This window comes from Hippichthys cyanospilos, chromosome 12, assembly GCF_059441005.1.
Source record: "Hippichthys cyanospilos isolate Australia breed blue-spotted pipefish chromosome 12, RoL_Hcya_1.0, whole genome shotgun sequence".
Classification (NCBI taxonomy): Eukaryota; Metazoa; Chordata; class Actinopteri; order Syngnathiformes; family Syngnathidae; genus Hippichthys; species Hippichthys cyanospilos.
The window spans coordinates 3,075,931-3,148,019 of NC_142380.1; the positions used below are offsets into that span (position 1 = coordinate 3,075,931).

A 72,089-nucleotide genomic window follows, 5' to 3' on the forward strand; every position below is an offset into this window, starting at 1 on the left:
CACTGTCATCCTCCTATGTATAGATTCCCCTACTTGATCTACTCCATAATATGCTTAGAATGTAAGTCTATTCATTTATTAGTTCATAATCACTGACGTTATTACTCTATTCCCGTTTTTGTTTTATTGCCTACTTTATGATATGCTCGATTGTGGAATGTAGTCTGCTAGGGGATGTGTACTGTTACATGGGAGTCAGCAAACACCTGCCAAAACCAGACTAGATCAAGTTTACATGATCAATTAAGCTCTTCCTAAAAGGGATTTATTTTTATAAACAAAGTGCACAGCAGATCAATAAATAGTAGTTTATTTTGACAACAAGTATGGCTTATGTACAAATGTAAGAATCCTAAAACAAAAGGGAAAGCAAACATTCAGAAATCATAAATTGTACAATTCATTTTTTTGTTTTTACATTCATTCGAATCCCCCTTCAAGAGAGGAAGGAAGCAGGACCTGAACACGCGTTCACCTTTCGCACGTTTATTACGAATCCTTCACGTTTACATTCACCCTCCCAATTATACTTCACAAAATCCATGCGTTTACTGTATTGACGCTTCCACTGGTGCGAAATTGTACTTGTAATATTGCGGATGCTTCAGTCAGCACCGTGGGAAAACTTGATGAGATTTGACACGAGTGTCTTGTTTTGTTTTTTGTTGTTTTTTAATATAGCAATCTTAAAAAAAGGTTGGCAACAGATACGAGCAAACGCGCAAGCACACCAAATGGAAGGAAGCCAAGTTCAAGCAAAATGGCCGCAGCAGATGTCACCCTTTTCCACGAGCAAAGTTCTGCATCATCTTTTGTTAAAATAAAGCTCCCGCTTCCCTTTTCTATTGTTACTTTACTCCAAAAGGATGTGCCAAGTATTAGGGCCACAAGCAAACGGAAAATCTCGAGAAAGAACGATGACAACGGAGGGGTAAAAAAAAAAAAAAAAAGTCAATTATTTTAATTATTATATTTTTGGGAGGGGTGGAGGTGTCATTTCATGAGAATGCCGTCAATATTACGATACTGTCAAACGGATTATTTTATGAGGAAAACTAGCTTATGGTGAAATTTTGAATCATAACTAAAAATATTACCAGAAAAATATATGATGAAAAAATTAATCAGCATTATATTACAAGCAAATCATTTATTGTAATTTTTGGGGGGTATCTTCTGAGACAAATGTGTGGTATTGTTATATTTTATATTTATTACATTTCATATTACATCCTTAATTTTAAGAAAAGGAAAGTCTTACTAGAACAAATGGAAAATTTTCACAAAAATTCCTTGTAATGGCAACTATTTTTTTTTGGGGTGCAATATAATACGGATTTAAAGCAGAGTGAATTTTATGAAGTCATTTCATAGTCGTTTATGCATATTCACGTATCTAACAAATATTAGACAATAAATCCCGAGTACTTTATTTTTTTTTTATAGACATCTATTTATTTATACTGAAAACTATTTTGTTTACTCTAATACTGTATGTGGAAGAAACATCTGCAAATGAGTACCTCAGATTGATTGTCTGGACTGCAAAAACGTTTAATTACGTCTTTGGGATTGAATGAGTTGATGGACTTTTAATTTTCATAATTTTTTACGAGTTTTTGAGATATTGCTGTAAACCAGCAAATTAGATTGAATCTTTTTTTTTAATCTGGACTGATTTTCCTTCTCTTGTTGGACAGTTAAAATGATTGTAGCGTTCAACTTAACTGTGTTGTTGATTTCTTCTGTGTGGCTCTAATACTCGGCCAATGCGAGGTCACATGATCACAGGGAATTTGTGCTTTGAGGTGTGTAGCAGCATCAGACACTGGCATGAATATTTCAGAACTTGATCATCCATCAAGCATTGCCACCTTAAAAAAAAACAAACGCCATCAAACTTTGATTCGAGCTGCTTTACGTCATTCACGCAATGAAAGGAAAAAAAAAAAGCACAATCTTGTCGTCAGTGCACATGGAGGAAGGATGTTGTTGGAAAGTACCTGTGATTGTTTTTTTTACGCGTTTTATTGAACGCACCACAAGATTGCGACAATCTCCTCGAGCGCCATTTTCTGTTCCTCCCCGGGCAAATTCCATAACCAGGGCGGAAACGCTGAGTCACGTTTTTTTTTTTGTTTTGTTTTTTTTAAAACAAAATAAAACTCTTTGTCTGGCTTTTGAGTTGAGTAACGACGCTTAGTTTTGCTTTCAGAGCACGGTTGTAAACATGGCTGCAAGAAAGAGTGTCAAGTAAAAATGGAAAAGTCAAGTCTTTCATCAAGCGGTTTAGTTGTGCATGGATGTAAGGGAAAAATACATTCGGTAAAAAAAAAAAAAAAAAAAAAAAAAAAAAAAGATTTTTTTTCTGCCGACTATTTTGGGTGCCACGTGAGGCGTCACCAATATTGCAAGGATGAAGTTTGTACATTGGTTTTCAATTTGGTTTACACACACACCAACGCGCACGCACACTATTTTGCACTTGCTGACAATATCAATACAATATTACGACATAGTCCATTTTTACCCATTAGAAAAAAAAAAAAAAAATCCTTCGGGGAAATGCCTTTCCGACAGCATTTGAGGCCTCCGTTGATCCGATTCACTCCATCCGCATTCAGTCTATGGCGGGGGAGCGCACAAAATCAGCCCCCAAAACATGCAATACTGTACTCATTTTTGGCACGATTTGAACATTTTCATTTTGGTTTGATGGGCGTAAGGGTTCGTTTGTGCTGTTTCTTGTGATTGTTTCTTTAAGTAAAAATGTTCCGCCATACTAAGAAATCTATCAGACCAGTTTGTGATGCCCCGAATGAATTGTTTGGCTTTCTACCGTCGATAATATCCTCCTGAATTTCTCGTATTTGGTTTGAAAATGATTACCATTCCACTTCTATCTATGCTAGTGACATATAGTGACCGGCGATACAAGCGAACGCTCTTCCTGGCGTCGTCGTTCTTTCGGCGCGGAATAATGTGAAACTCACCTATTTGCTGTTTTCTCCTGATGCCGTCAAGGAAGTGCGTTGACGCGAGTTGGGCAGTTTCACTCGGAAAAGTAGCGCTTTGGCGCCATTTTGTGGCATCAGTACGGAGGAAATTTTTTTATGAAGACCCTGGGAAAGCGGTCTTATAATTTGTGTTTTTGACTGCATGTCTGGCAAACATATTTTTCATTTGGACTTGTCAGCATCATTTGTCCTTACGATCCAGCGCTTATGTCTGATTTTTTATTTTTTTGTCCATGAATGCAGTTTAAAGGCTGGTGATTTTTTGTTTCCTGTTAACTGACATTCAAAAAAACCAACAACAACAACAAAAAACTAACGCTGTCACAAAGCAGTCTCTTGTGCGGTAAGAGGAACGGGATGGCGTGTGAAGACCACCCAACTCCAGGCTGGGACGGCCTTGGTTTTAAGTGCGAGACAATTTGTTTTGCCGCAAAGCCTCCGTCGCCGTCATCATCATCATGACGACGGCACGCCATTGAGGGCGTTGCTTTCTGTGCTGGCGCTGATCGACAGCACGCCGGAGTCTATGGGGGAGGAAACTGTACAGACCATTAGAGAGGGGGGAGACGCTTCTGAAGGGCCGGTATCCGAGTCTGAGTCTAAGGAATTCCGTAAAGGGTGATCGGTCAAAATGGCCGCCGCGGCGGCGGGTTCTGTGATGGGCGGAGGAGGCGGAGAAGGGGGTCGGGGAGGCGGCGTGTGGCTCGACGGGGGTAAAGCAGAGTCTGGAACGGGGGAGGGAGGGGGCGAAATTTCGTCGGCGCAGAGGGGGTGCGGCGGAGGCGACTGAGACTCGTCCTCCATTTCTAAATGGACGTCTGAGCAAAGGGCGGCGGCGTCGGGCGGAGAGGGCGCCGGCGACCGGGGTTCGGCCGCGGCGCCCTCTTCTGACGGCGGACCCGATTCCTCGGGAATATGATCCGCGTCCACTCGGTCGGGGGATTCCAGCGAGGGCTCCTCGGAGGTCGGTTCCCGAAGAGTTTCCTGCGTAGGGGACGGATGCAGAGTGTTGTCGTCCATTTGAAGGACGGCGGCGCGCGTGAGCGGCTCAATAGAAGCGAGGACCACTTCTGAGGATTTATCCTCGTCGGGCAGCAGGGGGTGCGTGTGCGCGGGCGTGGAAGACAGGAGGCGCTCTTTGCTCGCGTGCACCATGTCATCTTTAGTCAGCGCGGCGCAAGCGCCGTCGGCGGCGGCGGGCCGCTCGGGATCGGCGAGCTCGGTCAACTCGGCGGCGGAGTCCATGGTGGAGACGGCGGTGGCGGCCGCCTCGTGCAGCGGCGTGTCGTGCACGCGCGTGTAATCCCGGGCGCTTTCGGAGGGCGCCAGCAGGAGGCGCTGCTCGCCGGGCTTGCGCGGCGGCAGCAGCGGCTGGCGCGTGTAGCTCTCGCCGTCGGCCAGCGTCTCGGGCAGCGGGTGGTAGCGCGTCTCGGGCAGAAGCAGGATGCAGATGATGCAGATGAGCGTGCAGCAGGCGAAGATGATGTGGTGCAGGAAGTAGCCCTTCTGGTTGTGGAGCTCCATGATGGGGGCAGTCAGCATGCCGAAGCCGGCGCTGGCCAGGACCAGGCCCAGGCCGCCGCCCCTACAACAATATCCACAATATATTCACCCTAGCAGGAAAAGTTTTCCAAACAAAGCAACATGTCTTGTATTAAAATATACAATGTGTTTGTTTTTGTTTTGTGTTTAGTTTCTTAGTGAAATCCAGCGTGTCCTATTCGTTATTTGAAAGAATATCATTTTCAATGAACATGTCAGTGGTACTTTCCTAGCATGGGATACGATTTATAAACAAGGCACGTCTAAAATGAAATCAAATAATATGAGAATGGTCTGGAAGTGGAAAGATTTTCTTTGTCTTTCAGTAAAGGCTCACCACGTAAATAATGGGCAGTCGCTATGATTGTAAAATCCTAAATGAAAACCTCCCGTTCTCAGTAAGACCATTTAGGATGGCTCTTTCGGTATGACGATCTAGACTATATTTGCATATTGCCTAGGCAACAAAGGAGCGGCTCAAGAATCAGCATAAAGGTCGCTTGAGGTGGGAAGCGAACCTTAGATTTGTCAAGGAAGAGAAAAAGGGAAAAAAGGTTCTACTAATAATTAATAACCGACCGATATACATTCGAGACGGTTATTCTCTTAGCAGCCAACACCTCCACTTGGTGTCTGTCGTAACACGTTTTAATAAGTTGTGCCGGTTCTAGACAGCAGAGGGTGCTGCAGTACCACTATATTTCCAAGGAGGCTCTACATGCGAGCCACTAGATGGCGCCCTCGCACACGACAGCTTGCCTTACGTAAGGCTCCATGCAGAACAGCTCACGCAGTGCTCAGAGAGGATTTGCACAAGCTGCGGCCTTCATGTGACAGTGATGGTGACAAAAGAGGAGACTCTGGCATATGTTTCATTATTTCATCGCAGGGAGGGGGCGGAGCAGCAAATCCATTCAACAGAGATGAAGTCACTAGTGCCTCCCATCACTGACTATAACAGATGTGGGAATGTGGCTAATCTATGCTAATGCAGAGGAAAAGTCATTTGTATGAAGAAATTGCATGGCATGCATAGCATAGCTTTACCTGATAACAGTGGGCGTGATCTCAGCGCAGAAGAAGATGCTTAGGTTGCTGACGGCATGGGAGGAGAACATCCCAATGATGGAGAAGGCGATGGAGAAGTTCTTCTTTAGCGTGCCTGAGCTATCTACACACAAACATAAATGTGTATTATTTTGGTCTCCCATATTCCAACTCATTCACTGCCGGCCCAGTTTAAACTGACCTTTTTGACGACTATAGCCGTCAATGGTAGGGAAGGAGTTAAATGCATCATTGTAACAAAACTAAAAGGCAATGCAACTTTGTCAGTCACATAGCATAATTGCTTGTTTGTTCACAGATTAGGATGAGAGTTTTGTTACAATATCATGGGGTATGAGTACTCCTGAGGGTACATGAAGGCACATTTGAGGGGACCTGAAATTTTATCAGGGTTTCTGCAGGTGTCAGAAAATCTGAGTGCATTTAATGAACAGTACATTTTCAAGTTGAGAGCAAACAAATTGGAACATGAATCAAATTACTGCTAAATTGCGTCATAGATATATATGACATATTTGCAAAAAGTTGTATTTATTTTATAAAGTTTTACATCAACGCATATTGCACTTAGTAATAATTCCTTCTTGCAGACGAGACAGAAATGAGGCTTATGATGTTACGTGAACTATTTATGTTACGCAGCGAGAGATACCACTACAAATTAAATTCCAAAGGTCTGGAAGGCACTGTTTTGTTGTATTACTTCATAATTCAGAAATCGTGCTGATTAGGGGTAAACTAGGTGAAAAAATATTTCCAAAACCACCATTTATACAAGTATGCCATGTGGCTAGCGATACCTTGTGCAGTACAGTAAAATGTGCTATTTTTAGACAGTGACAGCCCATGTTCTCAACGACAGGTGCAATGAGTCTGTGGCTGAGTTATTTAGTTTGGGCGCATGAACAACCAAACCCACAGAAACATGAAAGTCATGCAAATTAGGCTTACCTATATTAAGATGGGTGCTGTACTTTCCCAACACTGCAGGAGAAATCAGCAGAAAAGGGTGTGTCAGTCGTGAAGAGAAAAAAAAGCTCTTACGATCAAACGTATTCAAATCTCAACATAACACAAAGGGCAATGACAAATCAACACCTTGGAGCGTCGAGACGAGTTGAACATTAAGTCGCGCGTAAGCGTATAAACGGGCCCGTGTACACATTGACCGCTACAACGCTTTGCAGACATGTCCACACTCTCCATTATGAGCAGCCGACACGAGCGCCTCGCACGCCTCGCTGCGCAAGCGCCGGAAATGTCATTTTCAGAAGCACGTTTGCGCGCTGTTCGCCTTCCTTAATCGAAATGAAAAGTGAAATTATGTGAGAACTCACAGTTGGGCAGGCCCAGTTGCAGCAAGGACGCCAACGCGGTGATAATCATGAACATGAGGAGGCCGCCGCGTCGCCCCATCAGGCCCACCGCCGGGCACAGCGCCAGGCAGGACGCCACCGCGATGCCGGCCATGGTGTAGTAGTCGGCGTAGAAGTCGTGGAACATGGTGGTCTCCTGGGCCTCCGGGTCCATCATGCTGCGGGCGAAGCAGTGGTGGATCCCGTAGCCTGTTAGCCTGCGCGCAACATGCGCGGAGCAAACAAAGAAAAATGCCAAAGGAAAACAAAGCATTGAAAACAAACTCATCTGTTCAAAACGACCGGGTTAGAAATATAGTCAACAAAATAACTAATCATTAATAAGAAAACAAATCTCCGTTGTGACAAAAGTATATGCATATACTTTTAAAAAACACAATACAACTCTTTTCAAAACATTATCAAAGATGATTAGCAATTATGAATAATTTCGACTGTTATTATTAGTATTATTATTTCATAATCACCATTTAAATGTATTATTACTAATGTGACTAACAACAAATTTAATAAAAAAAACATTGTGTCAAAAGTATATGCGTTAAAAAAGCACAACGCAAACATTTAAAAACATCAGATTAAATATTACACACCATTTTATATTATGTATTATGTTATAGTTAAATCTAATACAACAAATCTATTTAATATTAAAACAAATACAATTCGAATAAAATATAATTTATTGTAAATGTTTTTATGTATTGTAAAAATAAAAAAATAAATGTTTTTATTGTTATTTTCATCATCAACATCATCAGTATTATTGTATTTTTTTTCCAAACAATTTTCAACAAAATATTTTCATTGTGACGCTGTAACGTAAAACGTTGCCTATACCCATAAACAATGATTTATAACGATTACTGTTTGAACCAGAAATTGATTCAATTACGTTCCATTATTTCTTATGGGAGTCGACAATTGAGTTTCATCTCACAGAGGCAGCACTGGACACTTCATGAATATAGTTTATGATTATAGTTTGCAGTAGTCTAGACCCGCATTGCATCATGCTGCTGTATGTGCTCTTACGATTATTCAATGTCCTCGTATTTCTCATTAATGTAAGGTTAAAAATAAAAGGCAAAGTATCTGAAACTCCACTAATATGATAAAACTGCAAAACTATGAGCACAAGCATATATAATAATAAAAAAAAAAAAAAAAATTGCTGGTGTAGAAGCCCATAATGTAGTGAGTGGTGAGACAATTCAACCCCATTTACTAAAATGACATTTCAAAGTCCACTGTGCTCCCGAGTAATCCAAAGCAATCTACAATGTACTCTGTCAACACGCACATGTTGACACACAAGCCTACACACACCCTCTGCAACCAGGATACACAAAAAGCAGTGGCGGCGCTCCCTCCCAGTGAGTGTGTGTGTGTGTGTCTAACGTTCATACAAAATTTACGCCGACTTCAGGAGTCAGCGACGCGATATGCTGTGGTGAGTGTCTCTACGTGCTATAAAGAGCAGGGATGGGGGGAGGACAAAAATGGAAAGGCGCCACTCTTATTGAAAGACAAAATAGCTTGCTGTGGAAAGAGTTGCAATATTGAATCAGCAAAATGGAACAGTGGAATCCAAGGCTGGATTTAGAGTTATGCAATCAAGGCGAGAGGCCATTAAGATTGGTGGCAACCATTACATATGGTCTAAATTTGCAATATTAGAGGCATTCATAAGTAAGCGATCATTTGGGTACCTTTTTTTCATACTTCAGCCATTACCCTTCTAAATTAAGTCAAAACTAAGTCAAAAAATTTTGGGGAAAAAAAACAAAACAAAACATCGTCTTGTGGTGGTTATTAAAATCAGTGGAGAGGAAGAGTCAGCCCACAACATTTAAACGCAAATAACTTTAAATATCTGTATTGTTAATGCACTGGTATTATAGTTCACTTCCACGCTTGAGACTTGTATTTACCGAATGTAAACACAGCTATATGTGGTGTGTGACACCTGACATGTACATGAAATAGAAAGAACCCATAAAAAATACACTGAAGCTACTGGATTGGCAAATTAAACACATGGCCTAAAACTAGCTTAAAGCTAACACTTACGAGTTGACGCAGAGCACAACAATGTTCTTCCACAGGTTCCTTGTACGTGCCATTTTCACGATGCACGTCTTTTTGGGCTTGCGTTGAAGAGCTCTCTGCAATTCTAGGAAGACAAAAGATCAGTTTGCAGAGGAACAAAAATATTGGCTCGCTTTTCACGGCTTAGCAATAGCGCACTGTACAGGGATTGCAAGAAACTGCAAAAAAAAAAATAATAATAAATCATCATTATCATTTATATAATGACCATATTGAATGAATAATAAAGATATTATGTAAACTTGATGACGTTCCATCATTAAAAAAAAATGTGACTATATGTCTATTTTTTTAACAGATGTCCCAATTGAAGGCTGAAATTTTCAGAAGAAATGGCGGTGTTTTCTCTTGTCCATTGCCATAATAAATATTAAAATCATCTGTCGCAGACTTGCTCAAATGCGGGATGTTCGAGTTTAGTTTGGGCAAGAGCTGTACTTTGGCTCAATACATTAGAGTCTTTGTTGCTATTGTTAGCTGCGGGTGCTTTGCATTGATGCGGTAGGCTAATCTTGAGCTGCTTCTGTGGCACCTTCTTACAGGAATGCAACTCTCTACCTTTATCGAGCGTGCCTTCGAGGCATTTTATAAAGTAAAATTTACCATACCAGATGCTAGGTTAGCATTTTTTCCCCCAATGTTATCCCAGCACCTCTTGATTTGGAGTGTAAAGTATGCTATACAAACTTGACAAAATGAGCTCCTTCTCGCTCGCACTCTGCTGCTAGGCAGGTGTGAGTTTTCGCTGAACACTTTCCAAGAAGTTCCCACATAGGAGGGGCCATTAAAAGAGAACTGGCATCTACAGGATGTGTTTGGTGTGTGACGAGTCGGTTGCCGGTGAAACAAGCCCCGCACTTTGCACGTCGGTGTTTCCGCGTGAAGTTGGGCATGTGACAACATTCCACATCCCGTGCCTGGAAGGGTTATGGCTGACCGGCGAGCTGGGCTTTTACATTGATCCCGCGGCAAGAATATTGATCCCTGGTGTTGCTGTAACACTACTGTCAATTATTGCTGACTAACTAATAAACGTGAAAAAAAGATGGTCAACTAGCAAGTTTGTAAAGTCTAAACGCTCGCTGTTAAGTGGGTCCAAGGGTTCACGCGTCTGCGCTCCCATCTCAAGTCATGTCCGCCCACCCATGCTGTAATAAAAAATATCAAGTCCTAGTGTGCCAATAATGTGGTGTCAAGCGCTTCACTGCTACCTCAGGAATGGCCTATTACCGTGGCAACCAGACAGGAACCTGATCTAATGGTGTCAGTTGTGCATTGTTGCAGGAAAGCACAGCTGCCTACTCACTTGTGATTTCTGTGAATTATTTAATCCGATTTTTTTTTTCTTTGTTGTTTTTATTTACCTGGGAGGATGTTGTCCGGATCCTGCTGCATGTTGACGCAGTTTTTCTTAGCGATATGTCCCATGATCCATTTGGAGCGATAGTACTGCTGCGTGGCCAGCAGCCAACGCAGTGACTCAGGGAAGATCCTGACGAGAGAGCAGACGAGAGGGAAGTCCTCCATCATCGGTCGTGGGATGAAACCTCATTTTCAAGCCGGATGAGGACACTCACAGCGTACGGACTATTACACCTCGATTTTCATATCCGCAGTGCCGCTTTTGACTCGAAATGAAACGCAGAAAGAAATGATTCGTTGTATGCTAGCAAGATCATCGGTTGGGGGTAAGGAGAAGCAACTTCAGGGGATTAGCGAGATTTTAACAGGTACCAAAACCAATTCAACGCTTCTTTAGCCATGAAATGTTCATTTTTCTTTTCTAACTAAGAACAAGCCAATTGGAACATAAAGCAATGTATTGCTAAATTTTGGTACAGTGACTTATGGATGCACATCGTCATTCGAGACAGAGCAGGTTTTGAGCAGACGAGCCAGAAACGAAACTGATTACCACACCATCTATCTTCTGGAGTTGCTGAATAAAACATGCTTAGAGATACCGTAGCGATGTAGTTCTAAAGTAGAGCTGCAGCTTTCAAATATTAGTGCTGGATTGGAGAAGATTTTGCAAGCATCCTTTTGTCCGATCTCCATCCGTTTTTCGCTACCGTGTTCTGGTTTAGACCACATGACTCATCTGCAGAGCAATCAAGAGTAGATTGTTGTGTACCATATGAATAAATACAAATCTAAGTTTTTTAGTCATTTTCCAATGCACGCCAGTGTTTTTAGGAGGAGCTTCTGTTTTGGTTCGAAACAGTTCAAACAGGCCATGTTTTAGTTTGATGATTTGAACTAATTATAGCTGCCTTAATTGGATGGCACACCAATAGACTAACAATAGCTTGCCTGACATGTCATCCTCCTTGTGAAATGGAAAGCCCCATCAATCTGCTGAGCCCACCCATGTGCATTAGATCTCCGTTATTGATATTTGATCAGATTAGCCCTTTCGAGAGCCGCTGAGCGTAATCACCTTTAGTTGCGCAGGTAGGCCTTGGAAGAAGGCCAAACGCCAGCATACAGACGGCAATAAACTCTAATTCCCGATGAGTTTGTCGACCTCAGCAGTGTACGCTACAAGACGGAGTGCGTTTATGGATGGCGGCTCCGGTCTCAGGCAAGGTCACGAGAAAAAGTTAGCAAATATGTGGAATGTTGAATTACCCACTGGAAAATGTCTTCTTTTCAGTTCTATCACCAATAAATCATCCGCTGCAACACCGGGACACATTTTTATTTTGTGTGGCCCTTTCTGACAAATTTGAGCACATTGTCTATGATGCGCTATTTGGAATGATGCATTACGGCAAGTGAACATGACACCGCAGCTTTCTATCCTGCTGGAAAAACATCAAAGGGTCTGTTGGATATCATTCATGCAGCTTCAAAGCATGAATAGTTTTATTTATTTTGGTTTTACCATTCAATGGATAACATCGCCTTACACGTGTATGACATGTTTTTAAAACATTACCTTTAGGATATGAAAGGGTTTATGACGGCGCTAATGTGAGCCTAGAATGCATTAAAGTGAAAAAAAATGTACTTTTTATTTGCTTGCATGCAAACAGCTGAGTCTGTGGAGTGCCTTGGAGCAAATAGGTTTGAATTTGCCAGTGGTGACTTTGCACAACTGCCCTAAATTTGTAATCTGGACTGTGAGGGATGAAAGACTACATGCAAGGCAGACATATTATTGGCCGTCTTGGGGAAATGGAATTCAAGGTGTTTTGTACGCGCTCATGTCTCCTCGGTTAGCGGTGGATGTTTTGCTTTAGGGGTGCAGCTAAGCTTCTCTTTATTGCCAGTTGTCATGAGAACAGAATATACTCGCCGTTTGGCCCAACAAAATATGGGATGGAATAATACATAGACGTACATGAGAGAAGGTGAGACAAACTCTCACTGGGCTAATTTAAGGAAAACAAAAAATAGAGCGCTTCTAAAAAAATAACATATTATGAACTAAAGAATTTGTGTCAGGGTCACAACTAACCAGATGTAGGACAGCATAAGCAGCAGAGGGCAGATGATAACGGCCTGGAGCACCTGCCAATCACGACACAGGTAGGCCACACCCGGCATCAGCAGCTGGCCGCCCAGCATCACGAAACTAGCCACCATGGTCATGGAGAAGCGCCAACCTGGCAGGCACAGCTCGATCCCTGGTGGAGAAAGAAAAAAAAAAAAAGGAGATACCATGACGCTTATGTGAGGAGAACACAGAATGGTAACCATGGGCTGGCGTTTGAATCACGCTCCAAAACAAGCAATCATCATTGTTGATCATTGAAAGCTCACAAGTAGAGACATGAATTTTCAAGATGATGTCATTCTTAGGAAAACACCTTGACAGCCGAGTGAGGATACATTTATCGCCCCCGGCAATTGTACGTCTTCCGTTGTTACCATGACTCCAAATAAAACACCTGCATGCTTACAAAACTAGCCCTAGCTTTAAAAACAAAACATATGCACTTACCGTTTCAATGTATACATAACACACACATATTAATCTGAGGAGGACCAGTTATCGGCCGGGTCGATTTTCAGCTTTTTTTTCCCCCTTAAATCTGATGGCCTGTAAAGCTTTTAATTAAAAAAGAATAATAATAAAGAGATTCTGCTGACCATGGGAACACTCTGCTCCTTTTGATTGTTTGAAGTACAGAAGTAAAAGTCAAACATTTCCGTTAATTTGAAGTTTAGAAAAATGTTACTTACTGTACAAAACTATAGGAAGCTCTAACTTTTCCTTTAACCTTTTATGAAATGACCAAGGGTGCTCCCTGAACATTCTGTTGAATTTTACAAAGAAGATGGAGGTTCTATAAAATTTTAAAAATTAAGATATATTAACTTGATCATTTATTAAATATTACATACTTACATACTTTTTAGTCTGCTTGAGGAAATGAACAGAATAAGAATTTCATTGTGTGGTATGACTATGCATATGACAATAAAACTCTTGAATCTTGATGAGCTGGACCATATCCCAGTTGATTTAGGGCAAGAGAAGGGACAGACCTTGGATTGTCAGCAAATCACAGGGCAAGTGCAAACAAATTACAGTTCATGCTCCCAATCACACCTACATTGTGTTGCGCCTTGTAATTGCATTTTTTTTTGTTTGATTCATTTGAGTCACACAATGGCAGCCTAAATCCGCAACCTTGAGGCTGAAAAATGACAACCTTGGTTCTGAAGTCAACAAATAAGACCTGAATACTTTTTAAGGATCTTCAATAAATCTACCGCCGCTGTAATCGTGAGACTCAACATAGAAGCACAGTGCGCTGTTGTGAGAGGACCAAGGAAAAAAAAAAAAAAAAAGTGCCCTTGTGCTCATTTGTCCACTATTAGAATGGCACTGATTCATTCGGGCATTAGCATTCACACCACACAGGCTGCCAGCCACCACAGACAGTGGAGTCCTTTAGTGGCCGCAGTGGGATGGCTTCACATCACAGCCCAGAGGGTGAACAGTACAGTATCTTCGCTATTCGCGCATTCTTCAAGCATCCATCTTTTTAAACGTCACATTGGCCGCCGCGCCAGAAAGTGAACCCTCTCTAAAATGGCTTTTTCAAGGTGACGGAGGCCAGCATAAAAGGGAGGGCGTCGGCGCTGGCGGTCCCGCTCCATTCCAGCAGGAAAAAAAAAAAGACTGGAATTCCAATTAGGACATGCCTCCCTTCGGCGGGCATGAATTACGCTCCCTGTTGGCGGACGGCGTCACAGCGAGACTGACAGGGCCAATGAGTTGAGAGCGGGCCGACGGGTGCAGGACCCGCCGAGTCTGACCCGACTCAACTTGTTGCGAGACGGTTCACTGCTCGCACACTGCAAGGGATAAGAATTCCTCGGCTTGGCGGGGGGCATTAGACGCAAAAAAAACTCGGTCATCACTGGCGACAAGAATACAGACATGCCATCTTGTTAGAAAACGGTACGATGATGACCGAGGGTTAAAAAGACAAAAGAATAGGAACACAAAAGCAGCCTTGAGCTCCTTACACTTCACGTTGACCCTAATCTTTGCCCCCAACGCACTGGATCAGCATTAGCACAATGCCGGGCTTGAGCTAGTGCCCAACTGACATAAATCTCGTGCTAACCAATTCCATATCTCACAACCGCAAAGTCAAAAGTGTTGCCGCCAAGTTCTCCGGGATGGCAAACTAATCAATAATACAAGTGCACTTTGCCTAGTTACGTTGCATTAAAGAAATTGATACAAATGCCTCATTCTTGCCCTTAATCTAATTGGATTTTATTTTGGGCAGAAAAGAAGAAAATTGTTAGACCGACTTTAGATCTTGCAACGAAAAAGCGGTGACGGTGCAAAACGGAGAAAGTGAACATCTCTTTCAGACTAAGCAAGTAAGTCTACAATATTTGAATGTTTATGTTCTTCTCAGCCGTAGCGAAATCAAAACGTTTGGCCTTATGAGAAATGATTGGCCGAAACTTAAAACACTGCACATGTATTTTGACATGCAGTCTGAAATTTCCGACAGCATTTGAATGCACGGTGTGAACTGCATGGATACTGTAATTAGCTGCTAGCGCTAACGCTTGAGACTTGTGCCGTATCATACTGATTTGTTGGCATCCTTAATCAGTGAGTGAATATGATTTTTTTTAACGGCAGTGTGTAGATTTTGTTATCTCGTGTGACATGACAGCAATAAAAACTTCCTCTACCACAGCTATTGTTGTCCGTGCATCCTCTACTGTGTGTATTTTGATGTTGGCTTTCGCAACACACGGTTGGCATGCGACGTTAACCTTGGTAGGTCTTTTTTTTTTTTTTGGCTCGTCCTTAGACCCAGCAAGGAAGTGGGAGCTTGACAAGAGGTTTGTTCTCAACCTGCTGAAACGCTTTACAGTAGTTGCTCGCCAAGCGATGCCTTTCTCCTCCTGTGTGTACGCTTGCTGGGAGAGGTTTTTGTATAATCACGAGAAAAAAATAAGATGAAAACGCAATCTTGTGCCAATTTTTGGTCAAAAATCTTTGTTGACCTGAAATTTGGTGAATTATAACTCTATTGCTAACCAAAATAGCAGCACCAAGCAAAGCCAATAATCTCATAAGTGTTGTAAATGAGTGCACAGTATTAGAAATGATCTTGACATGGACATGTTTTCTTTCACAGCGATTGGACTATCGGATCAGGATGCTCCTACATCTACGTCTTCAGCGTTCCACTCTACTGTGCCTCATCCAACAATGATGTAATCAAGTGTACTTCACAGCCAATTAGCAACAACAATAATCCCCAAAGAAGCTTTGACTGCTTTGCTGACTGGCCAAAGCAGAAAATGAATCAGATACGAGCCACAGCGGACGTCTAGCGCAGCTCAGCCGACCAGGCTTATTGTTTTACTCAGTTGACCACTACAAGCACTCAGTGTACCCACTTCCTGTACCCAGAGTAACCTTTAACTGGTCACATGACCATTCATCCACCAGTGCATGTTGGTCTTTGCCACAAATGTTTGCACAGATATGTGTCCTTATCTTGAGTCGCAGACCTTCTTGTAGGCCTCAAGAGATAAAATGAGAAAACAGAATAATAAGTTGTTCTCCTGTGTCTTGCCTTGAACTGCAAAACATAAGCGTGCGTACACATTTCGGCAGCTTCAACAGTGACGCTGTCAGAGGTTGAGCAATGTGACCAATTTTAGCTCGCCGAGGCTTGTTGAATCCGTAAGGCTTGTATATATTTATCAGAAAATCGATGTTTGTCCTCTGAAATGCAACTTTGTAAATTATTAAGCGGAACTAAAAGAAAAAAGGCACTGTAGCCATTATGCGTAAAAAACAAAACACAATGTAACAGAGTTGAACACACAACATGGTGCAACAGCATTCTTTCACTTTATTCTTTAACTTGAAACAATGTAATTAAAAAAAAAAAAACCTTTATTGGGGGAAAAAAGTTGAGCAAGTCGGGTAAGTAGACTTTAAAAATAGATCTACGAAAAATATCGACCTTGATGCTTCACCAGAACCAAGTTTGCGCCAGACTTTTCTACACGTACTTTTCTTGCAGATGTTTGCAGTCTAGCAACGGCGGCAAGGGAAAAAGAACTCACAAGTCTGGGATCATATTCAATTCAAAAGAGTAACAAAAAACAATTTAATGATCAGTTACTGTTCAGTTATGTTTAGTTAGGATCGTTTTGACAGTTTGACAATTTAACATACTAAATTTCTCACACAACTTCGACATAATTTAGCAGACGTGCATGATTTCAAACAAAAACAATCCACCAAAGTAACACTTTACCGCTTTTCAAAGGCAAGTCAAACAGAATATTTCTCATATCGTAATTGGTATTCTGGTGTACGGCCAAGATTAGAGATAGACTCCTTCCAAAAACTGAAGTCATTTATGGAAATGCCCGACCGGACCGACGCGAGCTCAGCCATGTGCAAAGCTGCTGATGAGTTTTGGCCGCTCGTGACTGACAGGCCAGTGCGGCGTTGTCAGCACAGAGCGTATTCCTGATCTGCGGCCAGCCGGGCTTGCTGCTAGACCGGACTTCCTACAGATGGAGGAGCTTTTGTGCGAGCGAGAAAAAGTGCTTTGTCAGAGGCAAGGAGGAGAGCTGTAGCGCATAGCAGTGGGCCACTTTAAGGCGCTGATCATTTAAATTACATTAAGTATGAACACTCGGTTCTCCCGAAATCTTAATTATTCATCTTATCAAGACATTTCACACCATTCTGTGCTTTGACCTTGCGGGTAAGGTTTGGCGTAGGCCCCCTTTTTTTTTTTTTTACTGCGCAAGGGCTGGGCAATGGATTGCGAAAAAAATCACTTTAAAAATAAATAAAATAAAACCCAATTTAACTTATTTTTAACATGCAGCTAAATGGGTGCTTTACAAGACTTGTCTGAATAGACTTATGTGAGTAGCAAATTAATTGTGGCAACTTCATATTAAAACTGATTTAATATCAATATGCATGATTATCTGAACATTTTGTCAAGAATTTTAATAAAGCAAAGCTTTTTGATTTATCTTCATCAACGCATACAAACCAAAAACCATAATCACATAACCAAATCAAACTGTGGATTACCAAATGCTTGGATGAAAATATGTCCAAAACATCTGATTGATGATATTGTTTATACGTTTAAAAAGATTTATACACATTTACAACAGTTGTGTTACATGGCTTGTACACTTGATAAATGCTTAAGATGATGACATTTTAAAAGTTTGTCACTTTGGGAAAGCCAAATAATAGTAGCTCAATGACATATAAATCGTCTAAATGTGACTCATTCTATCAAATAACTCTTGGAAGGGCTTTCCTACAACGGTTTGCGATTATACAAAATGGAGGACTCTTTTAGACTCTGCACACAAATAACCCCAGGCACTGTCAATAGCGAGGAGCAATGAAAGGGAGCTATTGACGATTAATAAGGTCATAGCTATTGATCGTGAACGTGAGCGAGAATGCCAAAAAGCCGCAGGTCACCACCTTTTTAATTCATGTGCTTGAAAGTGTTCGCCGTTAAAAAGTGAAGTGAAACACTCAGCTTGGGAGTTTCTTTTTCAGCGTATTTGTCTATTAATCCACACAGGCGGGCTCAATCGCAAAAATTAAGCATTCGAGTTATCAAAACGAAACAAAATAAAAATCTTAGAATAATTAACAATATAATCCTTTCCTCCTCCTTTTTTTATGAACCAAAATAAAAATCTTAGAATAATTAACATGTAATCCTGTCCTCATTTTTTTTTTACATTACTCAAAGAATTTGTTTTAGCGGGAAATGCTCAAATAGTAGTGTTTAACGGATGAGCACTTTAGAGAGGGAAGTGTTTCTTTTTTTCGGAGAAACAGACAGAATGTAACGTCGAGTCATAGCAGGAGAGGCTGTGCTGAGCATGCACGAGCCAAAACGCTGCACGGAAAGGAACTTTGACCCTCTTCCAGAACTATGCACCTTTACCCATTTATCAAGATTGTGACAGAGGATAGATTGTTGGTGGGGGGGTCAAGGACATGCTAAACTATAAAGTAGAGAAGAGAATAATACTAGCGTGGCCACTAACATCAGAAAGTAGATGCCACAGCATTAAAAATTCTTATATCAAAACTCAATGCAACATAAAACTTAACATAATGCAGAATGAATAAACGATATCATAACAATGTAACAAAAACCTGACCCATATTCCAGTCGGTATATACTGTATTGTCAGATTTTTAACATTAAAAAAAAAAAAGCTAAACTGCAATGCAGTTGCTCTAGCCTGAAAATTGAAATCTAAACTCATTTTGGCCTCATCGTGTTGTAAACACAGACAACGTGAACATGTTTGAACAGGTGTTGCAGATCATTTCTGACTACTTGCATGGCTTAATTAACCAAGCAAATAAAAGTACATATCATGACACCTGTCTGTATTCATGTAGCAAACACAAAGGAAGCTACAAACAAGCAAACACGGAGCTTCATTGGTGCGACGGACAAATTAGTGTGTTAACAGGTGGGAACTACACACCAAACATCTCACCCAGGATGTCCCCAAGCTACCAGAAAATGTTGGTAACACACAGAAAAACCCTACTCAACACGGATATATTTTCCATGGAGCACTATTTAGCAATACATCTAATTTCTTCACAATTTCTTCTGCTTTACAACTGCAAAAATAATGTTGCGCAATGTATCTGCTAAAAAAAGACAATCTGGCGTGACACATTCGTTGTCTGCATTTTCCTCATCCTTCTCCCTCACACACACACACATGAGTGAGTGCGTGTCTGCGTGCATAAGCATGCCCATTCGGATGCATAAAACAGGCGAGGAGAAATATCGCTTCTGCAGGCTGAGCGAGCGCTCACAGCGAGTAAACATAATAAACAAGTGTCTTTTGCTTAATTAATGGAGGTTTTATCACGCACAGGCCCACAAGCGCACTCTTAAAACAGTAAATGGATCGTCATCCAGTTGGAGGCAATTTGATTACGTTTATACGCAGCTATGTCGTGCCTAAAACTGGAATTACTACAAGAAATTGAGTGCGATCTTGCATCAAAATTACAATGTTAACATACAAATTTCAAGTAATGTACTATTATATTATCAATATTAAAAGAAAAAAATCATGCTGATAAAATAAACGTAATACAGGATTTTTTGTTTGTTTTTAATAAAATTTAAGCTCTTATGTGATGCAAAAAAAACATTCAAATCTCTGGAATTTTTTTCTTCTATGACGACTTCTAGGGCTCAGCCTTCCAAAATCACATGACCAACCCAAGAAAACTGGAGAGCTGTGACGGTCATTACCTCAGCCTAAAGCAATGTCATTTTCAGTCATGTAAAGTGGGACATTTGCATATGGGGCGAGTGCTTTTTCAAATGCTGGATGATGCCATAAATCCTATCCACAGGTGGACGCGCGCTAATGGGGGCTCTGAGGAGAACCAGCATGCTTTGCTAACTGACAGCTTAAATTAGCGCAAATTGGAAGGTCAAGGTAAAAAGATAATGAAGTCTGCATCAAATGGCTTCCTACTATTAAGTCGGCCGTTTCCTTGAAGCTAACGAATCAGTGTACTAAAAATATGCAGCACGCCGTTTCATTTTATCACCTTAACAGATGCAAAATCAGCGCAACTTACAGGTGAGAAGCTCTGCAAAGCCTACCTATTTCTCTCCCTATTTACTCTCGATTCAAACGGGCTGCTTGCCCATCCCCCTAAGGTTCTTTCTTTCTCCTTTTCATTCTTTTCCCTTTATTTTTCAGTCACGTCACTAAGCATCAGTAGCTGTGCAAGTGTCACATCGTATCAGCGATGCGCGAGGCTGCTCGAAAGCCTCAACATGGCAGACCAGTCTGGCGCAAAGATTGTGTGCAAATTGTCCAGCAGCTGCTTTTTCTTGTCTTTTTTTCTTTTCTTTTTTTTTTTAACCACACGTGCATAATGAGTTAATGGACAGTGACGGCTCTAGTTTGCTTCATTAGAGAAAAAATATTAACATCCCCAGTCGCCACAAGTTGGCAGTGTGATTATTTAAGGCCGGCGGTACATTATATTCAGGATTTTTGCATCAGATCAAACTGTGCGGACTGAGGTACTGGAAACAGGGACGATACTCTCCCAGGTCCACATGCAATACTACATTGTTATTTTTTGGACTATATGCTGGATTGTAAGGCGAAATTTCAAGAAACAAGTGTATATTTTTTTTAACTCCAGAAATGAGGCATTATGGGACATTCACAAATTGTCAATTTTTTAAATTAAGATCTGACCTTGCAATGTTGAGAAAATTAAGTACTTTTAAGCGCTTCTTAAACTTTTTCCATGCGTCTTGTTATTAAAAACATTCCCAGATTTCTCATCCTACGAACTCGGCAAGGGCAACTTTCTCAAACTTTAAGGTGGGAGTAAGAGTACAGCTTTTCTGACCGCATATTCAAGGTTCTCCAAAAGCAGCGCATACTCAGGCCCTAGAGATTCGCGGTGTGTTAGGATGACGTAAAAGGATAAAGTGCAGCATTACACATGAAGGAGACTTAACTGCACGTGGATTGATGATCAAGGAATGAAGGGGATTAGGCGTTACATCTCCACCGCGCACAAACCAATTCTGGGAGAGCGCAAACAAATCCAGCCACAAAAAGAAGGTCACGTGCTTTGTTCCCAGCCTAAACCTCAAACGAGCGAGACGCTTTTTGCAAAGTGTGTTGTTTATGGCCACTGTCCATATTCGTTTTTAAGCGAATGCTTAAAAGAGAACGCCTGGAGGTCAGACGGGATTGATTCACCCTGCTAATGTGTTATTGAGTGACCGTCCCTTGGTCTCAGAGCGCTCGCCGAGTTTTGTCAATACAGATTGGCTCCAGGGTAAATATCAAGTGTCGCACAAAAACACATCAGAAATACAGGTAGGCCCACATGGAAAAGACAAAAGCTCACGCAAATATTAGAAAGAAAATCCTTCAACATCCATGTCCAGGTTTTCTTCATATCCAAACAATAATAAGGCTCAACTCTTTATGAACTACAGCATACGGACGTCATTACTACTACTCATACTTTTGTCAACGCAAAACTAGCGTTGGAAAACATACAGTCCGTGAGAATATTTAACCTGGTTTGCCACACAGTTTCCAACCCACCAAAATGTTAAAAAATAAACACCTTGAGGAGGTACTTACTCAGAACGTAGAGTGACAGTGTGATGCCGGACAAGCAAAAGCCTTCAAAGAAGCGCAGCGTGCTGAACATGGGAACGTTGACCGAAAAGGCCACGGTGAGGCCAAACACCAGCATGAAGAGCACCGATATGATCAGCACTGGGTGACGGCCAAACCTACGCCATGAGAAAACAATGTCGGAATATTTACTTGAAATGAGTTTTAAACATATTTCGCTGAAAACATGAACGCGGCCATAAAGTTCTGTCGATAACTTACCAGTCCGCGAGGATTCCGAACACCAGGTATCCGAAGATGGATCCCACCAAGAGTGAGAATTTTGCAATGTGGACTTTCCATGCCGAGTTACACACCAGACTCCACTGGAGAGAATAAACACATTTCTTAGAAACAAGTGCAAAATTGTCATTTAATAGTCAAATTTAAGGTGTTCTGTTTGGAACGACTTGATCATGAACATGACACGAGGAGGGGGAGGGGATGTCCACCGCCAGCATCTTAGTTATGTGCTGGTTACTATTTTTACTTCTTGTGTATGGAAATTTCCACAAGCAAAAAATACATAGTCAAAATCAAATATTGGAACCTTCTCAAATCTTGGCCATTTTTGTGTGAGTGTGTGTGTCAAAAAATAAGCAGGTCAAGGCAATTCTGGAACTCTGGTGGCTTTTGCATTTTCAGCATTTTTTTTCCAGTGATTTAAAGTTTCATAAGTGCTAGCTTCATTTAATAAAATTTGGTCTCCATTTAGCTAGCATTAAGCGCTAACACGCTAGTAACTACCTTAACCACTATTGGAACATTTTATATTAATGGGGGTAACTTTTTTTCTTCTCTCTTTTCTACTACTGTTCTATATTGTGACAGTTAATGCAAAAAAAAAAGAATTTTACAATGCTTGAGTTGAGTTTTTCGCTACTAACACGCTAGTAAAGAAATTACAACTGAAAAAGAATGATTGCAAACAACTGCGAAACTGAACCGTTCATTTCGATTTACATTATTTCTGAAGGGTAGAAAATAGCTTGGAAACACAGTGTCCAAAATTGATTGTGTCCAATCATTCTGGCTCCACTAGTCTGTATCTAATTGGATCACAGTCAGTATTAGTAATTGGACTTAGCACCCAGTGAATTTAGTTCAAATCCTGTGTTATAACATATAAACGCTTATTTGTCATTTCTCGTTCTTTTCTTTAACCTGGTATGACCTCTATCACAGTGACCCGCTTCGAATGGAACGCTCCAGGATTACACAGAACCACCCAGTCATCACATGATCCGGGAATGCCTCTCATTCACACTTTTGGTATCGATGTCAGCCCAGAAAAAGACGCAGGGTCGCAAAACAAGTTCCTGTTGTGCAATCGCTTTACAGCTGAGAGACGGAATGAAAACGAATGAAACCGACGCGGCTCCGTAGACGGAAACAATTCAGCGGATGCATGATCTGTTGCTTGAAAACAACTCAGCGGCCCAACGCGGCTAGATGACTAGCGTTGTATCACAATGTGTCGAAGGTCGCATGGAAGCAAAGCCACAAGGCGACAATTGTTAAAGTGTTGCCAAAATATACAGCGGACAGATCGCGGAAGGTTCTGCTTGTCAACACGTCATTGCCGCTATTTTCTGTAGCAGCATTTGTCAATACGCATGTATTATTAACTAGCTCGCTCACTGAATGAGCTTGTTGCTGGGAATTACCTGTACTGTACACGCTGCCAATAGCGCTAACAGATGTCAATTGTGCTAGCAACTTGCGCTATCAAAAACTGGAGTATGCGGGGTCTTGTCTATATAGTCATGGAGATATTATTAGACCACACTTGTTCAGTTGAATTTTTTTACAAAAATTGCTCATGAGAGTTTAATTCAAGAGCTGATACGTAGCCATTTTCAACTTTTTTTATAATAATAATGTGTCGAAGGCTATCACTAACATCACTTCTTCATGCATGATGTAGGTTTCGTTGTCCTCACGGGGGACGGTTCTGATGGGTTAAAAAATATAAAAACACTGACGCTTAGGATGGTTTTAAAGTCAGAGTGGGTTTTCTCCGGGTACTTTGGCTTCCACCCACATCCCAAAACATACGTGGTAGTTGTATTGGGCACTTAAAATTGTCCTTAAGTGTGATTGGGTGTGTGAATGGTTGTTCGTCTTCGTGTGCCCTGCAATTGGCTGGAAACCAGTTCAGGGATGTCTCCCACCTCTTGCCTGTTGCCAGCTGAGATAGGCACCAGCAAGCCTACAGGACAAGATTACAATAGCTATGAATGACTTAGTTGTGGCATTTAAGAAAGTTAGGCACCAGTGTGTGTATTAGACTACTACACAGTGTGAACGCAGAGTTAAAATACTTGTATTTCTTTCTTATATAGTCTTTCAGAAAAAAATTAGATAAAGAGAATATTAGCAAAATTAAGTCATTTTAAAGGAAATACTTGGCGTGTGTCTTCAGTGGTTAAGTGTGTCTTATAGTTTTAACTGATCAATATTTGATTAATTTATTGTGTAATGCCAATAAATAGTCATAATGTTGGTTAAAGCATTGCTTGGATAGTCAACGGGGAAACAAACGGTCAACTTAATTTTGAAACTCAATCAAACGTCCAAAGAGAAGCACCTCGAGATTCATCCTTCAAACAAAAATTCCAATCAGATTTAGCCCAAGTCCAATCATGCACGGCTGGTCCGCTATGCAACCCATTCTCCTTGTGTTCTGTTGCTTTGCTATTGTGTTGCTCATTAGAGAATAATGAATAGAAGGCTGTGTGGAGAGTTGGGCGAGACGCGTGTATAAACCTATTAGCAGGCAGAAATGCGAAGCGTGAAGAGCCGGCAGAGCGGGCGGGGAAAGAGAAAATCCGTCAAAATCCTCGAAGCGTCTGCTGACTTCTCTTAAATGACTGCGAATGCGGTGGAACAATGGTTATGTCATGCACATAACGTGGATTCATGCTGCTCAATTGGGGCCTTTGCTGCGGGAATAAATGTTTTAAATTGGGGTTAACAGCGTTGTTGGGGGGGGGGGGGGGGGGGGGGGGGAATAGAGTGGAATCCCTATAGTCAATAATTTGGCCAGTACATTTCGGAAACGATGCTGGAGTTCAAATAAGACATCAGTTGAAATTTGTTCTTTTGTTTGTAAATGCAGTAGGTTCACTTAATTTTACACATAATTCATTTTTCACTTCATTAAACTCTCGTAAGACTATTAAGAAGAGGAAAAAAAATTGCTACCTGAGGCACTTCTCTAATGCTAATCGCTACACTAATTTGTTTAAGTTAAGATGATGTTGTCTCCATATCTTATCAACAGTTGTTAACGTATTTACACTTGTATGACAAACAAGAATGTCAAAACGTGAGATGGCGGATTTATGATTCCACTTTCGGTTATGACTGTTTTCCTTTTGCGTCTTAATCCTTCAATGGCTGGACTAAGAAAGTGGAAAAAAGGGGGTAAAAATCCTTGCATTTCCTCGCTATGAGGGACATAAACAATTTTATTTAAAAAAAATCCAAAATAAAATTTTAAAACCTAAATAACAATAAAAATATATTTTTTAACCTCTTTATTTTCAGTAATCCAAAAGGAAACACAATATGACACCCCCTCCCAATAAAAACATTCCAACCTTTGAAAAATTGAGCAGCAATATGTTATAAGCTAGGGCTGGTTTTAGCATAATTTGCATTTTGCTGGGAACCCTACCTAAATATGCATAACTGGAGCATAACTTGCATAACTTTACAACTGGAGTTGTTTTTTTCTGAACCTGCTGAACTTTGTTGTGGGAGGGGAACAATCACGAAAACGTTTATGATAAATATTGCATTTTATGCAGCTCTTAACGAGAAGAAGAGGAATGCGCGGATAAAAAGAATAAATCATGAGAATAGAACAGTTTGAGAAGATGAGAAAAGCTAAAACGAAGCACACGGAGAAAGATAGAGAACGCACGAGAGCGGCTGCTGCATAGTTACTGCCTAGCAACAGTGATAATCAGACCCTTCCAAGTTTTACCTCACCCATGGGTGGAAAATACTGTGAAGTGGTGGGCGGACAGAGTGGGGCTTAAAGACAATATCAAGTCAAAAAGGAAAAGTGGAGAAGAATCCATTTTTGACGTATCCGCTTTGCTTTCATTGTACTGCTGCGGTGACAAAATGCTAATAAGAAACCACATAAGAATGCAAACTAAAATGAAAAATAAATACGTTTGTTCAGCCCTATTTGCATGTACTGTATTTGTAATGTGGACTGCAGCACGGCCATCCTAGCTAAGATTTCAAACAACAACCTCTTGCCCCATGTTCAACCATGGTTCACCCACTGCAGTGTTTCTCAACTATATTTTGCCAGGCCCCCCCTAGGAAAGAGAAAACTTTTTGCACCCACCCCAGTCGATGACCTGACTATAAATAAGATTATTATTGATGAAAATGGTTTAAGTGTACCTATGCATGTATCCTTTTTTAACATTAACAACATAAAAATGCGATATAAATCAACTTTCAACAACTGCTAATTATTATCGCGTTTATACGGATTACAGCTTAGTCTAAAACGGAAAAAAAGAAGCAAGTGCACCAAAGTGCCTGAAACTAAAAGAAAATGATGAAAACGACTTAATTACAATTACATTCCACATCCTTTTTCCTGGGATCATCCGCGCCCCCCCAGTTAGCAATGTTAAACCTCGACGTGGCTTGAGCGCAGCTACTAGCGTGACTTCACAGTAGCGTGACAGTGTACAAACAATGAATTTAACAAAGGACAGGCATGGTATGTTCTTTCTTCTTGGCATGTGGATGGTGTTTATGACAACAAGAAGACAAGCTTTGTTTGAGAAACAGCGGCTTTTGTCTTCTCATTCCATTCCTGCTGTCACAAGGAAGAGATGGTTCTCTGTCAACCAATCGGGAAATCGCAGTGTGTCAAGCTCCACTCCTGGTGTTGGCGACAATATTAGCTTGGTGGCTCAAATTAGATAAGGAACTAGTGACAAAAAGTACTGCTGTTTGGCACCCTGTCACCCTTTTGTCTACACTTACTGCAAATGTGGTCAGGTGTCATTTGTTCTCTGCTGCGACTAACAATTATTTTATTAAGGTGACGAATATGTTGATTATTTCATCAATGAATCAAAGAGCATTTTGAAAGTGTTTACATTTTCACCCATTAATTCAAAAACAGGAATTTGCCTTTCAAACTGACAGGAAAAATGGATTACTCCTTGTTTTATGTTGTATTTATTGGTTTGGTCAGTAATGTGTCACAAAAATCAGCTTAAATATTGATCATTGCTTTCCAAAGTCAAAAACAGACATACTTTTTTTTTCGGGGTGATAAAGCCCACACCTAATAATTATCGATTACTTGATCAATCAGTTGTTGACTAATCGTCACCATGGCAAGCTAACATTAGAGTTTTTGTTTGTTTTTTCCCCCCTAGCCGCATACCCTGAAATGACGCAATGATGTGTTATTACGTCCCTCGCCTAGCATTGGACTTTAGAGACGCATGATGTAATCTAACTCCGCCTCCCCGCATGATCACCGCCACTTATCAGAAACAAAGCTGACACGCAATAGTTTTCATCTAAGTTTTATCTGTGGCAAACACCGGCGCCTTTGGTCCCGATTGCAGCCCGAGTTGGCCGCGCTGCTGGGTGGTTGGTTGGGTGAGAGGGCGGGGGTCACCTCCTTTGGACAGCTGAGCGTGTTTCAAAGTGTCCCACACTGATCGGCGGGAGGGAGGCGAAGGGGTGCTGAGCAGCTGGCTAAACAGAATATAATAGAAGCAGTGCATTGAGGGCCTCCTCGCGTCATGGGTGTCCATCCTACAGTATCAGCTTTCACATCTGAGGCCCGGACGTTTTTTTTTTTTTTTTACGTAACGGTCTCCCTTATCAAACCCACCCACACCGTTTTAGTTGGGCCTGCGACGCTCCTGGGTCTCGCTCTAACGTTTCAGACTCAAAGTGTGAACAGAGAAGGGTCGCTTACACAGAAGAGTAATGAGACATTCTCATTTCAGAGGCTCAGTCCAATTAAGTTGGACCCCGAGGACGACTTTGCCTCAATTAGAGCGGGTCTCCACATGAACCACTTTGGATCCTTTGTCACCTCTTGTAAATCCTACTTTCAATGGCGGCAAAGAAAGACGTAAACGTAGTGAGTGGCAAATATATAGAGTGATAAATCAGTTAAAGGAATAAAACTGAGCATTTTAAATCAAATTTGTCACATAATTTCATTCAGGGAATCAAGGTCACCGCGAGCTACTATATCTAGGAACGAATCAAATTATATTAGGGTCATGTTTAGGGTGACCAGATTTTCAAAATAAAAAACCGTGACAAGAAATTTGCAGAAAATTGAACATGTTACAAATTCTCACCAGGAGCTATTCATAACAAATGAGAAATCGATCGCCAATCTGCTGACTAGTGGTTGTGATATTACTTTAGCTAATGCTAACCGCTACCTCGGATGACAGTTAAAGGCAGTGCACTCACCGTTATGCAACCTTTGCTCGGCCAATGTAATTAAAATTTGTATCCCTGGCTCCCAGCTGTTTTGATTGTCAATGTTTCCATGTATCCTTCGGAATGTGCTCATGGACTAGAGATTGCTTTTCAAGGAAATGTATGATTATAAGATATGAATATAATATAAGATGAACTTTATTGTCCCCGGAGGGAAAATTTGTCTTGGGCAAAAAGTGCATTAATCTACCGCAGCGTTTAAAACAAAAATACAGTACATGTAAAACAGACATTTAAAAGCATCACAGCCAGTGCAGGGAAACAACTTTGGCGTGTTTGTAGCTATTAAAAAAAATAATTATAATAAAAGTCAAAAATGATCAATGATACACAAGAAGAAGAAATAAAAAAATACAAGACCCCAGAGTTTGCTTTTTAACTTAATCCTACTAGGGCTATATCCTTTTGACCTATTTAATAGAACAATAGGTCTATATTTCTATAATCATTTGAGAAATCCTACTGTGTGAGTGGTCATGAATGCACCTCTAGTCAAATGAGCAAGCACAGCAGCTGCCTTCTTTTTCTTATCCATGCATCGATCAATGAATGCAAGCATTATGTTTTTCAAAACCTTCATAAAATATAATCAATTGGCAAAACCTACCTCGGCCCACATTGGAAATGGGCCGCCAGAAACGCTCAGCTTGCTATCGTCTAACATTTCCTATGATTCTCAGGCATGATGTCATGCTAGTACTGGTATGCCGCGAACGTGAAAGTAAACGGTTCAAATTTCTCTTTAATTGATTTATTATACGAATGGAACGGCGATGACAAATGATATGAACAGGGCCCAAAAATTGGGAAGTTTGGATTAAAAAAAACAAAACAAAACAAAAAAACATAGTGCTCAGAACAGGGGTTCCATGACTGGATTTCCATTTCTACTCAGGGCTCTAGAATGAGACGCTACATTTTCAACTCCCTCACAAAAAAGGTTTCAAAATAATGACCTAAACGTTTTATGTTTGAACAAAATCATTTCAGCATTTTACTACTTGAAGGTTCCAAAGCCCTTTTTCTCCCTTAGCCAGCAAGTAAGAACTCAATGTACAGTGTGGCCTCAAGTTGTCCACACATGATCATAAGGGTCTAGTCACATGGGGCGTGTGTTAGGCCAGTGTTGACACTTGCCTTACTTACACAGTGTCACGGATAACTGAACCCAACTGTGACCACGCAGTATAAACACAGGCACAAATGCAGAGTCATCAGTTCCTGCTGCTGTGCCACATCCTATTTTATCTACTTGGAGACGGGGACATGTGGCAATGCACCCAAGGTGGAGCAAAAGTGGGGGAGGCTCCTCACTTGAATGAATGATTGAAAATTGTCACTCATTGCGAGATATATCAAATTATTAATTGTTGATGCGCAATTTTCAAGCCCGCTTTCAAAAGAAAAGTAGAGTGTAAACCGGAGGTGGACAAACTACGGCCCGCGGGTAAGATCCGGCCCGTTGTTTTTTTTTTTTAGTACGGCACTTTGCATTCATTTCATTTTGACTTCCAACGACATATATTTCAACACTAGGTGGCACTGTAGGCGCAGTGACATGATTTTGCAGAGCCTCGAGGAAGAATGAGAGAGCGAGAGAGATACAAACAACGTATATTTAAAAACATTTACAATTTCGTATGTACCATGGATGAAATAGCGTAATAATCATTTTGAGAGCATAGACTCGCATCAGCGCAAGGTATGTTCGATATCACTTTTTCTAAGACGGATATCAGTTTGAGTACTCGAGCATCACACACAAAATCGGCCCACCCACCAAAAAACGCAATGAAAAAAGATCTAATCTAATAAGGCGCTTTCCCTTCAAATTTCATGGAATGAATGGCAATTTTTCATTCTTCTAACTTGTACTTACTATTTGATCTTAAAAGTACTCCAAAGGAGGTCAATACTAGTATTGGCTGCCAGGGCAAGTAGATACCTTGAAATAAAGCCAGGTAATAGCTCGATACAAATACTTGGCATCGGTACTCATCCATTCCTATCCATTCATACTGAATGGAAAGTAAATTGTCTGGGAAATGGTCTTTCACTTATATAGCACTTTTCTGCCCTAGGTACTCAAAGTGCTTTACACGGATAAGTCATTTTAACCTACTGATGATGCAGCATCAGGAGCAAGCAGGGGGCTCAGCATCTTGCTCAAGGACACGTCGACATGGTCACAATGTTCGTGAGACGACCAACGTCGTAACCACAGCCTAGCCAAAAACTAAAAAAAACAAAACAACCTTCATGCTTATTTCTGCTCACTGTCTTTTTAACAGCCTAGTAGGCATACTGTAACTGCATGTCAATATTTTCAATGGCCGCACAATATCACGCACCACAAATTGTGGCCAGCGAAAAGTGTAACACGACCAAAGTGGTTTTATGAAAGGTATAGGAAGCATACATAGAGTACAAGGTTGGTGCTTCTACTGATTTAATCTCTCCGACAGTGACCTTGTTACAAGGTTGAGACTCTGACTGACCATTTAAGCATGTCGTAGCATCAACATGACATTCTAAGTGTGTATGCAAAGGCAACACAAAGAGATTGCGCAGAAGTGACACCAGCATGAAAAGATGAGACAAAAAAAAAAAAAAAAAAAAAAACAGCGGCTCCGCACGATAACTTGCAAGATATTTTACGACTTAAGCAGCGGAAAATAAACGTATTCTATCATTCAGACTGAATGAGTTTTTTCTCTCCCTTTTTTATAAAATCAATAAGGGCCTGATCATTTGATGATCCTTGACAAGTCTTTCCAGCTAACAAACGACTTAATTATGCTGACGTTGACATACGACCCCTGTTGGAAATGTTTAGCGATGGCTCCAGCGCCGTCACAGCTGCACCTAACAAATGTTAGCCACTAAACAGCAAGCATGAGTGCTCCATATAGGCTGGCATGATTGGCATGAATGATTCCGTACACTTTGATGACGACAGCCTGACAGCTCTTTCTGTGGCTATTGCAAAAGGTGTTTGATGGGCCAAAAAGAAGCATATAAAACAGAAGATTTAAAAGTTTTTGGACCGAATCATTTGCTTTCATTGCCAATGTGGAAGAACATATTTAGCAAAACAAATGGGCTGTTTTTTTTATAAAGGGATTTCTGATTTTTGTCTATTTTTTTTTTTGAATGACACATTTTAGTTTCGCTCAAGTCTGTGGATGGCTTTCCATTTTGTTGCTGTTTTTCGAAGCCTCAAAATAAAAACGACCCAAATCTGATTTCTTTACTGTATTTTACGGTTTTCATCATTTCATCGATGCAACGGAACGTAATACTGTACATTAACATTGTGTTGGAAGTTAAACGTAAAGCACCATCATACGGCAATCATGTGGTGTGTCATTTGCTCCAGGATGCATGCACTGCAGGGAGAAGAAACATTTAATCATGAAGCCTCATTATTGGAGCTGATTGAATGCTAATATAGACACTTACGACATGTGTTGGCTTCATTATAAGTCTTATATAGGGCTATCAAATGTTTCCAGCCCCAGACAGATTTGTTTCTTGTTTTATTTGGTTTTCAACATTTTAGGTTGCCGACCCCGGTCTTAGCTGCCGCTTCTTCTAATTTCTGGAAGACCCTCTGGTACTTCACGGTCTCTTCCAGGTCCTTCTTGGTACCACAAAAGACTAATATTGGTTGGTTGTATTTGTTCTGAAAATTGGTTCTGATTTAAAATAAAATAGAAAAAAAACTCGGTATGTGTGTTTCTTGTTTAAGCCATAAAACATTTCCTACGCTATGAGAAAAAAATCAATCATTCTGACCATGAGATTTAATCAATGATTGTTCACTTCCGTCCTAAGTCGCTGCGGTTTGTTTGCTTTATTTAAATCAGACATTATTGGAGATAAGCAGATGGGCTGCTGGCACCGTAGTGGACATAAGCCCAGGCCGCCCCAACCACCATTAGTGCGGAGACGCTTCAAAGCTTGGCTTAACATCAGACTGCGTGTGTGATGATAAGCCCGCAAAACTCAACCGGCATTCATTTGCAGAATCTGGCTAAGTTCCTCTTGTCTGCCGGCAGCTGCGAGCTAATCAAATTGCACTTTAATCTCCATTGATTCTCATCGTCGAGCGCGTGTTGAAGATTTGATTGTTATCGAATCATTTTACACAGAGATAGGCCGGATTTTTAATTGCCGCGCAGATACGAGAAGAATTACGGCCATGCTAGGTTATTCCATCAACAACATGATGCGCCATGACAAAGGCCCCCAGAATGAGCCACGTAGGAATATGTTGTTGGTCACAGGGTGGAGCGAGGTGGGGGCTTTGGGGGAAGGGGGGAAAGGGGGGTGATGTTTGGTCAGGAGTTACAATATTCCAGAGCGTGCATACTAAAGACCTTTGCCCCAAATCGAATAGCTCCTGTCTATTATGGCCTTTCGGTACCGCCGCTGCCGGCAAATTCCACCGGGCCTGCAAGTAAGGTGACACCTAAGGTCCAGCTAATAAATGTGGACTGGAGGACAGAATGGAAATGCAGTTATTTATTTAAGTAGAAATTATAGACAATGGGGGGGGGGGGGGGGGGGTGAAGCAGGTGTTCAGGCACTGAACACACCATGGGGATCCCCCTTCCCTCCTCCTTGTATAGAATGAATGAATGAATGAATGAATGAATGGATGGATGGAGACATGATCTTACCTTAGTGACAACGTTCTGAACAAGGCCGGTGTGCAGCTCAAAAGTCCACGCGTTGCACATGCACTGAGCGTCGCCCGTGTCGTTGTGGACGCCAGAAGCCCGCCCGCTCGCGTTCGGGGGGCCACCCGAATCCCATGAGCGGGCCCACGTCACGTTGCTGCCGGTTATTGTCGAGGCGGCGGCGGCGGTGGTGCTGCTGGAAGCGCTGACGTTCGCCAAGGGCTGGATGATGCATGTGTTGTTCGGCTGGGCCAGTAGGAAATTGTCAGAGTACTGGCTGAATCCGATGAAGAGCGCCGGGATCCATGTGAGCAGGATCAGCTGTTTCTGGTACTTCCCGAAGCCGCCGAGGAAAGGCAGAACCGAGCCGTCGATGCGCGTCAGCGGACCCGGCGACGACGTCGTGCTCTCGGGGGACACGAAGCCGTTCTCCGGTTGATGGTCGTCGGTGTCGGCCATCGCGCTTCCGCCGGTATCTGCCTCCTCGGTTGTGTTCGGGAAGGAGGGGTTGCAGTGCGCGCCCCCTCCACCGCCACTACGAACACCACCAGCACCTCTTCCTCCTCCTCCTCCTCCTCCGCCGCCGCCTCCTCCCCCACCTCTCCCCCCCACCCTGTCGACTCCACAATGCGTCAATGCGCCCAGCTCCGGCGGGGGAGCCAAGCCAAGTGGACTGGAAGGAAGACACTTCTTTTGTCAGGAAACGCTCCTTCCTCTGCCGCGAGTGGTGTCTCGCCGACGCGGTCCGCGAACTATATGACCGCCTTCCTCCCCGTCGTCCGGTTCATTGTTGTCGGTGCCGGTGGTCCGAGGTAGTTGAGCTACCGGAAGTCAAACACACCTGAGCAGATTGCCGCGTTTAAGGGCGGACTCACCTGACATAGGGACGTCCTCTATTTTCGTTTAACAAAATTCACTTGGTACACACGCGTTTTTTTGCGTTCACCGAATACAAATCTGCTTAATGTAAATAAAAAATAACGAGAATTAAATTTAAAAAACCGAGCGACTAGTTCTGATTTAATATTATGGTCACGTGATTTTCCGGTAAACACAAGGGCGGCGAGCCAGATTGGGCACGCCCACTCATATTATCAGGTACGTGAAAGCAATTCAATTTACGTGCCACTTGTTAAAATTCCTAACAAAATTTCAAATTGGCACAGGAAAAGAATAATAATTTACATTTCCATTAAATTTAAGCCAAATGTATTAATAAAGTCAGAACATTTTCCACAATTAATCACATTTTTAACAAACATTTTCTCTGTGGGTTAAAAACTTAAAATGAAATATAAAATATACGCATTACCAAACAGTGAATTTGTTTTACTAATTAATTGCGACACTTTTTTATAATTAATAGCATTTTTAACAAATATTTTCTATGAAGGCTGTAACATGTTGAGTATAAAATAATACTTAGTTTCAAAGACTGTTGTCATACCTTTCCTTCTATAGGATTATATTTATGTAAAATACAACTACTAAACAAAATGACCAAAATTGACACAAGGCTTTTGGAGCAAGTCACCTGACATGTCTGCTGTTAACTATGGACAAATTCACATGGTATACACACATATTCATGTTCATCAAATATAAATCTGCTTCATATAATCAAAATAAGAAGAATTTAATGTTAAACCCCAAGCAACTAACGCATTATTTCTGTTATTTTGTATGAAGTGAATATTATGGTCACATGATTTGTCTTGTGTCAAACACAAGGTCCGGGGCCAGATTTGGTTCTCCCGCTCACTTTGTGTGGCCCGCAAAAGCAAGTTAAGCATATCAAAATTCCAAAATTGTCATAGGTAATAATTAGAATGTCCTGAAATATGATGTGCAATATTAATAAATTGTATTATCAAAAATTGAAAATGTTGAAATAAAATTAATCAAGAAATTATGATTAATCACACTTTTCAACAACTATTTTCTACAAAGCTTTTAATATATTCAACTTGAGTAAAATCTTCAATTAACAGCAACAAAACAAGACCACTGAAAATACCATTGCATGCATACATATGAAATCTATGATTTCTATTTATCGTTCATATTTATCTTTTATTCAATTACTTGAGAAGTCAAATCAGTACTTCTACTTTTTAAACAAGTATTTAGACTTCTTTTTACGTGTAGAAGTATGAATATTTTTGGTACTGCGAGTACTTTTCTGGTGTCCATAAACATGCGAACAAATTATATTTATATCGATTACTTTGTTTTTTGGTGTGTTTGTTTTGTAATTCTTAGTGGGTATTTTGGGGTAATTTCCATAGCGATACGGTTCCTGCTGACTGTCTCTATTCTGCCTGACGACAAGAGCTTAGACATGTGACATGACCAGGAACAAAAAGACGCATAAATGACTGTGTTCCGCTAATTCAGCACAGAAACAAGAGGCTTGATAAAAGTCTGGTCTGAAATAGAACAATATTGTTTCATAATTACAAGTTTTGGAATAACTTCCTTTTCTCCCGTTTCTGCCGGCTCTCTGCTGTTATATATATATATATATATATATATATATATATATATATATATATATATATATATATATATATATATATATATATATATATATATATATATATATATATATATATATATATATATATATATATATATATATATGAAGCAATTCAGTATGTGCATAATTCATTTGAGGTTTATCTTCCATCTTTCTCGGTTGTCAATATAAAATGTGGAAGAGTGCACATGAGGCAAACTCCCAAAACGGATCAATGATTTTCCGCTGACTTCTAATTTATTATGTCATATTTCGAGTTTAATGACACATAGTTTGTGGCTTTATATAAGGTTGCCAAAACATAATGTTCGGACTCATTAAGCTTGCGCTGGTGATAAAGAAAAAGCCTATTTATTTACGGGGTAAATACATCAAACAATAAAATACGAATTAGGGGATTGAACGAAACATGCAGGAAGGGATAACTCATGAATGCTGTATGAAGCATGTAAACAAGAGCCAAGATGTAAATGAGAATTTTCATCGATTAGTATAATAACTATGACTAAAAGGAAAAATATGGCAGAGTAAAATAGGGCAATAAATTACACATACAAGAATTATATTTTATCCAGACTCAGTTGCCTAATGAAACGGTCATCATGTTTTGCAATGCTGCGCCCTAGTGGTCATAATATCTCATTACATTAAATAATCCTCTCTATGTGAACACTTTTAAGTCTCTAACAGTTCTAAATATCGTATTCATGTTACGGTTCGGGTTTTAATACTTTTATATGACGGCTTTTTAGTTCATACTCACCTTGAGTATTGAAAAACACAAATTAAAAGGTAGAGTTTAAAAATAAATAAATAAATAAATAAAGCGTGTGCCCGATTGTTTCTTACACCTTAGCGCTCCCTGCAGGAATTTTGGAGTAACTGGCTTTTGACGTTCGTATTGAGTCTGTACATGAGTTTTGAGCACAAATCATTCAATCAAATCCACGCATTTGAAACTGTTCTATCTCTTACTTTGAAACGCATCGCAGGGAAGAAACAATTAAAAAGACATTATAACCAATGCAAACACACCCATCAGACGAAGCCGGCGCACACTTAAAAGTAAACCAGCTGGCTGCAATCCAACAGAAACCAGTCAGTCGTCGTGCCCGCATTTACGTCTTAGTTGGGTGCTGTTTGTTGCAATTCGAACCTGGATTGTTCTCCTCCCTAGCAACTAATGCAGGTGTGTCAGGAGCCGCCCTGGTCTGTGCTTTGGAGTGACTCAGTGTGTGTAAGAGAAAAAAAAAAAAAAAATTATCTGGTTATGACTCTTTTAAACCGGATTGACTCATGTGTAATACAGAGAAAAAATGATAAATAAATAAGTAAACCCTCTAGGTGTATCCGTAGTGTGTCCGGGGTGTGTCCGTAGTGAGTATGGTATTTGAAAGCAAAGAAGTGAGTTTGTCTCACTGATTATATGTCCAAGTTAATAGGAGATAAGGACAAGGATTCAAAGTCTAGCTAATATAATCATAAAATATTATGTAATGCATTGCCTTGGCAGCTTCGTTTAAGCGTCTATTGTATATTCTTTCCGTGTGTTTGAGAGCATGCAATTAAATTCACACCGTAGCAAATAGTGATGCCTGACACCCGGTGCTTTGTGTCCACTGTAGTGGACATTAGTTTTTAGTCTTTCTTTGAACTCATTTGAGCTACCTTACTAAGGCCCAGCGCGTAATTTGCAATTTTTTTTTGTTGCAAACCCCACCAGAGGTATCAAGACTCTTATTAAGATTATTATCATAGAAACTGTATATCTAAAAAATGTAACCTTTTTAAAATAATAAAAGAAAAAAAAACAATGTAACCTTTTTGCAGTATTTGAATGATTTTTGAGTCATTTTCATGCACGTTATTTTTCACAATACTTTAGTCAACAGAGACCACACAACAAAGTAGTCATACCATTTTGAATTTTGACATGTTGTCACCATCTGGGTGAAATTTCAGCTCCCTAGTGTCTTCAATGCGTTTCCTTTGTGAAATGCCTTTGATGTATAAATCAAAACATTGGATAAAATACCAAAAGGGTGAAAAAGATTATTTGTGTGTGTGTGTATACACACACACACACACACATACATATACATATATATATATATATATATATATATATATATATATATATATATATATATATATATATATATATATATATATACCATGCTGGCCACACACAAACAAGGACACATTCATCAGTGGCCTTACAAATAGACGATTAGTCACAACTGAGAAATTTCGGGCTCGTCCAGTCAGATGAGGACATGTTCGCCTGTAACAAATGAGAAAACGTCAGGTCATTATTTTAATATTGGAATTTTTCCTATATAGTTTACGTGGACTCAGCAGATGATGTCAGCGCGAGCGTCTGGAAATGAGGTCACGGCGTCTCACAAGGTGGTGTCACAGTCACCGCGTGGTGTAACGTGGAGGCGTCAAGCAGGTGTTGTGTTGGACGCGGCATTTGTCACGGAGCTCCTCGCTGACAAGTTCCTCCTGGCTTGCAAAACAGGGGCCAGCCGTGCCGCGTTACAAAGCAAACAAGGAGTTTAATATTTGCCCCGCACTGTCGGACTGGAGGGTTTTAAAAAGGAAGAATCGAATAATAAGAATTTTCTGCTCTGAGAAGCTTCTTTTATGTATGGAAAAACTATAAAGCATAAATTATTGACACTTATCACTGGATGTTTGGTCCGAAACAATTTGCTGGGTTGTTAAAGAGTAAATTAACCCTTTTTTGAGGGCAAATTTCTACAGCAGTGGTTCTCTAATGGGGGTACATGAAGTAACTTCAGGGGGTACTCAAGATTTTAAATAAAACACAAAAACGTGCAAAGTCGGTTGATAATTTCATTATTGTAAAAAGTCAGAGTGTCCCCCTTACTGGAATGGTTGGACCCATGTGCCACCTCTCGTTAGCTTTTCTATACTTTTCTGCGGACAAATATTTATTAATAATTAATGATTTATTTTTGTGAACAGACCTCAATGATAGCCGCAAAACAGGACGCTTTATGTTTAATATTTTTCTGTGGGCAAATATTTATTCATGTATTTATTTTGAGAACAGGTCTGACACTTTATTCTTTTTTTTTATGGAAAAATATTTATTTAAGTTATTTCTTTCTGATAACAGATTTCTTTTATTCTTTTTTATACTTTTTTAAGCTCTGTTTGATGTTTTTTTTGTTTTGTTTTTTTTACAGTTTACTTGCTACTATATGCACTATGTGTAAACAAAGTCTTACTACGCAAGGAGGAGGAATCCTGCTGGGGAGGTTCAACTTTCACTAGTGAGACTTTACAAGAGAATTTTGCAATGGACACTTTCATTCCCGGCAACACAAGCTCTAAAAAAAAAAAAAAAAGCGCAGCAAAGTTCATTGGCCTTCCTGTTGTTCACTTCACGTTTGCCAGGGCTCTCATACGAGTTCAGTCAAGTTTGATTTGAAGCCTTTAAAAAAAAAAACAAAAAAACACCTGAGCTCAGAGAGGAAAAAATGTTGGGTGTGTCCCGACGGGTGGGTGTGTTCATGGCGAGACTGGCCTTTCCAGAAATGGTGGTTTATAACAGACTGTCATCATTATTTGGAAATGGAGATTACGCTGTCGCTGAGACGAAATACACACACACTCGTTGACGGAAGAGGAGGGCAGAATTCCACCTCCGGGTGTTGGTTTTCTTGAGAACTTTGTAGTGTGAGTTGACTACTCATGTGTGGCCTTGCCTCCCCTCTTCTTTTCTTTCCCACACGTTTACGACGGGACGCTGCACTTTGCAATAGATCAGCCGATGTAAAGCCGCATTGTCTCGCCCTGTCACTGCAGACATTATGTGTGGACACGAGGGGCCTTAAATGCGCTCAGATGCTCCAATGAAATGCTCTCGCGTACTGTACATGGCTAAAAACAATCGCATCTTTGCATACACAACTGAAAATATACACACTACTGATCTGTTTGGTTTTTTATTTTTTGCAAAAACTCTCACATGCACAACTAACCCTAACACTTGCACCCAAACTAGTAAGTCACACTCGTGAATTATGAAACAGTCATGCACACAACTGAAATGCTCTCACACAAATTCCAGGAAACCCCACACCCACAAATGACTTTTTATCTTATTTATACAGACTACAAAATCACTCGTGCACAATCTGAAATGCTTGGCTGCACATTTTCCTTTTTTTGTGTGTGTTTCAGTAGTGTGTGAACTTTTAAGTTGTATGTGTGAGAGTTTCAGTTGTGTGTAGTAACAATTTTAGAAGTATGTGTATATATATATATATATATATATATATATACTTTTTTTTTTTACCACACACTACTGAAAACTATCTCGCACATACTAAAATGCTCTCACTTTTCCTCAATCAAACACACACATAAAGTGATCTCACACACACTACAAAAATGCTGTCACTACCATTTTTTATTTTCACTTTTGTATTACTGAAAAGCACTCACACGGTACTGAGAGACGTCCCCACATTGTTTTTACTCACATACACATGTAAACAGCTCTCAATCCCATTATGTAGATGCTGTCATGCTGCTGCAATTTTTGCTCCCACAAAACTGATAAACTCTCTCGTGTTGATGAAAAGCACTTGCACACTGTTTAAACTCACTAACACTAAGGAAACCACTCATCTACAAGCTTCTAAAATCTCTCACTTTTTTCAGTCACACACACAATGTACTCTCACACACACTGTGGAATTCGACTGAATTCTTTGCTCTCATACACCTCATAATAGTACTCACAAGGTACTGAAACACTCTCACACAAATTAAGGACATACTCTCATATATACTGTATATTTAAGGGTGCTATGTAGTGTATAGGAGCGTGTCAGTCTTGTGCGTGTGAGGGAATCCTGAATTACGTCCCTGGCGGTCTCTCATTTTATGCATGCATAGTTTATGAACACACACGTGTGCACCAATTGGTTACTTTCCAAATACTTTTGTTGCATGCATGCACGGAGACCCACCCTTGCACTCCTCACTGCCTTTCACCGGCTTCGACACGCCTACCTGCATGCGGCCGCATGCAAACGGCGCAATTAGGCAGCGTGAGAGCGCGCACTCAGACGCATGGGAAGGGCTGCTCCCAAGTGTCACTCGCTAATTTCAACAGCCTCGTCTTTCTCAAACGGACCTCCTTGTAACCTCAAAAATGTTGAACCTGGGATGACACATTCTTCATGCGCCCACGCTATCGCTTTTTGCTGTTGCTGCTTTATTTAATTGCCGTCAACTGAAAAGTTACCACACTGGAAATTTGTCTTTGCGTGAACTCTGCGTGACTAATCAAACCCAGACATAAATCATCATCAGACTTTTGGAGCTACATCTATAAGTTCTTAGGATGTGATGTAACCCAAATTTCAGTGTCGGAACACCATCCAAATAATAACAACAACAAAAAACAAATAATAAAATGAATAAATAATTGATTAGTCTTTATGTACTGCACTGTAAAGTATCGTACTATTGCTTTGCCTCTTTTTGACCCCATTTTGTCGGGTTAATTTTGTTCTTGCGATTTTGTAGAGAACTCTTGTTTTGAAGGGCCGTGCAACCGGAAACAGCGCACATCATTCTGTTTCTAGTAGTGCTGACATGCCTGCTGCCGGCAAGAATGGATCTCGACCGTCACTTTTATGACATCAACAAAACCCCAAAATGGAACACAGCACTCAAACGGTCTCTTTTGCGTGCGACAACTTGCTCGTTGTCGTTTCGCCGTTTTTAGACCGCTGTTAACTGCGCATCTTAGTAACTAAGTCAAGGACCGCCGTAACCCGAGAACCCCCTGCGAGGAAAAACGATCAAAATGCGCATGAAGTATTAAGCAAGTGACTTTTGCAATTCCCTGTTCGTTTTGGACGTGCAGCCAGGCTTTAAGTAAAAGTCAAAGTGAGGGAGTTCAGTCCTCTTCCTGTCAGCGAGGGAGAGTGAGTGAGGAGGGGAGGCTTTCGTAAAGGCGCAAAACACGCACGCGCACACGCACCCAAGCCAAAGGTGTGGTTTCGTTGCAATCCAAAAGCGCGCAGCTTCCGCCTATTCACAGCAGACCGAACTCAGCGCGTCAAGGACACTGCCGCAGGGGGCAGAAGGGGCGCACGGTCTGTCCAAAAACCTCTCCGACTGATTTTTTTTTTTTCCCCTAAAAAAAAAAAAAAGTTTCAACCCCCCCCCCCTTCCTCCTAAGGTGCAGAGATGAGCATGTACGGCGGCTCCACGTCCAGACTGGCCTCTATGGGTCAGCGGAGTAATTCCCGACCGGATTTGTCGTCGTCAAGCTACATGAGGAACGACGTTTTCGTGTCTGGCAACGGCTTCCAAGGAGGAGACTACCAGATGGCGGACGGCGGCTACACGTACAAGACCACCTACTCCAGGTCCTCCATGCACGGCGGAGGAGGCACCGGCGGCCGCAAAATGCAAATGAGCATGGGTGCTGTCGGCGGCGGCGGCGGCGGCGGCGGAGTGATAAAGTAAGCCCCTTCATAATCACCTGTTGCTCTGGTCCCAACTTATTCTAACATGTTTCCAAAACATGTTTCTTTTCAAACGTCAGTTTCGCGATATGCGGCTATTACAATTACAATCCAAAGTAATAAAACAGAAAAAAAGTAAAAGGAGTAGCCAGTGTGCAACGTGTCCTGAATCAGCATTAAAAATATGATCATAATGACTAACTGAGGTTCTACGGAATCCTCTTGCTCAAGGTTCTGACCATAACAGAGGAAATGCTCGGAACGCCCCTCCCGAATTCCCCTCTGCAGCTCTTGGGTGATCTCACTCCGACCTTTGGACGATAACAAACTCGAGCAAATTATGCATGTTATCTTAAAAAAAAAAAAAAAAACTACTGTAAGAAGGCTAACAATTTCATTTAATTCCATATTTTTTCAATCCACACACAAGAAAAGTAAATTAAAAAACCGTCAGGATATTTATCAGATTTTTGTGATGATAACCATAGATTACGAAATGAGACTTGGACTAGTTGCTCAGTACATTAAAATGTATGCAAGATTTCATCAAGTTGTTTACGCTTAATTTGCATGATGTTAAAAAGTGTAAAATAAATCCTTGCATTTCCTGGTTATTCGGGACGCAAACAACAGAAAACATGATTTGAAAAATGCCAAACATTATACTTTTGATAAACCTAAAGATGAACCTAAAATGTCTTTTTTTTGGTTCATAATCCAAAACAAACCACAATATGGTTTTAAACAAAACTTTACAACCTTTGAAAAACTAAGAAATGTTATAAGAGAGGTGTGGTTTTACATATATTATTTTTCTAATATACTTTCCCATGGAAAATCTTCATGTTAGCGAATACTTATTAAGACCCTGTCACAATTGTGTTCCACTTTGGAGGTTCAACTGTAAATTCCATGACTAAATAATAAATAACTCTTGACCAGCACACAAAGTAAACTTATGCTTCCCTACCAGTTATTGCACATGAGTGTGATGTGAGAAATTACATATTCGCTAGTCTACATTTGTTCATCAATCTTTGTCTCATGAGACGCAGACCAATTACAGTGAAAACTCTTTGACTACATGACAATAATCCCGTGTGGAAAAACAGGTTTATTGTTTATTTTTATGACGTTGCGCCGTTATTTTTCAAATGTAAACAAAAAAAAAAGCTGTTAAAGTTGGGTAAATTGTTGAATTAGATCAAGTGGTCAATATAACTTTAAAGTGGTATTGGGAAGGAAAAATATTTATGGTTTATCAGGAAAAACAGCATCTAAAAGCGTGTCGGGTTTCACTGGATTTATTGAAGCAAGCTTGTAAAAGCTAGGGAAAGCTATTTGTTGTGACAACACGCAGGCAGCCATACTTGCCAGCAGGGGGCGGAGACATGACATGGCTTCGCGGTTAGCGGGTTTGACTGCCATTTATTTATCATTCAATGTATATATTTTTTTTTCACTGTATGAAATGGACAGTGATATAGAAAATGTGTTTTTTTTTCCACTCAGATATTGAACGAAAATGATAGTTTAGTTATATGTTTTAGAGAAAACCTTCAAACTGTGAGATGGACGCATGGATGCATGCTGAGCCGATTGTGTGTCACCATTTTTCTAGTCTCCAAAAGGAGAGCCAAAAACTTTTTGGTCTCCTTTTGGAGGTAAGAGGATTGCAGTTGACATAAGCAATTATAATTAGAAAAAAAAAAAGTCTAGCTAACCAACTATTCAGACCCACTTTGCTATGTGTTGTCCCAACAAATAGGTTTCCCCAGCTTTTATAAGTTTTCTTTTGTACAGACAGTGAAACCAAAATTAGTGTGCAGTTTCGATAAAACATATTTCCCGGCACCGCAGGTACGCTTTAAGCGCAAGCGATTTGTCTCACGAGCCACTTTAATGAAAATCGTGCTGTCAAGACGGTAATATTTCTTGCTGTCTCGCATTGCAGCGTGGAGGAGATTCAGGAGAGAGTAATGCAGCTGAAAGCCATGAGTCACGAGTACCTGCAAAGAGCAAAGATGATCCTGCAGAGTGTAAGTTTTCTCCCCCTACATTAGCACTCTCGGCTAGAAATAAGCACAAAGGACAAAGTTAGTTTTTTGACTCCACAAGACTTGACAAAATGACTTACCAATCGGAACGAAGATGGTAGTGGGCGTTTGGCATGTATTCACTGATACCGTCGTGCTAGGGCGGTCCACCCGCCGAGGCTGAGAAGATGCTGATGATGGCAAGCGACCATATGGAGCAGTTGAGGATGTGCGGCATGGAACTGCAGCAGCTGCGCATACCCAACGACGCCTTTGCCAGGTAAGCCCGAAAAAAAAAAAAAAAAAAGCGCACCGTGCAATATGGACGTTGCTGATAAGATTGAACATGCCCTTGCTTTTCTTTGGAACCCTGCAGCGTCAACCAGCTGGAGCACATGTATGGTGGCGTCCAGCAGCAAATCATGGGCACCATGACCATCAAACGGAACACGGCCAGTAGTCTGGGTGCCGCCGCTGAAGGAGGGAGGATTTTTAAAGACGCCATGGCTTGGATTAGCCAACAGAAGGTAATACACACACACACACACACACACACACACATAAATATATAAATATATATATATAAAACACAAAAAAACATATACCTACACGTATAGGTGCATATATGTGTATTTGTACATATACTTATGAATATACTTACGTATATAAACACAAACATATATACCTACACGTACTACACACACATACACATATATACACACATTTATATACATACATATGCTTAAATATAATGTATGTAAGTACACATATGTGCACACATACACATATATAGTACATACACATATTTACTGTACATGTATAGGTGCGCATATATATATATATATATATATATATATATATATATATATATATATATATAAGTATATATACAGAGAGAAGCATATTTTGGATAAAAGCAGTGTTTAGCTGCATTGAGAGTAAAATAAAAAGCTTTTTTGGAGGCTGGGGGGAAATTACCAGCTGATTTTTATTTTTTTGCAGCAGCCCTCGGTCCACTAAATTCTATGTCTCACCAAATTGGAATATTACATAAGAAACCAGAATATACATTATTTTTTGTAATCAAACGTCTTATCATGCAACTTTCATTTAACCATGTGACACAAATGAGAACATCCTGTATACTCGCTCGCATTGCCAATTTGCAATGGAGTAGAAATATAAGTAAATACAAATCCAGACACAAATTGTAAGTACTTCATTAAAGTGTTTTGTAAACGTTTACGGACAGGGTGCAACATGAGACGTTTTTCAAAGTCTGAAAAGGCTTCATGGAGCTATAAAGTATACACACAATCATGAAGAGTGACTTGTGTGTTTTTTGTTTTTAACATGGCGTTGTTGCTACACGTTGGACATATTCAATGCTGCGAGGATAATTGCATGCATAAGCCCAGGAGGAGGAGGAGGAGGAGGAGGAGGAGGAGGAGGAGGAGGAGGAGGAGGAGGAGGAGGAGGAGGAGGAGGAGGAGGTGCGCGCTCTCCCTATCACTCCCTCTGACCTGACGCTAACTGAAACCATCTTGACACACTGCCAAAACCTGATCCGCCGGTGAATGAGGCCTCGGAGTGAAACAATGACGCGGAAAGGGGAACATGGCGGATCAGGTCGAAGGGAGCGAAGCTGCGCGCGCAAAAACCGGGTTAAGAAAGAACCGTAAATGTGTGAAATGTTACACTTATCAGACAGATGTTGTAAGTACTGGGCAGGTCCACATACTTGTGGGAAAAGCAACGCCCTCCTGACCTTTTCTCAACTTAAAAGCGCTGACGCTAACATAACACCTGATTGGACCTGACTGCTTTTCGCTACGTTTTAGTGGTGCTGGTGAAAGAAGCCGTCATGTGTGGCCTCAGCCCACTAAGCGTGGAAGAAGGGAGTGGCGTGCGAACAAAGGCACGAAACAGAAGAGAGAGTGAAAAAAAAAAAGGGAGTAAAGTGCAGGGACAGGCAGAGGTTGTTCTTATCAAAAGACCAGGGCTGAACAAAGAGGGGCATAGTTGGAATAGTTTCCTGCTTGGAAATGGATGTGAAGCGGTCTTAGATTGCCATCTAGAGGACGAACGAAAGAATGCAACAGTTTAGATACATTCGTTCATCTATAAATTGTCTTTCATATTTTGTATTTTTGTTCGACAGTTATGTTTGACATTAAAAGAATCGTATTGATCAACGAAAGTTACTACAACAATCTTTGAAGCTAAAATTTTTTAATTACATGACTACTTGAATTCCAATTCTAATTTCTACCCCCCAAAATGTTTTGTTGAGTTGTTGAAAAATAGAATTCATTGTGTATGTTTTAAATCATTTAGAGATTAATTTGTTACTACTTTTGCACACATATACCCACATATATACGTAAACATATTTACTTACGTATAAACACATATACTTTTTAAATTTGACGGTTTCAAGATTTTAATCAAATAAATAATAAACGTTTTGTTAAAAAAATCACTTATCACAATTCATCACAGTACATCTAGTAACAAAACATTCCAATTGTTTGATGGCACTAATACATATGTCATATATAATTATTTTAGTTCCAAGATTTTACTCAAGTAAACATGTTACAAGCTTCGTAAACAATAGTTTTTGGAAAACATGATTAATCGCAGTTAGTTATGGAATGTCAAGCAATTACGTAAACATTTTAATCCTTTGATGGCATCAACACACACACACACACACACACACACACACATATATATATATATATATATATATATATATATATATATATATATATATATATATATATATAATTTCTTATGTAAACACACAAATGTATATGTATTCTGGATTTTTCATTTCAATTAATGTTATATACACAAATGTATATGTATATATATTTTTTTCCTTTCAATTAATGTTATATCGTTAAACTTGCAGCGCATGATTCAGACAGCTCCATGGGGGGACGATTCGGCCACCATCGAGAAACAAATCATGAGCCACAACAAATTCCACAGCACGATTCAAAGGAGCCAGGAAGTAGACCGTGCCCGGGACGAATTGGTACGTAGCCCGACTCGACTTTAACCTTGGCTCTGCCGTAACCTTTTTTGAGCGTGTGCCTTGCGAAGCTCCTCTTAACTGAGTTCATTCGATAAAAAAAAAGGGAGTAAAAAAAACAAACAAACTTATCTTCAGGGCATGAGGGGTGACAAGTCCAACCTTTACATCATGGAGCAAGAATGGGACAGCCTGCAGGTAGGAAATGAAATCGCTTTAATAGGAAAATTGCTAAGATTGACTTTTTGGATCGAGTTGACTTCCTGTGCGTTGAATCCCAGAAAATGTCTCACAACCGAGTGAATCAGCTGCGTGAGCTGCAAAGCATCATCGAGGAGATCTCCCGCGCCATCATGTGGGTGAACGAGAAGGAGGAGGAGGAGCTGGTCTTCGACTGGGGGGACAAAAACATCGACCAGTACATCCCCAAGAAACAAGAGAGCTACTCTGTAAGCTTGCGCTTTTCCTTCTTCTTCGTCTTGGTGGAGCGATTGAAGATTTCACCTTTGACCTCCGCTGCACGCAGAGGCTGATGAAAGATCTGGAGGAGAAGGAGAAGGAGCTGAACAAGCTCAAGTTGAAAGCGGACGGCCTGCTGAGCAACAACCATCCGGCTTCCGATAAGATTGAAGTGAGTTGTTCTTCTTTTGCTAACGTGCTGGGGTGCAAAATATGCATTTTCATTTCTCTTCTGTTGCTGATCATGTTGAAAATGCGAGCACCTTTTCAAAGGTACGGTAAATATATAAGCTGCAGCAGCACAAACGGAGGAAAAAAAAAAAAGATTTTTGTCACATATAAGCCGCACTGGACTATAAGGCGCACGTCGTATTGTCAAATAGTTTTGCAGAATGATGGTAAAAGCAAGTTTTTTTAATTATTATTTTATTTAAGCATATAGCGTGTGTGTATATATATATATATATATATATATATATATATATATATATATATAAAATTTGACACCTTGAACAAATACACACATTTGCTGTCCTGATGGGTTGCCCCCTTGTGGCCAGTAGAAGAAATTGCAGCTAAGGCGAAAAGGACCGCGAACCGCAGGGCTCAAATCATGAGAAAAAAGTTGCGGCTTATGGTTCAAAATTTAGGGTATTTGTATGTTCTATGCCCTCAGGCCTACATGGACACCTTACAAACCCAGTGGAGCTGGCTTCTCCAGATTACAAAGTGCATTCACATTCATCTGAAGGAGAATGCAGCCTACAGCCAAGTAAGTCCCGCCTCAAAATAGCACCTGATTGGCTGATCATGCGCTTTCAAAATTGACTGTATTTTCTCGCCTAATTTCCGGCTTAGTTTTTCAAGGAGGCGAATGAGACCTACGAGAAGTTGAAAAAAGATCGCGAGAACATCCAGACCAAGTTCACATGCAACAAGAACACCCCATTGGAAAACCTTGTGGAGCTCCTCAAACACCTGGAGGTATGCTTGTATGGAATTCTGGACATATTTGGGACAAATCCCGTTAATCCTATTTCAAATTTTTCACCGTCGACAGAAAGAAAAGGAGCGCATCATGGAGAATAAGCGACAGGTTCAAAGCCTGGTCAACAAGTCCAAGACAATTGTGAGGCTGAAGCCCCGCAACCCAGAGGAGCCCACAACAACTAACACCCCCATCATGGTCCAGGCATTGTGCGACTTCAAGCAGGACCAGGTGGGTCCTCAATGACACAAGACAGTTGAACCACGTGAGACCAAAATCTGACACAATTAGCACACATGTGCTGAGGTTTGTTGGGTTTTTTTGTGTTTTTTTTTAGAAAGGGATCCTCAAAGGAAATGAGGGCATACTGAAAGACAACACACAGCGCAGCAAGTGGCTGGTGACCGGACCAGGAGGTCTAGACATGTTGATTCCCTCCGTGTGTCTGCTGATCCCCCCGCCAAACCCCCTCAGCATCGGCCTCGCCAACAAGTAAGACGGGTGTAACACATACAGAACTTAGGTTTATAAAAAAGGATTTGGGCCAGTGAAGGGGAGTCAAAAATTGGCAAGTTTCTCATTTTGAAATGAGCCTTGAAGGCTCCTCCCACCTGCGATGCCTTCTGAAGGTTTCTGATTTTCCCCAAATTGGGGTTTTTGAGTTTTGCCTTCCCCTTCTGGGAACTTTGATCAGGGGGCTCTGTTGTGTATTTATGATGAAAAGATTTCTTTGTATGACTTCTTTTCACTTGTAAAGCCCATTGAGACTTTGGTGATTCAGGGGCTATACGAATAAAGTTGATTGGATGTAAACAATGTCTTAATTTCTTTAAAGTGAGAATTCTCACTTCTATATCGGAATCAGAAAAAGAGACAACTTTAAAGTCAGAATTCTGACTGAAGTGAGAATTCAAGTTGGAATTGTGCATATATTTTGCAAACTATACACATTGCATGTTTTTCCTTAATTTTGTAAATGCGTGTAAAGGCGTAATAAATAAAGGTATTTATGAATATTTTTTTCCTTCGATCATTCTCATGTTAAAAAAAGATACCGGTTGAGGTATACGATATAGATAATCTTATTTATAGTCGGCGCGTCGAGTGTGTGTGTGTGTGTGTGTGTGTGTGTGTGTGTGTGTATGAGGGGGAGGGGCTTAAATGATATCCCACAAACACAATATGAATCTGAATACCATGTTTAGATCAACGTTTGCACATAGTACATGAAACCTGCACTTGTTCGCACTTGTAGTCGCGTATGTTCTAATGCTCGAAATGTGATTTATTTTGTATTTTTTTTTCTTCAGGAACGAGCAGTATTACGAGGCCATCCTGGCCATCTGGAATCAGCTGTACATCAACATCAAGAGCCTGATCTCGTGGCAGTACTGCCTCAAAGACATCAACTACATCAACTCTCTCACATTCTCCATGGTAACGTATTACAAGCTTGACTCCGCTCCAGATAATTCTCCGGGTTTTACTCACCCCCTGTCCTCGTTTGCATGACAGATCTCCAAAATGCGCCCCGAGGAGTACCGCAGCATCATCAAAAGACTGGAGACCCACTACCAAGAGTTCCTGCGTACCAGTCAAGGTTGCGACCTTTTCGGAGAAGATGATAGAATCAGCATCCAGAACCATTTTGATAAAGCCCAGACCCATTATGATACCCTGGTTATCCAGCTGACGGGCTACAGTGAGTTGCATTTCTTCGCCGCGAATGACCGAGTTTGAGATTTGTCTTTAAAAAGCGATTTTTTTTCATGACATTTTAAGAGGAGGATAGCAAACAGGAGACAAGCAAACCGGCCCCTCCCAAAATCCACGCCCTGAGCATCGCGTTGCTGAGCAGTCTGCAGGAGCTCCGAAGGAGGCTAGAACTGGCAGAGTCCGGACTCACCGGTCATCTGCACGTTTGCTTAGGGGAAAACAGCCTGCAAGAGTGCTTGGTGCACATTGAAAAACTGCAGGTGAGATGTTTCATTTTCCAATCAATTTGCTCTTAATTTGAAAAGAAAAAGCACTGTTCTTGTCATGAGATTGAAACCTTTTCAATTAGATTTGCTGATGCAGAAACCTTGTCAAAATCTCACATTCCGCCATTTGAGAACTGCTGCAGTAAACCAATTGTAAACATTTAAGGACGTTTGTGAATTTACCAATTTGTGGGAAAATTGTTCTTTAGTTGCCGAAAATCCCAGCTATTTGGTTTTTGTGCTCACCCACGTAGTGGCATGTTGGGTTGAGGACTTTAATTTAGACAAAATGAGTTATTCATTCATATATTGTAGCATCCTCAGTCTCAAGACCATAAATGGTCCACAGTGGCAGCACGTATGCCTGACGACCAGTCTCGAGTCCATTCCTTCCGTTATTTCATCATTTTAAACTGTGAAAACAACTGCTCAGTGGCGTAATGGCGACTGCGATACCTAAACACACCCCCAAGTTCAACCAACAGCCCAAAACACCTACCTTAAGCTACCCGGGTAAGTAGCAGAAGGCCCCAGTCGTGACTAGGTACTTAGATCGGCCCAGATAGATGTTAGGGGAACCATCCAGATCCGGAACACAGCGGTGTGAAAGGGGCTTCCGTGACCCTAAAGAAAAGCGCCATAAAAAAAACGATCATTCTCTATTTAACATCATACAATCGCGACGTCCAGACCGTGCACCAAGATCTGGACTACATTCACGACGAGTACCTGCGCCTCAGGGAGAAGATTCTCAAGCAACTCGAAGGTATCCCCCCCGACTCGGAGCAAGCTAAGTTCCTCCGCTCGGAGCTGGACATCATCAGCCAGAAACTGGGGGGTCTGCAGGGGCTCTACGCTGCTTACATCCAAAGGTACATCCAAAAAACACAACGAGAAGTCAAATTCAACGTCCTCAATGTCCAAGTTGATGATGTCACGGGGTTGCCTACAGATTGTCGGCGCTGAAGTCCTTGCTGGAGGCTCTTCTTCAGGTGGAAGACGTCGTCAAAGTGCATGAGGCCCGCCTGACCGAAAAGGAAACCACCTCGCTGGACCCGCGAGAACTAGATCACTACCAGAGCACGCTGAAGGTTTTTACACCTTTATGCTCAACCTATTGAGCCATTTTCAGCAGTGAAAATGACCATTTTGACGAGAATTAATTTGACCGATATTTTCTGTGTACAATTAGCACCTTTAAAAAGCAAAATGACATCATATTTACAGTAGAGAACCTTAAGATTTTCAGATTTGGAATCTTTTTTTTAATCGACAATCAAAAATGAAAATTCATCTGATCAATATTTTTCATGTACAGTTTAAAAACCAAAAAATGACATCACATATATTTTCGAGAGGTATAAGTTTTTCAGATTCGGACAATTGTAGGCCTGAAAACATTAAAACGATGATAAAAAATAATCATCAGTCATAATTCGTTCAGTATTTTTCACGTAAAATTAGGGTTATTATTTTATTAATAAACATTGTTTCATTAATATATTTCTAAAACAAAATCAACATTTTTAAAACATAAAATGACATCACATTGACTGCCAAGAGCTTTTTTTTTTTAATATTTGGACAATTTTATGTCTTGAATCCTTTAATCGATAAAAAATATCAGTATGATCAATATTCTTTATTTGCAGTTATTAGTATCTTGTTTGTAGGTCTTGAAGCGATGATCAAAAATAATTATCGATTCATATTTTTGATATGCAATCAGTACCTTTAAAAACACAAAACGACATGGCAGTTACTGTGAAGGCCTGAAATTGGAGTGAAATTTTTCAAGAAACGATTATTTGATCATTAAAAATTATTATCCGATATCCATTCATCGGATTACAGATTTGTGTTTGATTAATCGTCTGAACTCTTTTGATTATGCTTATTGGAATCAATTGTTTGTTTACAACATGTAGTTTAAAAAAAATGTCAATGTCCTGTGGTCTTTAAAGCAAATGAAGACGGAGTTGGACCTGAAAAAAGACCTGCTGACAGCGATGGAGTCCGAGCTGGCCAAAGCCGTTCAGTGGAACGGTCAAGTCTCCGAATCTTTCCACAGGTGCGACGTGGACTTGTCCAAATACGCTGAACTGGTGGCTCAGCTCTCTGACCGTTGGCGCCGCATCCAAACCCAAATCGACACCCGGTTAGTCCACCTTCTCGTCCAATTCCTTTTGAAACGAGCCGCGAAAAAAAACCCTTGCTCCTCCCCTTTCAGATTGTGGGATCTGGAGAAGCACGAGAAGCAGTTGAAAAACTACCAGAAGAAAAACACATCCATGGACCAGTGGATAAACAATGCCCGGAAGCGCCAGGATGTCCTTCAGAATGTTAAACTCACAAACATCCAGATGGTCATGGACTACCTCAACCAGCAGAAGGCACGTTTCCACTCCCGCTTCCTTATTTGCACCTCAAATAGAAACGTTCCATTGAACTCCCGACTCTCCTACGTAGATACTTCACGGTGAAATCAAAGGCAAGAAGGAGAAGGTGGAGGATGTCCAGAAAGACGCCGACACCTGCGCTGCTTCCATCAAGGTGGGTCCAAAAACAAAAAAACTGCATTGCTAGGCTACTATACATAAAATAAACAATCCCCCGCTCCCTCACGATTGTTTTCAGGACTATGAGCTGCAGCTGGCTTCCTACAGTTCCGGCCTGGAAACTCTCCTGAAAATTCCAATCAAAAGAACCATGCTCAAGTCCCCCGCGACTGTTGTTAGACAGGAGGTATGTCCAACGAGTCTTCGCAATCGTTCGAGAACAAGTCGAGTGGAAAATGTTCTTTGCCCTGATTTGCATTTTGTGCCTCCGACAACGTAGCGCGCCGTTATTGTATTTACGGAAAAGGAATTAAGCAGCAAAATCCAGCATGTCATTTTCCTTGACAGCGCGTGACAAAATGGCCGCCTCTTGCCGCTTAAATCATATTTCGCAGGCACTATTATGAACCTGAATGCAGCGCAGGGCCTCATAGAATATTTTATCGCCGAGAAATGTTTCTAGTTTGACTTCCCCTTTGATGTAATCTCGCATAAAATAGTGAGGTCGTATAAATGTTATCATAAATCTTTAGAAGGATAACACCGATGGAAGTTTGAAATTCTCTAAGCCTGCAACTAAAGATTATTTTAATAATCATTCAATCAGTTGATTATTTTCTTTCTTTCACTAAAAGAGAACACAGCAAAATATACTCAATTTTTAATGATTGGACTGAGTACTTACCATATTAAACAATTTCTATAGGTACACTAGTACTTTAATAGGTACTGAAGTACCCAAAGTAATCAATTACTTCAGTACAAATTGTTTTCTTAAGTAACTGATTACTTTTTTTAATTTTGTGACCCTTTTTTATTTATTTAAATACATTCCATATATTTTTAAATATACTCTCTCTCTCTCTCCATTCACAAAAAAAAAAAAAAAAAATATATATATATATATATATATATATATATATATATATATATATATATATTAGTACCTGGGATTGAATGAGTTTAGTAAACAATAATAGTCACACAATAATAGTCTGCTTTCATAGAGGACAAATAGAATGAGAATATTTCGAGTCTAGAAGACTTTAATTTAAGTTTTGTAAACAATTAATCGATCCTAGGATTTTGCTCGATTAATCGTCTAAAATATCAAATGAAATATTTTGGGGAGGCATGGCTCAGTTGCGGTCATTTCTCAAATATCATACTTTGAGCTGTTTCAAATTTCAACCGTAAAATCAATTCTGGGATCTTACCTCCTATCAGGCGTCTGATCTCCAATCCCACTACATCGAGCTCCTTACTCGCTCGGACGACTACTACAAGTTTCTTGGGGAGTTGCTGAAGAACATGGAGGAGCTGAAGGTAAATCTCGGCGCCACTTAGTAACGGAATGTAAATCGCCAAAGCAAATTCTAAAATAGGTTTCCATTTACAGATCAGGAACACCAAGATTGAGATGCTGGAGGAAGAACTGAGGCGCCTGAAGGAAGAGCTCGGGGATTGTGGCGGGAAAAATAAGTCTCTGGAAGATGCCTTGGCCCGCCTCAAGCTGGAGCTCGGCCGCTCAAAAGACCAGCTGATTTCTCTGGAGGAAGTGAAGAGAACCACGTCCATTCAAGTAACCGCCGCCAAGGAGAGCCTGGAGGGTACCCAAAGCCAGATCCAAGAGCTGACTGACCAGCTCAACCGCCTCAAGTACCAACTGGAGGAAGAAAAGAGGAAAAAAAAGCTGGCCGAAGAGCGCTACACCAGCCAACAAGAAGAGTACGAAGCGGCCGTCCGCCGCAGGCAGAAAGAGCTGGATGAGCTCAACTGGATCAAGATTGACTTGGAAAAGACCGTCAAGGACAAGGAACGTGAGCTTGAGAGGCTGAAGATACTGCTGGAGGAGGAGGCGGCACGTCGCCGCAATGCCGAGTCAGATATTTCAAAGGTAAGAACACAGTGCACCCAGGAGGTCAATCAACTTAAGCAAACGTACGAGACCCAGATCCACGTCACCAAGACCACCGTGCTGAAAGCCTCGCAGCAGCAGGAAGAGGACTCGGCCGAGCTGAGGAAGCAGTACGAGAAGCTCGCGGCGGAGAAGCGGGATCTGGAAGATGAGCTCCGCAGACTCAAACTTTCCATCGCTCACGCCGAGGAGCAGAAGAACCGAGCGGAGTTGGAGACTAACCAGCAGAGGGCGTCCCTGACCCAAGAGACAAGGATGCGAAGTGAGCTGGAGGTGCAAATCAGGAAGTTCACGCAGCAGAGAGACGAGGACGGGCTCAAGCTAAAAGAGGCCATGAAAAATATTCAGGAGAAAGGCCGGCAGATCAGCATGCTTACGCGCGACGTCGAGGAAGAAGGGAAGAAGAGGAGGGCCCTGGAATTGGAAATCAATCTTCTGAAACAGTCCGAGGCAGAGCTAAAGGACAAGAACGCCTCCTTTCTGGAGACCATTAACAAGCTCAAATTTTCCGAGAAGGAGATCCGCATCACCCGAGTGGAGCTGGAGAAGCAGACCAGTGACCGGAACAAGGCGGAGCAGAACTCCGTAAGGCTCCAGAGCCGGATCCGGGAACTCCAATGTTCTCTGGATGCCACGGGAGCTGAGATGGAGAAGCAAAAGAAGGCGACCCAGGAGGAGTTCACGCGCAGAAAGAGGCTGGAGGCGGAGCTAGAGAGGGTGACGCAAACGTGCAAAGAGTACACCACCACCATCACGAGCCTCAAGTCCTTTCAGGTGGAGGTTTCAAACACTGAAAAGAAGTTCCAGCAGGATCTCAGAGCTCTTCAGGAGGCTCGGGATAAGAGTCTCAGGGAGCATAAAGCCACCAAAGACGAACTGGCGGCCGTGACCGCCGAGCTGAAGGCGGTGAAACAGAAGCTCCACCATGACCAAATCCAGATTGTGGAGTTCAACCAGCGTAACGAAAGCCTGTACAAAACCATCGAGGACAAAACCCGCCACCTCAACGAATGCGCGGTTGAAATCGAACGTCTGAAGACTCACGCTCAGAACCTGACGAAGGAGAGGCTGAAGTTGGACGAAGAGTTGAGGGCCCTTAGGCAGGAGAGAGATGAGCTGAGGATTAGCAGGGACTCCATCGATGGGGAAAATGCGTCTCAGATTTCAGCCTTGCATGTCCAACTTCAGAGTAGCAACAAGAGGACAGCGGAGCTCCAGGCTCTCATCAACGACCTGACCAAGGAGAGAGAAAAGCTTATGGTCGAAATAGACAAATTCCAAAAGCAGTCCTTTGAGGTATTTCCGATTGCACTGAAGGATCGCCTCTGCATAATTCCACCCTTTTTTTTCACATTTTCTGCTTTTGCATGAGCAATCGTGGAGTCTTAAGATTGAACACAAAGCATTTCTGTAACTATCAAACACGAGATGGCATATTTAGCCAGTTTCGCTAGAAGGTTTTGCTGCCTCTCAGATCTGCATGTGCTTTTACCAATAACCAACCACAGAATGGAACTCATCATCACTGTATACTAATTGGAAATGATTAGATTAATCATTACAGTGGACTCCCTGAACTCAAACATAGGACGTTCTTGTAGTTTTGCGCGTTCAGACGCCAAAGAAGGTTTTTAGGGCTTTTAGAGCAAAGCATTAGTTGGCGATCGATTAATTACAATCATGGTTGTCTTTTCGCGGACGACGTGGCGCCGTCGGCTTCTTCGGGCTGTGACCTCCGACTCTCACAGGAGAGGTTCACAGTCGAGTGAGAAGAGGCTGGGATGACGATAAGCTCCTCCAACTCTGAGACCATGGTCCATGCCCTCTCCCCGTTAGGGATGAGGTTTTGACCCATGTGGAGGAGTTCGAGTATCATCTTGTTCAGGACCGAACGGAAGATCGACGGTGCAGCATCTGTTGCGATGCCGACCATGTACCACTCGATCTACGTTCCTGCCCTCAGCTGTGTCTAGAGCTGTGGGTCGTGACCGAAAGAACTAGATCCCGGATACAAGCAGTGGAGCAAATTGTCCAGCGTGGTTGGGGTCACCAGCTTCATCCGTTGGAAAACCCAGCGAGATGCAATGCTGTCCACCAAATTTACAAATATGAACATCTATACCTGCCTCACATGAAGATAAACATGCGCTAGTTTTTACGCTGAGACCTGTTGCGAGAAGTTTGTTGTTGTAGACCATCGAGTAGAGGGTGAAGGGCCTTATTTGTTCAATTAATACATTGACATTTTTTCACCTGACTAACTCACTGAGTTCCAAGAGTTCACTGTACACGTTGCTCACAAAGCTATTTTCGGGAGGCAACCTCTCATGTTTTAATCTCGTACGTTTGTTTATATCTCCACAGACTTCCATCATGGTGCACGAGTCTCAAAGCAAGTACAGCGAGGTGCTGCTGGAGAGGGATGATTTGCTTTCAAAGCTTAAATTGCTAGACCAGGACAAACACCGTCTGAAGCGCCTTGAAGATGAACTGTCCCGTGTCAAACACTCTTTGGAGACAGAACTTCGCAACAAGCAGCGCTTAGTTGATGAGAAAAACACAGTCCTCAAGGATTTCACCCTTTTGAAGAGCCAGTACGAGCTGAAGGAGACCCAGCTCAGGCAGTGGGAGTCGGACAGGTCCAAGACAGATCAAGACAGGTTGAGTCTAAAGAACGAGATCGAGAGGTTGATGAGAGAGCTTCGAAGTGTCGAGGAACGTTACAAGAGCAGGCTGTTGACCTCCGAGAAGGAGGTGACAGACCTGAGTCTCAAGAGAGACGCGCTTCTGAGAGAGATCGAGAGGTTGCAGAGGAGGCCGAGCACGTTGAGCAGACAGACCCAGACGGATATGAAGGTTGCCACGATCGACCCTTCTAAGCTTGTATTTGACGGGGTGCGTCGCAAAGTCACAGCTCACCAGCTCTGCGACTGCGGGGTAATCAGCAAGGCCACTCTAGATTTGCTGCTGCAGGGGAAGAAGACAGTGGATGAAGTAGCCGTGGAAATTCAAGTCAATCTAAAGGGTACGGGAGTTATTGCCGGCATGATGACGGGTTCGCAAGGAAAAATGGCCTTCACCGAAGCCAAAAACAAAAACCTCCTCAGCCCAGAGAGTGCCCTCATGTTGCTAGAGGCGCAAGCGGCAACGGGCTACATAGCAGACCCCGCTTTTAATGACAAGATGCCAGTGGACACCGCTTGTTCCAGGGGGATTGTGGACACGGAAGACCGAGACGTCTTGGTGAAAGCAGAAGCCGCGAGCGTTGGGTTCAAAGATCCCTACACGGGTAAAGTGTTATCCGTGGGCCAGGCTTGCAAACAAGGCCGAATCGACAAGGAGACAGCGCTCCGCTTGCTGCAGGCTCAGGAGTCCGTCGGGGGGATCTTGGACCCTGTTCTGAGTGTGTTCCTGCCAAAAGATTTGGCCCTGGACCGTAATCTTATTGACGAGGAGCTGTACAGGGCTTTGAACAGAAGACCGGCCTGCTACCTGGATCCAGCAACGGGAGAAAAGATAAGCTACGGTGACCTGAGGAGGAAGTGTACGGTGGAACCCGTTCATGGTTTACTCTTGCTTCACGGCCCAGAAAAACCCATGACAGTAAAGGGGCTTCGCGGACAGGTCTCTTTGACGGAGCTTGTCAATTCTGAATTGCTTGATGAAACCGATTTGATAAGAATTAGACAAGGGGAGCTCACCAGCAAAGATATTGAGGATAAGCTGAAGCCCTACCTCTATGGATCCACCTGTATCGCGGGGATCTATGACGAGGTCAACGACAGGATATGGCCCTTTTATCAGGCGATGAAGGAAGGTCTGCTTATGAGGGGAACCACCTTGGAGCTTCTTGAGGCCCAAGCCGCATCCGGCTTCATCGTTGACCCGGTAAACAACGTCTTCTTGACAGTGGACGAGGCCACAATGAGAGGCCTGGTCGGAAAAGAATTTAGGAATAAGTTGCTATCTGCAGAAAGGGCGGTCACTGGATACAACGACCCCGCCACGGGAAAAACAATCTCCCTTTTCCAGGCCATCGAGAAAGATCTTATCGAGAAAGGCCATGGGATCCGTCTGCTTGAAGCTCAGATTGCCAGCGGTGGGATCATTGACCCCAAAGAGAGCCATCGCATAGATGTTTCCGTTGCTTACAAACGAGGATATTTTGATAAGGAGATGAATGAGATCCTAAGTTATGAAGGTGACGACACAAAAGGCTTTTTTGACCCGAACACGAAGGACAACCTAACGTATCTCCAGCTGAAGGAGAGGTGCATCACAGACCCCAAGACCGGCCTAGTACTCCTGCCTCTTAAGGACAAGAAGAAAGCCCAGGCATTACAAGAGAGCCGGAGTAACGTCCTCCGCAAGAGGCGCGTGGTGATCGTGGATCCGGACACTAATCGGGAGATGTCGGTCAGAGAGGCCTACCACCGCGAGTTAATCGACTATGACACCTTCCTGGACTTGTCGGAACAAGAATGCGAGTGGGAAGAAATCACAATCACGGGCTCGGACGGCTCCACGCGCTTGGTGATCGTCGACAGAAAGACGGGAACCCAGTACGACATTCAGGACTGCATGGAGCGCGGTATCATTGACCAGAGCACCCTCAATCAGTATCGGGCCGGAACCTTAACCTTGACGCAGTTTGCCGACCAAATTGCCAGCAAGAGCACCGGCGCAGAGATGACGCTCACGGCCAGCAGCGCCGAAGACGTGATCACGTGCAGCAGTCCCACCCAAGCCGCTCCGTCCTCTCCGACCGTCCGAAAACGCTTCAACAGTATTTCCATCACGGTTTCTCCCCCGGAGATGTTTGATGACCAAAGCCCAGTGGCGGCCATATTTGACACTGAAACTTTGGAGAAGATAACCATCCCTGAAGCGCACAGGAGAGGGATAGTGGATACTCTCACAGCGCAGAGACTCCTGGAGGCTCAGGTTTGCACCGGAGGGATCATCAACCCCGCGACCGGGCAGAGACTAACGCTGCAGGACGCCGTCCATCAGTGCGTCATCGATGAAGCCATGGCCAGTAAACTGAAGGCCGCGCAGAAAGCCTATCTTGGTTTCGAGGACGTGAAGACGAAGAGGAAGATGTCCGCGGCGGAGGCCGTGAAGGAGACGTGGCTACCGTACGAGGCCGGGCAGAGGTTCCTGGAATTTCAATACCTGACCGGAGGCCTGGTAGATCCCGGCACCGGAAAACGTATTACCATCGAGGAGGCCATCCGCAAAAGTTGGTTGGATGGACTCGGGGCGCAGAAACTTCAGGATACCCGCAACTATCCGAAAAACCTGACCTGCCCCAAGACCAAACTGAAGATCTCCTACAAGGAAGCCATGGATAGCTGCATGGTGGAAGAGAGCAACGGAATGAAAATGCTGCAGGCCTCTTCCGTCTCATCGAAGGGACTCAGCAGCCCTTATAACGTCTCCAACCAAGGATCTCGGTCCGGGTCCAGGTCCGGCTCTAGAAGTGGGTCTCGGAGAGGCAGTGTGGATTATACATCCACATACACGTACAGCTTCTCGTCCAACAGCGCAAGCGGCAACTATTAATTCAACGTCCTGCACGGAACGGATGAACTCATTCACTACCATAGGCGGCAGAAAACGTCTAAGATCTGTCTTTACTGGGCTGGCATAAGTCAACTCATTCACTGCCAATGACAGCTATACACGTCAAAAATACATTTTTAGAGGACTGGCAGTGAACGAGTGAAACGAGTAACTTTTCATTACTAGAATTAGAGATTTTTATTAACTGTTTTACATTTTAACACTTTGAAAGGTTTTTCTGGTTTGTTTGAGAATGTTGGGATGAATTGAAAAGGATTATGTACCGTTTGGATCTGGTGTTTTGTTTTTTTAACTCATTCTCATAATTCACAGTCTTGAATAATGAATATATCCATAACTCATTTTCTTATGGCTTCTTTTTTGAATAGTGCAGCCTTATTAGACAATGCTTGTTCATTTTAGTTGTATTATTTCTTGCCATTTTTTATTACAGTTTGTTATAGCTTGACTTGATGTGTTTTATCCTAAGCGAGAAAAAAAAAGCTACATTTAAATGCTGTCACGCATTTTAACACTGACTTGGTAAAGTACTGATTCGCTGTAGAAAAAAAATACTACTTCTACTGAATATTACGTAAAAGTGATTGAAAAAAAAATAAAGCTTTATTTCCATTATTTGATTCTTTGTTGTGTATTAATGTACTTACTGGATATTTGTGCATTTGGGAGACGTCAAGAGATCAGTATGAATTCATACCACATGGTGGCGTCAGTTGTCAGTCAAAGATCAGGAATTAAATACAAATTTTCAAAATTTAAAGATGCCGATACTGCACGTAGATCAATACAATTGAATTTGATGGGGTGCTAAATTTATTTCTGTTGTTCAATTTGAAAGGTCAAACTCTTAATAAACTACACATTTACACACGTTATATTATTTTTTATTTAAGCAATAATACCACGTTTATAGATATGGCAAAGCCCTTTTATCATCACAAAGTCCAATATTACATAATACACAAACACGATTGGTCCAATATAAGGTTTGATGTTTGTTTAATGAAAGCTTTATACCATATTTAAAGGTATTGAGGTGAACCAGTAAGGCGATGTTGATGTACAGTAATGAATTATTTAACACAAAAATAGGACGCTATTTAAAAAAAAATAATCAGAAAGTAATATTTAGCCAATCACCGTGAACAAGAAAATTATTCCAATGCACTTAATTGCAAAAAAATTGAATAGTTGACTATCGCAACATAAAATGTTTTACAAGATGTGTCAAGTACTATTGATCATTATGTACAATATAAATATACAGTATTTGTTGGGGGGGGGGGGGGGGCAGGTGTTAAAAATTGTGTTGATTAAAATGGTAGCCGGGTTGGCATTAATTTTCTGAACATGTTGAAAAATGAGGGGAATCGGTGTGGTTGTAGGCCTTCACACAACAACAATAATCATAAAAATAATCACGATAGAGTAAAGGCCTTTAGCCCTCACAGAATGATTTACGATTACATTTATCAAATGTCAATTAGGGGAAATATTATACAACAATAAAAGCCATAAAATAATAATCAAGACTATACAAAATGTATATGAAGGCATTTCGTTTTCACAATGATTTGTTTTCAAGAATATTGCAGGAAAAATACTGTCATGCAAGGGTTAAATTACTGCGCTAGAGGGCGCACTATCATGATCATATCCTTCATGAAGAATCAATTCATTTCTATCGTCTGCACATGGGGCGATTGAGGAATGGGGGCAGGCGGGGTCGCCCTGTCCCGTGTGTGAGTGTGTGTGAGTGTGTGGGAAGGGGGGTGGGCGGCTCTGATGGAAATGTGCGTGTGAACAAACGGGCAGATATGGAGGGAGGAGGCTGGAGGGGGGCGTGGGGAACCGGAGGGAGACTGCCTAGTGGAGCAGTGGGAGGACCATCTCCATGCCAGAACTTTTGGCTTTTGCAGCGCGCGGCTTCGACTGGCGGAAAAGCGTGCCGAAGTAACGAGTGGCGGTTCGGTGCAAAGATCTCCCCCTCGATCCACCGACAATTTACAACCGAGTGTTCGTTTGGGCTCTATCTTAAGCCCACTACGATTCTTCCAAAAAAAAACGACCCTGGAATGAGCGAGCTCCGTGACGGGCTGAGGTTTGTGTGACCTCCGACACTTTCTCAGCCTTTTCTGCTCGTCCACCCGGCAAAAGCGAGACTCGGAAATTTGGCTTCCACGCAACTTGCAAAGGTAAGCCTGAACTTTCCTCTTTTTTCCCCCCCTCTTCTTTCACGCAGTCAATCATTACCAACAGAAGGGAGGATTTCAACCTCTGACTGCTCGCAAGGTAAGAGCACAGTGGAGCGTTTTTTTTCCGCTAACCACAAACTTATTGGGCTTGCAAAAGCAAAACACAACGTTTCACACAGTATTTACCTTGGAGCTGCGTCACTCATGCGTGTGTGTTCGTTGAAGTTTGAGGACAGAGAAGGGAGTCATTCAAACTCTAAACACTAAGTGGAAGTCTTTTTTTTTTAAATCCTTGTTATTGGAAATCATGCCAGTCAGCCTGACCTCTTAAAACAGCGGTGGGAAAGCTAAGGCTTGAGGGCCATTTAGGAGCCCTCGGGAACATTCAACGCGGACCTTTTTGAAGCATGAAAATATAACTAGAACCGTTGAAAACATCCTCCAAACATCAACCTAGCACTTGCACTAAATATATTTTTTTGGATTGCATTACTTAAGTACATAAAAGTAATATTTTCAAGATGGTGTAAAAGTAGGTAAAACGTAGTGTTAAAGGAACATTTGTGACCCGATTTGTTGTTTGTAGGGCAGAGCAATCAAAATCATTCATTTGTCAATTTTACAAAATGGACAATTTGGAAAATTTGCTGTATCCTGCATGGTTTTGTGGCAAAACATTGGATGTGTGCTTTACAAGATGTTTACAATATTTTCAAACTACTAAAGCTGTGAACATAAAGTTTACATTAAAACTGTTTTAAAATCAGTACAGATTATTGCTGTTTGAACATTTTTCACAAGCTTTTCGAAAATTCACATTGTGTGATTCGTTGCTTTGATTAAAACAGATAAAAATCGTCGAAATGACAAAAAAAACATTCATAGAATTCATTCATAGAATTCATATTTTGTTGTAATAATGAATCAATTCATTTACATTGGATAAATTATTACTCAACAATTAATTTTGGTAATCGATTAATCATTTAATTTCTTTTTAAAGTAACGATCATTTTCTGCCCCCCTGAAATCAGACTGTGTTCAAATCAAATCCGTTTTAATATTGTATACTTTTTTTGCCGATATACCGACATTTTAGGGGAAACAATAACTGCAGTCAATTTGAAACTTTTAAAAACCTGATTGATTGTGAAATTGACAACAGTCAACAGATTAATTGATCATCTAAATAATCACCTAATAATAATAATTTTCCAAATGATTGAAAAAAATTGTTTTTTTTATGACATATTGCCGAACCCTAATAATTGGAGATTTTCCGATTAATCCACAGCGAATCAATGATCATGTTAATTATGGTTTCGATATTCATTTAATCATTTTTAATTTAACATTCTATAATTAAATAAGTCTGTCACTCTCAGATTGACTTTATGTTGATTTTTTTTTTTTTTTACATCTGAAATATTTTTGCTTGTTTACCGATATCTTACAAGCGAACTAGAAACTCTACTGTCTTTTTTTTTAAAGCGGTGGAAATGTTAACTTTTGGATTCATTGATTAATTGACAAGCTAATCATTGGATTAATTGATCGTTTGGTAAGTTGTAACAGTCAGTCGTTAGTTGCAGCCCCTAATATTTTTTTTTTTGTATGAGAGTTTAAAAAAACTCACCCAAACTCAATAAGTCGTCATTCAAAAATGTTCGTTTTTTTAAGCTAATGTGCTCAGTTTCCATGCTGAGTTGATGATGTCATCTTTTTCGCAAACTTAGTATGAATATAAAAAGTAGAGCAAATTCTTCCTCATCACTTTCTTAAACGCACTCGCTTGACTTTTTTTTTTTTTTACAATGGTTACTTGCTTCGGCGCGATATGGCGTAATGTGAAACACATGCAGCCATTATTGCAGACGACTTAGCCGGGAGTCTTTTTCGAGCGCCAAAAAAAAAAAAAAGGAACAAGGCCCTCTTTTTTTTTTGTTTATTTTGATCTACGAGTTTCTTCGGCGCACACATCCGCCGTTGTACGCGCGGCCTGGGGGCGGCCATCTTTTGGGACGGCGCGCGGGAGCCCTCTCGGCGCTAGGCGTCCGTTTGACCTCCAGCGTAAGGCTCGGTGACCTTTCCCTGCGCGGAAATTCAATTGAGCCGCACGCCTCCATCCACACCCTCCTCCAGATTCATTCTTCTAAGGCGGCAGGTCGTTCCCCAAAGCGGGACGAACCCTTTCAACAATAATTACAAGCCGAGCAAGACAGGAGGAGCGTTTTTTTTTTTTTTTGAAAGATGCCAATTATAGCTTTTGTTGTGTTTTGAAGTCGGGACAAATGTGAACAGCACATGTCCACTAAGGCCAGCGGCCATTTAAAAAAAATTTTTGGGGGGGGGGGGGGGGGGGGGATGTTGGGCAAAGGGAGTCGCCGCCACTTGGCCGCCATGTGTGAGCCATTAAAAGGAGAGGAAGGACGGAGAAATGTTTGAGATCAACATGGAGCGAGAGTGGGAATGTAATCCGTTTCGGGATACATTCCTCCATGACCTTGGGATAGGAACGGATAATGAGGGAGTACTTTTTTTTTTTTTTTTCGACTCAGGGTGAGGCCTGTGATGTTTTTCTTCTCCCTTCACAAAAAAGTGTGACAAATACATGTTAGCCTTCCAGCGTTACCCCATAAACTTTCTAAAAATACAAACTGCTCCCGATCTGCGGCTTTTTTTTTTTTTTTCTCCTCGGATTTTTACAGTTTTGTTTATTTCAAATGGGTGTCATAGCCGGAGCCTGCCTGAGGATACGGCAGGAAAAGGCGGGACCAAAATCTGGCCTTATAATGATCCTATTATGTCACTTGATGTGCTTTCCTGCAGTTTGACTCCTGCCAAGTATGAAGACATTTTTCGAGGAGTGGTGGTATCGCAGCTATTTCGGCGGTTGTTCGATTTGTACCAACAGGAATCGAGAAACTCAGTCTTTCCTCTACATTCATTTATGAACGCCAAACAATTTCCTCTATGAGTACGATTCACTCGCAAATGTGTCAGTGTGCGCCGGTAAAAATGTATCTGGTCGCATGGCGCAACTATACGTGCATTGGTGTGACAACAATCGTATTTATTTATGTTAAAAAAGACCTGGCAAGAAAGATACAAAAACATCGCACCGTACGCAACTCCAAAATAAAATTACCGACACATGGACGTCTTTCCAATGGTCGCAGCGGGCTTTTATTTGATTTTGAAGTTAGCCTTTGTAGCTTTTGGCTAGCTACCATCACAGAGCTATCCGACACAAAAACACTGATTAACTCCTTTAGTGCCAAGCGTTATCAGAAAAGGAGGGCCAGTATATTTAGCATTTTCACTCATCTTTCAAGGCTGACAGAAAATTGTGTGCCATGTCCGTAAATATGGGTGTTATCTTATGAAAGATTGATTTCCATTACTTACTTTGAATTGCATGTAGGAAATAGCGAAGTTGTTTTTGTGGAAACACTGCCATCCAATGGTCACAGTTATTACTGCAGTGCTCAATTGACATATTAGGTAAGCATTAGTCATGGGTGGCAGCTACCCTACATGAAAAAACCCTATTTTTTTTTAAATGTAATTTTTGTAATTTTTATTCTTATTACTATTTTAAAAGATGAGAATTCTTATCCATGGCACTGAAAGATTTAAAATCTTAATTCAATTGCTGATTAAGGACACAAAGAAACCGCTAGTCAGTTATAGTACAATGCGGAACACAACTAGTTCTTTTATTTTTGTGCGGCTATCATTACGTTGCACGTCAAAATCATCTGGTCTTTGCCCCGGATCGGCTAGCTATTTACCACCATAAAAAATGTAACAGGCTTAACATATTTTACAGGAGACATCCTGCATTTTAGGTATGACTTTAAAAGTTTGGATTTAAGCCCTCGTGCGGTCACAAGATCGGCACAATCTACAAGAGATATAGCTAACAAGTGTATTTGATGTCATAAGATGTCAGCTGGCTCGGAGTTCAAATGGTTGAAGTGGCGGGGGGAGGGAACCTTTAGATTGCTTTCATATGTCTGCAGGCATGACGTTTGCGGCGGAATTGTAGTTTTCTTTAATTGGGCTAAAAACGCTGCGTGACTCACAAATGGGCAACGTGTAGCCCTGCCGTTTGCTTATGCGGTAAAACTCGATGCGTTCGGGGGGGCTGGGATAATGGACTTGGCCTCCTTTGCGTTGGCATATTTAAATACTTTTTCCCCTAGTTGGGTGGGTAAAAAAGTTCGCAGGTACACTTTTTGGGGGGGCGCGTATAATGCTAGAAGCTCAGAAATATTTTCTTGGCTAGTGTTTTTGCTTGATGTTGTCTGCTATGTTGGTTTCCATTTGCGGATTTGCAGCATACAGTAAATGTCAACGTTCCGCAATTTATGACTCGTCTTATGGCGGCGACGATAATTTGTACATGAGTAATGCGCAGTAAAGTCAGAAATACAGTACAAATTGTATGAAAAACATTCCTAAATGTCACACAAAATGAGCAAACTTATGGCAGTATCCGAGCACGTTTTCTCGTCTGTTCGCGATCTCGTAATCCTATAATTACAGTAAATAATGTTTTAAAACGATTTGGAGCTATTATGTTTAAACTGTTGACCTTGTTTTTTGCATTAACTTTGCGTAGGAACCAAATTTATGATTGGAGCTAAACAGCAATTTGATTAGGGCTGTCACTAGCAAATACAATCAATTATTTTAGCAATTATACCATTGACTAACTGGCTAAAATTAAAATAAATTTTTCATAATTAAAAATAATTATATAATAATAAATGCAATAAATAAAAATTAATTACAATAATTTACATTAAAGTGTATTTAAAAACATTTCTTTTTTCAAATAGTCTTTATTTACTATTGTTTACCGTTTAAAAACAATGGAAAAAAGCCTGTGAAGTGACAATGAGCCTTTAAGACACAGCCATTAACCGGTTTCTACCGCCACCTACTGTCTTGAGGTGAAACGCAAGTCAACAAAGAATTTTCTGTTTGCCGACAGTGTGACTGCCGCTCAATGTAATGTTGCAAAAATCGTAGAAAAATCAATGTCATAAATGCTTTTAAAATGCATCTCAAAACTCGTAATTCTAATGGTTTTGTATGGTGCAAAATTTGGACCATGATTGCATTTGCACACAAAATCTCGCGCGTCCAGCTGCAATCACGTAGAAATGTCAGAGTTTTAGTCATCTGTTTGAAATTTCAGCTCCCAAGTGTTTTTTTCCCCGCATTGATTCTTTTATGATATCACAAAAAAAATCAAATGAATGTCCATATATTTGTAACATATTGCCACAAGGGTTAAAATACTTGAACATTAATTTGATCGTCAATTAGCTGTCGATTAATCAATTAATTTTAACTGCTCCAATTTGAACCCAAATGACGACTGGTGCACAATCCTTAAACTTGTTTCCCGCACCTTCCTCCAATACTTTTTTGTTTCAAAGTATGTAGAAACAATCTATTGCGACGATGACCGCATTACCATCAGTGATGGAAAACGCAGGCCGGGAGCTTGTCCACGCATGTAGCAACCGTCAGAATCAGACATAAACAAACATCTTCTGGATTCGAGCCGTTCTCGTTCAATCCAACGGCCAAGTATGCAAACTTCTTGCCAACTCTTGTCATCGAAGTGAACTCCAAAAAAATGAAAACAAACACCCGATTCAACCCGTATGGCGGACGTTTGGGAATCGTAAGTTTCCCCTCACGTTGCAGCTGCTCGCGTGGAATATTCCACGATGAATTACTGGTCAGGTGAAAAGGGCGTGGCTTCCTTGACTCGAGGTTATTCTACACTACTTCCTTTTCCTTATAAACACTTTTGGGTGCATATAGCGAGGACGGTGCACCCGCCTAGTCCAAACTCTTACCTGCAGGGGTAAGAGCTCTTAGACACACCCTAATACCCCAAACATCCTGACCTTAATAATCTTGTCGCAGCTTGTTCCGAACAGACCCTATCTCCTTTGTTTTGTTTTTTTCTTCTTGAAATTGTTTCTGTGGGTATCGCAAGGACCTCCTGGCTCGGATCCTCTACCGGGCCAGGTCTCAGTGCCATGGGTGGCCTTGGGATTTGAGCTCCCTGGCAAAGCTCATTGTGCCTTTGTGAGCTAATGTTGTGCCTCATAGCGGAACAAAAGTAGTCGGAGCAAATTAAAGAGCAATTATCTTAAGAGCGTGCTGGGGCAAGTCGCTCTTGTCGGCTCCGATGATGAATGGGAGACGTGGTCTCGGATAAGGCTGGAGCTGGAGGTGGTCCTGCACATAACTGGCATTTGTGGTTTTCTATTGAAGGTGCAAGCACCCCGAGGGGTACGTCAAGACACTTCAGGGGGTACGCCAGATATAAACAGAGTTTCTATAGACTCAGCAAATCTTACAGAACGCTTTTTGATACTGTGAGAGAAACAGCACTTTTTTTCTTTTAAATGAACTTATTCAATACCAAGGATGCCTTTTTTGACATTTTTAAGAGTTCCGGACATTCAATCCCAGGTATTTGTTTATTTCTTTTCAAAAATTACATTTGGCCAAGCCCCCCCAGGAAAGAGAAAACTTTTCACGCCCCACCCCCAACTCGACCGACTATAAATAAGATTATTATCTATAAATAATTATATAAGTATACCTGAACCTGTATCCTTTTGTAACATTAATCAACTTTCAACAATTGTTATTAATAATAGTCATATGGGTTACAGCTTAGTCTAAAACTGAAGAAAATAAGTAAATAACCTTACTATTAGTATTTTTTTCAGCTTAGACTAACCTGTAACCTGTTTAAACGCTGTAAAAAGTAGTTACCAGTGTTTGAAAGTTGCTTTCTAATACTTTTTGTTTCGGTAATATTACAAAGTATACAGCTTTAGGGATATTTTTACAACTTTTGCAGATTATAATCTTATTTAGCGTCAGCGAAGTGAGTGGGGGGGCATGAGAGGTTTTCTTGTTCCTGGGGGGGGCTTTGCAAAAAAAAAAAAAAATTGAAAAGTACTGCTTTAAAGTCCGAAATTTGACTATTCTTAGAACTCTCATATAAACTCTGTGAGAATAGACAGAATTTTGTAAAACGAGAATCCTCCCAGCATTTTTTTTTCTCCACTGGCCCTAAACTGCAAAGATTATGGAGGGGACGAGGAGGACGGGACGCGGATTTTGCCTTTTTGGGTGGCCATATTGTTTTACAGTTTCAGGCACGTGTATTAAGTTGACGGCTATCCATATGCGACTATATGTGTCGAATTAATCCAAACTTACTCGACTTTTCTTCTCAAATGCTTTTTTTCTGCATCCGATTGACCCGCCAAATAAACAAAGACTTTCACAACTCTGGGTCACACGCAGGTTAAGTATTGCTTAGATTCCAATCTAATCTTCAGTTCGCAAAGCACTTTGACACATCCAAAATAGTACAAAGACACCCCCCCCCCCCCCCCCCCCGACCCCCCCTCCCATCCCTGCCCTGGAGATAGGTGGACTCGAACTACTATAATTTGCCATTAGTTGACATTTTTTTCCTCTAAAGGGAAATAGGCTAACCTAGCGGGTTTGGCTAACCTTTGGGTTTCCCCCCCAGACACACGGCCTCTTTCATTCCGCTCGGCCGACAACATCCCCGCTCCCTTTCGGGCGCCCCTTCAAAGCGCCGGGACGTAGCCCGCAGTCATTTCACAATTGACTGTCAGACGCGTTCTCGACTGTCGATAGTTTCATCACGGCTAACGATCGGAGGGGTCGTACGAGAAGGAGGACCATGTCCTTTTGGCCTCGTTTGGAAACGCCAAGCCGTTTGCCTGCTTATGTTTGGATCAAGTCCCGATGGTCGTTCGTCAAGATTGGCTGCTGGCGCCGGGGGATTCGTGATTTAATCTTGGTCATAAAATGCTAGATATTAGATCTGAACTAAGTTCTAAGTATACTGAAAGTCTTTTCTTTAGTTCTATTTGCTATGTGTGTGAAGCCAGCAATTAGCCGATGCAGGGCGGCCAAGCACTTGAGATGAATGATATTAAAAAAAAAATGACACTTGTGTTGGGACTGGCCAATAGTAGAAATGTATACAAATATAAGAAAAAGATATATATATATATTTTTTTTTTTTTTTTTTTTTGCTAGCCAACAGGAGACAATCCACCAATAAAACAAACATGTTCAAGGTGTCAGTTTATGAAACAACAATAAAATATAACAGAAAAAATGTGAATCCATGGCTGTGCTGAAAAATAGTTTAAAAAAATAGTATTAAAAATATAAAGATTATGTATGGATGTAATAGATCTTGTATAAAAGTTTGTGATGTGTAAATTATACACACACACACACACATATATATATATATATATATATAAATGAATAATGTGCTATGTGTTTATATGCCTAGTAAAATAATCTATGGAAGTAATGAGTTGACATATATTTTTCAATATTTTAGTGCTAAACATGCAGGTATGTTCAGCCTGTTGAAGGTAGGATGATGCTTCCGGCAATTAAAAATAGTTTTGAATAAAAATAAACTTCTATAATACTTCTATAATAAAATAAACTAAAAAGAACTTCCATGTACACCATGTGGCATATTGGTGACAAGAACTGTTTATTTCTCTCTCTCTCTCTCTCTCTCTCTAGATGGATAGCTATATATACAGTAAACATAACATGTTTTTGAAAAGTACGAGGAAGGCCTAAAGAAAAATGTCAGACTATTCTCATTGTCAATCAAGGAAAATTCGCCCACCCACAGCGCAAAAAAACACCGACAGAGATAAGGTCGCTTACTGGGAAGCTGTAATACAATTAAAAATGGATCAAGGGTGACAGGTGTTTCCCCTCACACTTTGTACAACTTGTGAAACGTATTTTTGGCCAGTGCTTTTTCTGGCCAAGGTCTTCTTATCTATTTATTAAGTAGACAGGACAGGAAGTCTCTTTTCATGAGCTCATTACAACATGCCATCCAAGCCAACATGTTTCAACTGGAGCTCTTTGTTTCCGCATTTCTGCTGTCATCTCACAGGTATTTTATATCTCTTTGCGCATAGATAAGTGCTTTCAATCTTCCCAAATAAACAAGCCGATACGTTTGCTTATTCGTGACGCTAAGCCGACGACCGTTACTGCGCAAACACGCGCGCTCCCCACGATCCGCTTTTCAGGTCATTCTCCGAGCGTATCGGCGGGAAACTTGGACACAATGACAATCGGCGAGGACTTTGA

General features: G+C 41.3%; 3 protein-coding genes and 1 long non-coding RNA gene across 7 annotated transcripts in view; 2 read left to right on the top strand and 2 right to left on the bottom strand.

Moving 5' to 3' along the window:
• Positions 1-294: 294 nt before the first annotated feature.
• On the bottom strand, positions 295-33,619 carry LOC148414401 (solute carrier family 22 member 23-like). The gene is made up of 10 exons (XM_088429938.1): positions 33,037-33,619; positions 22,052-22,155; positions 21,794-21,948; positions 12,579-12,747; positions 10,480-10,607; positions 9,077-9,179; positions 6,965-7,200; positions 6,579-6,611; positions 5,607-5,730; positions 295-4,602 (listed from the first exon to the last, which is right to left on the bottom strand). The coding sequence occupies exons 1-10, from the start codon at positions 33,493-33,495 to the stop codon at positions 3,474-3,476; spliced, it is 2,640 nt and encodes an 879-aa protein (XP_088286064.1). The 5' UTR covers positions 33,496-33,619; the 3' UTR covers positions 295-3,473.
• Positions 33,620-41,800: 8,181 nt separating this feature from the next.
• dspa (desmoplakin a) lies at positions 41,801-61,284 on the top strand. 2 transcript variants are annotated; one of them, XM_088428599.1, is made up of 24 exons: positions 41,801-42,096; positions 44,054-44,138; positions 44,297-44,415; positions 44,512-44,662; positions 47,056-47,181; positions 47,317-47,376; positions 47,460-47,627; positions 47,705-47,809; positions 48,314-48,409; positions 48,496-48,621; positions 48,698-48,856; positions 48,963-49,117; positions 49,936-50,062; positions 50,141-50,327; positions 50,408-50,601; positions 51,298-51,479; positions 51,560-51,698; positions 52,572-52,765; positions 52,838-53,000; positions 53,077-53,160; positions 53,245-53,352; positions 54,393-54,491; positions 54,565-56,379; positions 57,448-61,284. In XM_088428599.1, exons 1-24 carry the CDS (start codon positions 41,819-41,821, stop codon positions 60,646-60,648), a joined length of 8,121 nt encoding a protein of 2,706 aa, XP_088284725.1. In that variant the 5' UTR covers positions 41,801-41,818; the 3' UTR covers positions 60,649-61,284. The 2 variants fall into 2 exon arrangements, with proteins under 2 accessions (XP_088284725.1, XP_088284727.1); XM_088428601.1 differs by having other exon boundaries at positions 41,811-42,096; positions 54,565-55,062.
• On the bottom strand, positions 42,587-53,053 carry LOC148414403 (uncharacterized). 2 transcript variants are annotated; one of them, XR_015867350.1, is made up of 6 exons: positions 51,337-53,053; positions 51,107-51,231; positions 50,117-50,233; positions 44,449-44,642; positions 44,237-44,326; positions 42,587-44,108 (listed from the first exon to the last, which is right to left on the bottom strand). It is a non-coding gene; the product is annotated as an uncharacterized LOC148414403 (long non-coding RNA). The 2 variants fall into 2 exon arrangements; XR_015867349.1 differs by having other exon boundaries at positions 42,587-44,171.
• A 1,295-nt stretch (positions 61,285-62,579) lies between the features above and the next one.
• The window catches only part of LOC148414404 (tensin-3), a 36,614-nt gene continuing 27,104 nt past the window's right edge, over positions 62,580-72,089 (top strand). Inside the window, exon 1 of one of the 2 annotated variants that reach the window (XM_088428602.1) lies at positions 62,580-62,864. The gene's annotated coding sequence lies outside the window, so the exon portion shown is untranslated. Of the gene's footprint in view, positions 62,865-62,950; positions 62,962-72,089 lie in introns of those variants that run through there. The other variant, XM_088428603.1, reaches the window with a different exon arrangement.

What these genes read in the sequence shown, in the direction of transcription:
- LOC148414401 (XM_088429938.1), bottom strand. Translation starts at nt 33,495, where the DNA reads ATGGCCGACACCGACGACCATCAACCGGAGAACGGCTTCGTGTCCCCC. An exon ending in TTCAGAACGTTGTCACTAAG is followed by an intron (nt 22,156 to 33,036) that starts GTAAGATCATGT and finishes TATTCTCTCCAG; the next exon opens with TGGAGTCTGGTGTGTAACTC. An exon ending in TCCGGACAACATCCTCCCAG is followed by an intron (nt 9,180 to 10,479) that starts GTAAATAAAAAC and finishes TTGTCTTCCTAG; the next exon opens with AATTGCAGAGAGCTCTTCAA.
- dspa (XM_088428599.1), top strand. Translation starts at nt 41,819, where the DNA reads ATGAGCATGTACGGCGGCTCCACGTCCAGACTGGCCTCTATGGGTCAG. An exon ending in AGAATGCAGCCTACAGCCAA is followed by an intron (nt 48,410 to 48,495) that starts GTAAGTCCCGCC and finishes TTTCCGGCTTAG; the next exon opens with TTTTTCAAGGAGGCGAATGA. An exon ending in TACGCTGCTTACATCCAAAG is followed by an intron (nt 51,480 to 51,559) that starts GTACATCCAAAA and finishes GGTTGCCTACAG; the next exon opens with ATTGTCGGCGCTGAAGTCCT.